Source organism: Oryza sativa, chromosome 7 (assembly GCF_034140825.1).
Source record: "Oryza sativa Japonica Group chromosome 7, ASM3414082v1".
NCBI classification, from domain to species: domain Eukaryota; kingdom Viridiplantae; phylum Streptophyta; class Magnoliopsida; order Poales; family Poaceae; genus Oryza; species Oryza sativa.
Window position 1 is genome coordinate 11,126,948 of NC_089041.1, and position 72,089 is coordinate 11,199,036.

At 45.4% G+C, this 72,089-nt stretch overlaps 3 protein-coding genes across 4 annotated transcripts; all 3 read left to right on the top strand.

Annotated features, from left to right (window-relative positions):
* The first annotated feature begins 24,510 nt into the window (after positions 1 to 24,510).
* LOC4342938 (F-box/FBD/LRR-repeat protein At1g13570) lies at positions 24,511 to 27,709 on the top strand. 2 transcript variants are annotated; one of them, XM_015790023.3, is made up of 3 exons: positions 24,511 to 25,503; positions 25,590 to 25,729; positions 27,279 to 27,709. In XM_015790023.3, the coding sequence occupies exons 1-3, from the start codon at positions 24,520 to 24,522 to the stop codon at positions 27,292 to 27,294; spliced, it is 1,140 nt and encodes a 379-aa protein (XP_015645509.1). In that variant the 5' UTR covers positions 24,511 to 24,519; the 3' UTR covers positions 27,295 to 27,709. The 2 variants fall into 2 exon arrangements, with proteins under 2 accessions (XP_015645509.1, XP_015645507.1); XM_015790021.3 differs by lacking the exon at positions 27,279 to 27,709 and having other exon boundaries at positions 25,590 to 26,154.
* A 1,249-nt stretch (positions 27,710 to 28,958) lies between these two features.
* On the top strand, positions 28,959 to 41,185 carry LOC4342939 (protein SLOW GREEN 1, chloroplastic). Its single transcript, XM_015789474.3, has 16 exons — positions 28,959 to 29,108; positions 29,988 to 30,134; positions 30,419 to 30,462; positions 30,953 to 30,990; positions 31,825 to 31,915; positions 32,911 to 33,016; positions 33,100 to 33,170; positions 33,259 to 33,328; positions 33,585 to 33,647; positions 34,767 to 34,838; positions 34,941 to 35,042; positions 35,127 to 35,201; positions 35,787 to 35,909; positions 38,366 to 38,482; positions 39,021 to 39,077; positions 40,834 to 41,185. Exons 1-16 carry the CDS (start codon positions 29,082 to 29,084, stop codon positions 40,891 to 40,893), a joined length of 1,263 nt encoding a protein of 420 aa, XP_015644960.1. The 5' UTR covers positions 28,959 to 29,081; the 3' UTR covers positions 40,894 to 41,185.
* A 13,503-nt stretch (positions 41,186 to 54,688) lies between these two features.
* On the top strand, positions 54,689 to 55,450 carry LOC4342941 (putative lipid-transfer protein DIR1). The gene has a single exon (XM_015789861.3). The coding sequence runs from the start codon at positions 54,839 to 54,841 to the stop codon at positions 55,151 to 55,153; it is 315 nt and encodes a 104-aa protein (XP_015645347.1). The 5' UTR covers positions 54,689 to 54,838; the 3' UTR covers positions 55,154 to 55,450.
* The last annotated feature ends 16,639 nt before the right edge of the window (positions 55,451 to 72,089 follow it).

Consider the following 72,089-nt stretch of genomic DNA (forward strand, 5'->3'; position numbering starts at 1 on the left):
AGATGGGATTGTTTTCATATTTAATGCACCTACATATTTTGAGTGGGGTTGATGGATTGGGTGAAAACTATCTAGGTTTCATAATTAATGCATCTATTTCAAGAGGTTCGGGGACGGATTTGGGTGAAGTCTGCAATAATGCCACATTTAATACATTTGTACATTTTCGTAAATGACACTTGCGTATTTCATTTGGTAGGGTAGATGGTCTTAGTGAAGGTGCCAAGGTTTCATATTTAATGCACATGCATATTTGCATAATAGCCTCTTTCTTATTCAGTTTTGAGAGGATGGTTGGTGTGGGTGAAAACTATAAAGGTTCCATATTTAATGCATTATATTTAATGTATTTCATAATATCTAGACATATCTCTATCTACATACATCTTTAGAACACACAGAAATACTTATATTTTAGAATAATTGAGTATCTATCTATATATCTACCTACCTACCTTCCTATCTATCTATCTATCTATCTATCTATGTTTTTTTCTCTTTTTGTTTATCAATAGTAATTGGGTATTTTTTATAGCTTCCATGTTAAAAAGTCCTATTTACTTATGTGATGTATCGTACTAAAATGGTAAGTATATTCATGTGATGTGTCCACAGAAAATAAATCGTCAAATTTAGGAATAAATAACTTAATCAACCATGGACATAGATATCCATGTAAGAGTAAATAAGACTACGTAGGAGCAAGTTGTATTCAGAGTCCTGGACATTCTTTACTTTTTTTTTCAGTCAACACGAATAGGTAGGGTATTCATATATTTCGGGTGCCTGAAAAAAATTTGTATCCAAGAAGTCCAAAATTGCAGTAGTACTGTATAATTCATATTATGGTATTCATATAATTCATTTTAGGACGCACAACACAATTTAATGTGATTCGATCCGAGCTCACACTTTGTTGATGCAAAATACGCCGTTCGCATAAAGTCCTGAGAGACCTACTTAGTTATAGTGCAGGTCTGCTAAATCAGGTTTAGGGTGGGCTAGTTATTTTGATAGATGCAAAGAGATTAGATCAAGGAACCGATCAGCCATAGGGACGATATAGTGTCGTATGCCCAAACAATGCCAATGGAATTTTGAATCAATGACTATAACCAATGAAATTTAGATATAGAAACAAGTTAAAAGGAACATCAGTTGAAACTTGGATGCAATATTATTGTAAATCATCTATCTTTATTAAAACCAATATTGATAGATCGAACCAAACCGAGAAGGTATAGGATTGAAGATAATAAAGTAGATAAACTAGTACTTACCATTCACTTCTATGGAATAGATAAACTAGTATCGGCTATAACAAGACAAAATATAATTAACAGGAAAATCCAATTATTAACTACAATCTTAATAGGTCGGACATAACTAAGATAGTATAAGATTGAAAACAATACAACAACAACTAGACAATTATATTAGATCTTGTAAATTAACCAATCCAGCAGATTAATTGATAATGTAATAAGTAGATAACTCATCAGCTAAACCTCCAATAAAACTATGAGCAGAGCGCCAGAGCCTACCAAATCGATCAAGTTTATTTAACAAATTACAAACTAGAAGATTGGACTTAACCAAGACAGTACTAGATATGTAATAAGTTTGATGAACTTAAGCATGCCGATAGATAATGTTGATTGATAGATAAGATCTAACTATACAACAAAGCATTCTAGTAAGAGCCAATATATCGGATAGGGAACGCAAGTAAAGGCTTAACTAGTATATTGGACTTAACCGAGAAAGTACTAATTCCACCGATACAAGCGAAGTTTACGAAACTTACTTTCTCGCTGGAGATCTAAACTGATGTGGCCCAAACTCGAAGAAAAAGAACTCGTCGAAACTAGAACTAGGATGGCGATGCGCCAAAAAAGTGAATATTGAACTGTTGTTCAATTATAACGACCCCGGGCACACATATTTATACCCTCGGGTTAGAACAAGTCCGCCTCAGATACGACTTGATCGGCTATCTTACAGAAAAAGGAAACTACCCATCAAGGCCACAAAGGAAGGAACAATTTACAAGCCGCTCTAACATCTCATCAATGAAGGGTAGCGGGAAATAATCCTTCCTAGTTTCTTTGTTGAGTTTTATGTAGTCAATGCACATCCTCCATCCCATAACGGCTCGTTGTGGTATCAACTCACTTTTAGAGTTTTTAACAACCGTCATGCCTCCCTTCTAGTAACATCTAGAAGAAGCTTTTTTGTGGGATGGCAAATCAGAAGATCGAAGTTAGGGAGTTCAAACACGTCGAAGTCTATGGTGGCTTCGACATTCTTGTGCCATAGAGGCACTCCATGTAAAGCCCAATAACCTTCTATGATAGGAACTCCGGAAGGTTTTGTTTGTTGGTGCCAATGGTTCATCCCCTAAGCAAGCTAATGCAAATTAAGGTTGTGAACATGATGTTAGCACCGACAGTGGGATTATAGAGAATATTCACCATGGCTTGTTTCACAAGACATTGAATAGTTAAAGGGGGGAATAATCCGAATGACTACGGGAGAAAGCTCCACCCCCTTAATAACTCATCGCTCATGATAGTAGTTAATTCTCTCACCGTCTCTTTGAGGAAATTTTCCTCGAGCAGCTCAAAGGGACTACCTGGGGCAGGTGGTCTCTTTTGACAGGAATAGTTTGAGGTGATTTCGTTGTCTTCAGAATGACCATCCTCAAACTCGATAGAGATTTCCGAAAGCTGAATTTCTTCTTCCTCCGGCTCCCGAGGTTTAGATGAGAGCTTAAAGGTTGAATCTTGGGATATAGAAGGTACAGGCTCTTATTCAACGGTTGAGGGCTCCTCATGCTTTAGCATGTTCATGTGTGACCAACAGAAGACATCTAAAGTTTCCATTGAAAATTGCAAACTCCCTCTGTAGGACGAGCAGTAATAACTAAGAACATGAGCTTAGGGATATTATTCTTACTATTGCATGAACGTAAGGGCCCATCCTCATATGGAAGCATGAAATACCTCTCTGATTTTCTAGCAACGTAGAACCATTTCTTATTATACATAAGGGAGTGGTTAATATGGACAAAATAGTGGAGAACCATCCTAATTAATCACTTATTGGCATTTGGATTCCCATTCAAAATGTTAATGAAAAGAGAACCAATGGGAGGTTGTTTATAAGTACAACCAGTGATTTATACACTATAGTTGTGTATCATAAGTGGTACCAGATGTGATATAATTATGTACTATATTTGGTATATGTGGGTACTAGGTATGATATACATGTGTACCAATGATGTAGGTACCAATTACATTTATGATGAATGATACATATGAATAGCAACGTGATACATTTATGTACTAGGTTGATATATGTGCACACAATTATCTATGCACTAATACAGCACCTAGACATCCATGAATTCGATGCCAAAGATGGCACCATATGGTACACTATGATACATCAAGCATTAATAGTAGTACTTGAATGTACTAGTATTGATACATACCCAAAACCAAAAATAATACATATACTAGGTATCAGCATTGATACCTACAAGTATATTGTCAAGCGTTGATACCTACAAGTATATTGTCAAGAACCAACGATCATATGTATGCCAATCAAACCAATGGTACGTTGAGATGACACACAAATATGTACCAGACATGATACATAGGTATCAACATCACAGGTGAAGAGTTCTAGTTGAGAAAGAACCTGGTGTGCATTGGTGCGGTGGCTTGTTGGGATGAAAACTCTGCCTCCCTTAGCCATTCGTCACTCATTATGGATGTTAGCTCCCGGACAATTTCTCTTAGGAACCCAAGTTCCATAGGATCGGGAGGTGGCAAAGGGACGAGTGGTTTCTTTTTACTGAAGTATTTTAGGGTGTTGCTGTAATCTTCGTAAAAACCATCCCTGAACAAAATTGCGGCCTGATCCAGAGTCTAAATTTCTTCATTCTCAACGGATAGCGGTTCGGGAACTTCTTCATCAATCAAGTTGGTGGAAGTGGAAGGTTCAGGTTGTGACTAGATTGTTGAAGGTTCCTCTATCTTGGACACGAATGCCTCCAGCTGGGGTTCATCGCATTGCGTCATGAAGGAAGTATTTTCTAGAATGCGGTCTAGAATTACTTTTCCTTCCGACGGCGTTTTGTGCATGAACGATCCTCCGGCGGTTATGTCCAGATAGCATACAGACTCCTTATCTAGACTACACTAAATTAGTGAATCTGGACCAGGCTACACCAATTGATTTGTTTTTAATCTGCTAGAAACTGAGGATCTCTACTCGAAGGGCAGTAATACGAGTAACTGGAAATAAGGCAAGGCATAATCTGTCTCGCAACTTTTCCCAACTACCGTTTACACATCCAACGAGGTGTACCATGAGCAGACTTGCTCAAAGTCCCTAGATGATGGTAGGGATTTTCTAGATCAAAACTAGAAAAAGAGTTTTCCCTAACCATACTAATTAATTTGGGGCGAATGTCATAGTCAGTTGTATAAATTGGGTCCGATGAAGGAGGTGGCTCATAGAATTCGCCCCTAGGAACAGACAGCTCGAAGAAAGGTTGCTCCATGGTCGAGAAGAATTTAAAAGGAATATTTCTCTGGATAGTAGGGGTGAAGGTAGAATAAAAAATGAAAAGAGATACGAGGATGAACTGGATTCGGAAATGATCAGTAACCGTTCCCCGGGAACGGCGCCAGAAATGATTGTAGGTAAATTTTGCGGTCACAGATAAAATCCGCAAGCACACGGATATACCGATGTAACACTTCCCCTACGGAGTATTCCAAAGGGTATCAAATCCAAGGGAACGTGTGTGGTCAGATCTTTCTCCGGTTCATCCAAGGACAACAAACAAAGGATAGGCTAGGATAGAGAGGATTTACTAGTGAGAAACAACAATGTCTAGGGAAAGCTTAAGTTTAATCCTAACGCAATACTTCAGGCACTAGCAACCCGATGTTCCCAGATGTCGCTCTACTACGTACCTGGACAGGGAGGACTTAAGTGATCTCGAGGGCTGTCACCACCTCTACACCTACCTCAAACGTACTGTGGGATATGTAGCAATTACCTAAACACCACGTCTAAGCAATTAATATCTACTTTAGTGTTTATAACTCACCAAGGAACCACTATATTTTAGTTGATTATAGTGAACAATAACCCGTATGCTATTTGGGAACTAACCAAGAGATCATTATCACAAGATAAATCTAAATTACTTAGGAAGATAATTATATTGAAATCAGAGTAATAAACAGAATAAAAGAAATAAGAGAAGATTATGGACAACTCCGGAATTCTTCCGACTTTTTCTACTTTACTCTCTTCCTATTCTAATATACAATATAGTGCAATAGAGCCTCTTATAATTCAGCTCAAGCTTGGAAGTGTGTGTGATAGTAAAGGAGTGAAGCCCCTTATATAGATGTAGGTATGACGGTTGTGGAAGGGGAAATGTCCGAAGTACCCTCCAACCGCCATCAGGAACACATCATGATGTGCACTAGGGTTCCCGATCTTCCGAAAGGTTCTGATAAACAACGATTTGGGAGGAGTCGCGACACAAATTGATCCGGCTTCTTGAATGCGTACGCTCTTGAGACCCACAATCGCAGCAGCACGTCTCCTCTAGTTATCACCCGTGCCGAAACGCGGATGACCTCGCCGAGAAGGCTAATCCCTGTTTGCCAATCGAAGAACACAAACAAGAACAAGATAGAAAACAACCAAAATTGCAGATGAATGATTAATCTCACGAGTTGGGGTCTTACAAACCGATCTAGCGGCGAAACTGTTCTCAACAGATTAATCTAAGCAAAACCCAAAAACCTAAAGATGGTGGTGGATACTGATATATAGAGTTTAGGGTCATGCAACCCCCTCTCGACGCAACCCTAATGGGTTCCAACACGATACACGGGCCAAAGGCCCAAATACGGTGACGCAGCGCCGGAACAGATTCTGGATGTCAAATTGTTCGGTCAATTCCCATTGACTCGGAAAGAATTTGGACAAGGGACCAAAACCATTGGAAAGGTTATCTTCTTAGCTTTCCATACATATAAAGAACGCCCCAATCTGAGTGCGTATGCGACCTGGGCGCCCGTTTTAGTGCAGACTGGTCCTGGACTCCGAATTGCACCCGACGTCGACTTGGTTTGGGCCTCCACCTTGACTTGGACGTCCTCGATGATCCTCCATGGCTCTAAGTCCTTCTCCAAGTGTCTCCTTGTCCCCCCCCATTGTTCCTAATCACAATATAATCATTAGGTAGCAATCTATTCTCGAATTCATACAAAGAAGAACATAGGAACCAGCTCACCTCTAAATTTAATTGTCGCGCACGAGCTCTTGTTATCGGTCCTTGAATGACCGTTGGAGGATTGTTGTGTGTATCCGAGTTAGTGATGTCCGCATCATCCTCCCCCTCTTGAATTGAAGTCATCCTCGACTCAAGCTCATCCTCTTCTCCCAAGTATGGCTTCAAATCTGAAATGTTAAACGTGGGACTAACCCCAAACTCGGGAGGCAACTCAAGTTTATATGCATTATCATTAATCTTCTCAACAATTTTAAAAGGACCATCAGCACGAGGCATCAACTTAGACTTTCTCAATTCTGGAAACCTATCCTTTCTCAAGTGCAACCAAACTAAATCACCCGGTTCAAGCTTAACCTCTTGCCTACCTTTACTACCAGCAATTCTATACTTTTCAGTCATCTTTTCAATGTTGAGCTTAGTTGACTCATGCATTTTCAAAATAAATTCAGCGCGTGCCTTGGCATCATTATGAACCCTCTCACTAGTAGGTAAAGGCAAAATATCAATTGGAGCCCGAGGGTTGAAACCATACACTACCTAAAAAGGACTTACCTTGGTAGTAGAATGTGTTGCCCGATTGTATGCAAACTCCACATGAGGCAAACATTCTTCCCACATCTTCAAATTTTTCTTTAAAATAGCCCTCAACATGGTACCCAAAGTGTGGTTGACTACCTCCGTTTGTCCATCTATTTGTGGGTGACATGTTGTAGAAAACAATAGCTTTGTACCCAACTTGTTCCATAGCGTGCGCCAGAAATGACTTAAGAATTTTGCATCACGATCTGAAACAATAGTAGAAGGCATACCATGCAAGCGAACAATCTCATGGAAAAACAGATCAGCAATATGAACAGCATCATCACTTTTATGACATGGTATGAAATGTGCCACCTTAGAAAAACGATCCACCACCACAAAAATGCTATCCCTCCCCCTCTTAATTCTAGGCAATCTCAAAACAAAGTCCATAGAAATATCTGCCCAAGGAATAGAAGGTACAGGAAGAGGCATATACAAACCATGTGGATTCAAACGAGACTTAGCTTTCTGACAAGTGGTGCAACGTGCCACGAACCTCTCAACATCCTTTCTCATCCTTGGCCAAAAGAAATGCATGGCCAAAACATCTTCCGTCTTCTTAGCTCCAAAATGTCCCATCAACCCTCCTCCATGCGCTTCCTGTATCAACAAAAGACGAACGGAACCAACTGGAATGCATAGACGGTTAGCTCTATAAACAAATCCACCATTGATCACAAATTTGTTCCAAGTACGTCCCTCTTTGCACTTTATCATCACTTCATTAAAATCAGGATCAAGCGCATATTGTTCTTTAATTGATTCAAGTCCAAAAATCCGACAATCAAGTTGGGACAAGAAAGTATAGCGCCTAGACAAAGCATCTGCAATCACATTATCTTTCCCTTTCTTGTGTTTGATAATATAAGGAAAAGATTCAATAAATTCAACCCATTTTGCATGTCTACGATTCAAATTATTTTGAGAGCGAAGATATTTAAGCGATTCGTGATCGGAGTGAATAACAAATTCTTTAGGCCACAAATAATGACGCCACGTCTCTAAAAAGAACGTACAAGAGCATACAATTCCTTATCATACGTGGAATAATTCAAAACAGGACCATGCAACTTCTCGCTAAAGTATGCAACAGGCTTACCATCTTGCATCAACACACCTCCAATGCCAACTCCACTAGCATCACATTCTAACTCAAAAGTCTTACCAAAGTTTGGAAGTTGTAGCAATGGTGCGTGTGTAAGCTTGTCCTTCAAAGTGTCAAACGACTTCTCCTGTGTCTTTCCCCAATGGAAGACCACCCCTTTCTTCGTCAACTCGTTCAATGGTGCAGAAAAGGTACTGAAATCTTTGACGAAACGGCGATAGAATCCTGCAAGACCAAGAAAGCTCCTCACCTGTGTGATGGTTTGGGGAACCGGCCAACTCTTTATGGCTTCAATTTTTGACTCATCCACCTCAATTCCCTGTGGAGTAACAACATATCCAAGAAAAGAGACTCGTTCCGTGCAAAAGATGCACTTTTCAAGGTTAGCAAACAAACGTGCATCGCGTAGAGCATTAAAAATAGCACGTAAATGATCCATGTGTTCATCCAAAGACTTGCTATAAATCAATATGTCATCAAAGTACACTACCACAAATCATCCGATAAAAGGCCTTAAAACCTCATTCATTAAGCGCATGAAAGTACTAGGTGCATTAGTCAAACCAAAAGGCAATACTAACCACTCATACAAACCAAATTTAGTTTTAAAAGTTGTTTTCCATTCATCTCCAAGTTTCATTCTAATTTGGTGATAGCCACTACGCAAGTCAATATTTGTGAAAATTATAGAGCCACACAACTCATCAAGCTTGTCGTCTAACCTAGGAATAGGATGACGATATCGGATAGTAATATTATTAATGGCTCTACAATCAACACACATTCGCCAAGAACCATCTTTCTTAGGAACCAAAATTACAGGAACTGCACAGGGACTAAGGTTTTGACGTACATACCCGCGGTCCAAAAGGTCTTGAACTTGCCGCTGAATTTCCTTAGTCTCCTCTGGGTTGGTTCAATACGCAGCACGGTTTGGCAATGATGCTCCTGGAATCAAATCAATTTGATGCTCTATCCCTCTCATGGGTGGCAATCCTGGGGGTATCTCAGCTGGAAAGACATCCTCATACTCCTGCAAAAGGTTATTAACAACAGGAGGTATCGAACTAGCAATATCATCTAAAGAAACCAAGGCTTGTTTGCATATCAAGAAATAGCACATATCATCATCTGAAATTTCAGCAATGTCACATTTCGTTGCAAGCATAACACCACCCTTCAACTTAATTCCCTCAACCTTAGAACTAGGTGAAAGCTTATCTTTTTTAGGTGGAAAAACAGATTTAGCCACTTGCTGATTTTCAGATTCATCAAGTTTCAAACTAGCAGCTCGCTCTTTATCAGCTTCTACAATTTCAGCAGGGGTCAAAGGTAGCAAAGTAATTTTCTTCCCATTATGCACAAAAGTGTATTTATTACTCCTACCATGGTGTGTAGCATCATTGTCATGTTCCCAAGGACGACCCAGCAAAAGTGAACAAGCTTGCATAAGAACCACATCACAATCAACAGAATCTGCATATGAGCCAATGGAAAACGAAACCCTACAAACTTGTGTTACATTTGCTCTTCCGGAATCGTTTAACCACTGAATATGGTAAGGGTGTGGATGTGTACGTGTAGTCAAGCCAAGCTTCTTGACCAAATCAGAACTCACCAAGTTGTTCCAGCTACCTCCATCAATGATCACACGTGCACGACGGTTGTTGATGACGAAGAAAATCTGAAACAAATTATGGCGTTGCAACCTGTCATGCTGCTGTACCTGCGTGCTGAGCACCCACTGCACAATGATGGTCCTGTAGTTCGTTGTGTCATCACGAGCAAAGACTTCAACATCCTCATCCTCAACTTCTTCTTCCCCCTCTTCCTCTTCCACATCGGAGGTGGTGATGTAGCCATCTTCTGTAGCAACATAGGCCGGTTGACTAGGGCAATCTTTCTGCACATGCCCAAACCCTTGGCAACGGTGGCACTGAATGCGTCCCGTCGAGGCGACAGATGAGGCACTCTTGGCGGGTACCTGCGAGGAACCTTTACCTGACTCTGCTGGTCGTGGTGGAGATGGTTTTGGTGTCGCAGAAGCTCCGGATGCAGCTGGTCGCTTGCCCGCTGGCTGGGAGGACGCCCGAAAAGAGACGGCCTTGGGCAGTCCCACAGATGGCATCGTGCGCGGAGTGTATGTGCTTGCCTTGCTCTTGCCCTGATGGTCGCACCCCTGTAATTCCTTCTCTGCAAGCATAGCAAACCGAAACAACTAGTTGACAGAGTTAAATTCCTTATAATCAACAATGTTCTGAATTTCCTCCCTCAAACCAGAATAAAAAATGACAAATAGCATCCTCGACCCCCTCCACTATGCCACAGCGTCTCACACCCTTTTGTAGCTCACCATAGTAATCCTGTACAGATTTATCCCCTTGTTCCAAACGCATCAGTTTCTTGCGTAAATCTCTATGATAAGATGGAGGAACAAACCTATCGCGCATAGCTACCTTAAGTTCTTCCCAAGTAGTAGGTAGCACCCCCTCATCAGATAACCCAGCCCACCACATAATAGCAAAATCCTTGAACTCACTACTGGCTTGTCTAACTCTATGTTGCTCGGGTACAAGGTGGGCATTAAACTTTTGTTCTACTATCATCTCCCAATCAAGGTATTTCTCAGCATCATAATATCCCGAAAAAGATGGTATTTTAAACTTAACCTTAGCATAAGGATCATCGGGCACACGATTATTATTATTACCTTGTTGGTGGCGAGTGCCACCCATACCTGTGCGGTTTGTGCATAGGCGACGTCGTAGCCGTGCTTGCCTTGTGGCCGGTGCGTCAATATAGCCACTGGAATCATACACCGTGTCTTCAGGATAAGCATCGTCGTCACCACTCACCACTTCCTCATTGGAAGGTGTCTCCAACGCGGCGACCCGATCAGTTAGCGTGGATATCCGCTTGTCCAACCTCTCCATGTGGTTCAGGAAGCCGATTTTAGCGAAGGCATCTTGGACAGACTTTGCAACGGCCTCCGTGATGTCCTTTTGAGTATTTTCTTGGAGAGTTCGTAGTTGCTCTTGGCTGACACAGTCAGCAAAATCCTGGGGACTCTTCTCACCTTCGTTACCTGACATTGAAACACCAAAACAAAAACAAAACGGTGAAGGTTATCCCTAGTAATCTACTACGCAGGTGTAGTGGTGCCTCTCAACGATTCTCAGCAATATGGAGTTCCTAACCAAGCTCTTATAAGGTTCTTACCAGCAAAGCAAAGGATACCTGGAAGGCGTAGTTAGCGATTGCACGGATCAAGAACCTGTGCTGTCCAGAAGTAATATGTGGAGCTAGGAAGGCCAAATATATGTATATGACTTGTCACGCCCGGAATTTCTATCTAAAATTCCAAACGCTTACATGTGTGTAAACCCTCGTCTAGGAATCAGCCGAGGCACACAATAACAAATTGATAATAGAGTGCAATTATTACTCTAATTAATAAGCGAATATAAAGTCATTACAGAGGTAGATAGTTCCTCTCAAACAATAAAGTTCTAAGCAGCGGAAAATAAGATAAACGGCGCAGACGACTCCATCCCACAAGCAGCTTGACCAGGGCTACGCCTAATCCTCCACACCATCAGCATCACTGTAGAACTCCTCCTCTGATGAATGATTGCAAGGTGAGTATATGACATACTCAACAAGCCACGCAGCAAATATGCAAATGCAAGGGATAACAAAGGATGGCATAATATAGTCTCATTTGCATAAATGGCATTTAATAAATACTTCAGAATTTAACAAAACAGTAAAGTATTTAATTAAACAATATTAATCCATCGCTATACAACATACCCGTTGCATAGGCCCAACCATTCTGAACAACCAATCCCGGCTGCACAGTTCTATCTCCAAACCAGGAATATACCATTCCAAACCAGGAGCTAAACAAATTATTACCAAGTACAGCATCATTTATTATGGTGAGAGGTGTGAAACTAATCACGAAAGACATTGTTAGACCCGCCCATAACCGCGGGCACGGCTATTCGAATAGTTTTACTCTAGCCAGAGGTGTATCACTGTACCCACAAGACACAACCTCAACATCATGTCAACCATGCGTCGCGATACTTAACAAGTACCCGAATAGAGATTGTGACAATACCCTCTGCATAACACAATTCAAAGCAGTGCACCGTTCCTGGATCATAATCACCCCCTTAAACAAGGCATGGACTCCCCAGCGACCCCCGTGGGCTTATCTCCGCTACTTTACAGTCTGGTGCTCTACAATGAACCATACTATACAGAAAGTAAAGCCGTTGCCCACGCTGGCTTGTGGTTGGCACGGTTAATGTTTCACAACCGAAAATCGTGAACCAATCCTTAATTGTCAAGAGCACGACCATCAAAACTATGTGCTCACAACCCACCATTATCAATTTTAATTGGCAAATTAATTAATTAACCAATCATGATTAACCATCGTGAGCTATCATTAAGCCATCATTAAATAATAGTGAATCATAAGTTATCCCATTTATATGAGCTAGTGTCTCTAAGCATGGCTAAGCATCCTAAGCACTTTAACTAAAACCATATAATGTTCTAGCTAATCCAATTATTAACCAGGTGACAAAGAATAGGTAATCAATAATCAAAAGGCTATAACAAAGGCAATAGGTTATTCCCACCCAATGACATTCAAAAATAAATGCAATAGTTGAATAGAAACAATAGCTTTAAACGGGATCATCATGCTCAAAGGGTTGTTTAGGATCTGTGTGACTTGCCTTGCTAGCCTTGGAACTTTTCAAAGTCTTCTCCTGCAAATTCGGACTCTCCGGGAACGTCGGAATCTAAGCAGAAAAGAGAAAAATCACCAAAACAGCACATAAACAATCATAAACAGTACATGTGGATATTTTTAACATGTAGATCTCAATTTTAGAAAAATTTAGAGACTTGAACCAACTAAATCCGAGCTAAGATGAATTAGTTATCAATTTTTAAAGATTAAATCAGATTAAATCATTTATATATATTTTAATTGAATTATGATGCAATAAAGAATTATTTTTGAAAAGGAAAAGAGATTTATTGCGTCAGCGGCTCGGGTTTATGGTGGACCGGGTGCACGAGTACGGTCTACGGAACGAACGGCCGAGATCGATCTAATCCAAAACGGACGGCCGAGATCGACTTGATCTACCGCGGGTCTACGGGTGACGCGGCGCTGACATCAGCGATGACGTCATCACCGGCGGCGGCTCGGGACCACGTGCTCGCCGGCGAACGACGACGCGGCGGCACAAACGGAGGGCACCAATGGGTAGAGGGCGACGCGGCGAACTCACCGAGGGCTTAGACGACGGCGGACGGCAATGGACGGCGACGGCGACGAGGTTGAAGCGGCGGCGACGTTCGGGTCGACGATGACGGCGGTGCTCCGGCGATCTTCGGCGGAAATAGAAGACGGGATGAGGACGGCGACGACTTGGCGATCCCGATGGCGGCCTTCCCGAGCGACGATGACGACCGGAGCGGCGTCGGCGCACGGCTGGACTTGCGGCGACGACGGCGGCGCACGGGCTAACGCGGAGGTGGCGCTACAAGCGGCGGTGAGCTGAGGCGAGGGTGGCGGCAGATAGAGGAGGTCCCGGGGGTCCTTTTATAGGGGCTAGGGGGCGGCGACGGAGGCCCACGGCGGTCGGCGGCGAGAAGGAAAGTTCAGGGTTAGAGGAGAGAAAATGAATCCGAATCGAGATCAAATCCGGTAATTTCCAAACGAAATTAGGCGACGATTCCAAAAGAGAAAAGATAGAGGGGATCCCGGGGATTATTTCCCCTCTATTGATTCGACCGGATCAGGAAAGACACACGCGAATTTGGAAGGAGGCGGCGGCGGCTTGCGCGCTAGGGCACGGCTGCGGCGGCGCGAGGTAGACGACGGCCCTGATAGGTGGGCCCCACCTGTCAGCGGGAGAGAGAGAGGAGAGCGGCGGCTTGGCTTGGTGGGCTAGCTGGGCCGGGCGCGCACAGGCCGGAGAGAGAGGGGTTTTGGGCCGACTTTCGGCCCAAAGCCAAAAGAGGACTATTAAAACCTTTTTCTATTTAAATTATTCGTGAAATGCAATTCCATTTATTAAAAATACTTCCTTGGCTCAAATGAATCCCAGAAAAATCTAGGAACTATAGAATCAAGTGAAGTATTTAATAAAATTTTATCTAGCCCACTTTTATATTGGAATTTATTATTTAGAATTAGATCTTTTCTTCTAGGCTTTTAAAATCATTTCTAATAATTCCATTTAAACAATAATTTATAAATTTAGGATTTTCAGGGTGTGACATGAGTGGTACACAATCCAATGACAGATAGTAATGCTGAATAAAAATCCCAAGTCACTTGCCCTTAGTTGCTGGTCTACTCGTGTCCTAGATAGTAGTGGTAACAGTTATGGCTCAAGAAAAATGACACTAGTAAGCAGCAAAGAAGGACATGCAGGAAAGCTTCGGCGAGTTTCAGCAAAAACTACAAAATCGAACTGGCAGATAAGCTCAACGGAGCGCGTTGTGAGCTCAATGCACTAGTGGAAATCAACTTTTCTTTTTTTTCTTTTATTTTTTTGATATTTTTTTCTTTTTTCAGAACACGAAAATAGGCACACCTCCAAGTTACAGCTCAATCGGAGTAGATATGTGGCCTATGGATTTTTCTGAAATCACTATAAACAAGGTGCAAGAACTTGTGAGCTCGAACAGACAATTTTGCAAGCCAAATTTCGGAATTTTGGTTTGCGGGAGAAACGGATGTAAAAAATTTTTTCTCTTATCCGAAAAGTTAAATTTTGCCTGATTCCGAGTCCGTATGCAAAAGTTATGGCTGTTTGAAGTTTCGACTTCCGGCTAGGTTTTCCAGAGGGGATATAACCTAGTCTATTATGCGGTGGAATTGGGATATGGTGGCAGCGGAGTTGTAGGGTGTTCTGGTGATGCGTGGTGATCTAGATGGGTGTTTATGATGGCGGAAACGGCTCTCAAAGGATGAACCCTAACACACGGTGAAAGGTAGCGGCTAGGGTTACAAAGGACAAACACACGACTAGACTAAAACACGCACTAGACCAGCAACAGGAACTTAAACTAGGACTCAAACTCAACACTACGGACTCTGAAAAAGAATCATGCAAAGGCTAAACACGGTCTAGGTTAAGGTAAGTAACAACTAAATTTTTTTTGGCTTTTCTGTAGACTCTAGGATAACTGCGAAAAACAAAAACTAATCTAGGGCAAAGAAACTGAACGAACCTGACGGTGAACCTAGAGCTCTGATACCACTTGATGTGCACTAGGGTTCCCAATCTTCCGAAAGATTCTGATAAACAACGATTTGGGCGGAGTCGCGACACAAATCGATCCGGCTTCTTGAACGCGTACGCTCTTGAGCCCCGCAATCGCAGCACCACGTCTCCTCTAGTTATCACCCGTGCCGAAACGCGGATGACCTCGCCGAGAAGGCTAATCCCTGTTTGCCAATCGAAGAACACAAACAATAACAAGATAGAAAACAACCAAAATTGCAGATGAATGATTAAGCTCACGAGTTGGGGTCTTACAAACCGATCTAGCAGCGAAACTGTTCTCGACAGATTAATCTAAGCAAAACACAAAAACCTAAAGATGGCGGCGGATACTGATATATAGAGTTTAGGGTCGTGCAACCCCCTCTCGACGCAACCCTAATGGGTTCCAACACGATACACGGGCCAAAGGCCCAAATACGGTGACGCAGCACCGGAACAGATTCTAGACGTCAACTTGTTCGGTCAATTCCCATTGACTCAGAAAGAATTTGGACGTAGGACCAAAACCATTGGAAAGGTTATCTTCTTAGCTTTCCATACATATAAAGAACGCCCCAATCCGAGCACGTATGCGACCTAGGCGCCCGTTTTAGTGCAGACTAGTCCTGGACTCCGAATTGCACCCGACGTCGACTTAGTTTGGGCCTCCACCTTGACTTGGACGTCCTCGATGATCCTCCATGGCTCTAAGTCCTTCTCCAAGTGTCTCCTTGTCCCCTCCATTGTTCCTAATCACAATATAATCATTAGGTAGCAATCTATTCTCGAATTCATACAAAGAAGAACATAGGAACGAGCTCACCTCTAAATTTAATTGTCGCGCACAAGCTCTTGTTATCGGTCCTTGAATGACCGTTGGAGGATTGTTGTGTGTATCCGAGTTAGTGATGTCCGCATCACATCAGGAGCGTCCATTCCAAAGGGGAAGATCAACGGTGATCAGAGGGGTTTGGTCAAACCATGGCCCAACCAGCCTCCCCTTTAGCCCATCTTCTCCTTTCGTTCTTCCTTATCCATTTCTGCAAGTTTTGGCCGATTCTATGGTATTTTGATGAAGTTCACAACCCATCCTTGTATGGATACATGATTTCTCTCACTTTAGTCTGATTTTCCTCCCAACATTAGAGTTTATCATCTGCATACAAATATACACCAACAATTGTGGAATATGTAAGATTTAACACCTATCTGGACTTTATGCAGATGTTGGCGGTATAGAATTGACATTAAATAACCGCTAACATGACCCCAGCGAGGTAGAGAGCGAGGAGGTCTGCAACACAAAGGAGTAATCATGGGCAAGACGGAGGTCCCATGATATAGGACATGTGATATAGAGGAAGGATCATGGACGAGGAGATAACTTTGTACACATAGTACAGACAAAGTCACATGGTACTAAAGAAGGATTGTGGGAGGCAGTGGAGTTTTGGGCGTGGCGATAAGTTGCATGTGGATTTAAATCATAATCGAACGATTGAGTTATTGACTATATCACTAGGAGGACGATATGACATTATGGAGTAGTATATTAAAAGGTTCCACAATATATTTTCTTTAAAAGATAAAAAAGAAGGAGAAGAGGGATAAAAGAGAAACTTATCAAACAAAGCAAGTCTACTCCTGAATTGGCCCAAGACCCAACCAGACTTATAAATATAGCCCAAGAAAACTCACTCCTAAATAAGGCCCAACAATGGAGGTTGACGACAATGCCTCATTGGGAGAGAGGGGAGGAGATTAAGGTATAAGGGGATCATAGCGTCAGCATGGTGACATGCAAGGAGGGTTCCAATCTGATGACCTTGCCTCCATGCAGATGTGTTGTGCTTGGGATCGGTGGTAACACAACCTCATTTCCCTGGCGACGATGTTCGCGAATGGAAGCGTTGTCTGCGTCGATGACAGAGACCAGCAAATCTAGGATAGACTGTCTTGTCGTGCACGTCAACGATGCAGTGGCCGGCTTCAGATCGTGGAGACGCGCTTCGTCAGCAACAGACTCATACAGCGTGACGAGCTAAGGATACCGTGAGGAGTCATGATGGCCGGATTGAGTAGCAGGATAGCGACCTAACGGATTTGAATCAGCGATGGCGCACGAAATCACCAGCGCAACGTACGATCATAGAGCGAGGTGGCATGTTGGGTAGAAGGGGTACAGGGTGAAAAGCAATGTGGGTCGAGATTGGATCGTGGTATCGTGGGGATGGAAAGGGAAGGGAATCTTGCGTTATGCGAGATGGAATGTAATACGTGATTTAAGTATTCCAGTTGTAGGATAGGTGGGAGGTGGGAGCAACATGGAACATAAGATCTTTAACTATGCCTAACCAATCAATAAGAAATAAAGTGTGTGTAAGATTGTGTTGGTGAAGGGTAGATAAATAGAAAAAAATTGAAATATATGTTTTTTGGCAAAATTTGCTACAGAGCATCCAAAAAACGTGTAATTAGCCGGTGGACATCACAATAACGCGAATTTGTTGTCGGGCATCACAAAAAACGTGTAATTAGCTAGGGGACACTCGCGGTCTTATTTTATTATTTCCGGTAGAATTGGAGAGAGAAACATTGGTGAGAGTACGATTTTGCCCCTACCATCGTTCTGCTTACCGCAGCTGCGACGCTGCCGCCACCATCCCCACCACAGGTTGTTGGAGCTCCCGAACACCGCGTACAGCAATGGCGGCACGAAGCTCGAATCTAGCGAGAAAAAAGAAACAATCAACAATCTCGTTAATTCATCGGGTGCATTAGCAACTCAATCGAACGTGCGCCGTGTACGTACAAAGGCCGATGATGGGAGGGAGGTTGGCGAGGCGGGCGTAGCTGATGCCCTGCGGGATGGCGAGGCCAGCGATGGTGATGCCTGCGAGGAGGTCGTACTTGAACTTGACGAGGCCGTAGCGCGGGGCCCAGTCCAGCACTGGGACGAGGTACTTGAGCGCGCCCCACGCATGCCTGGCCAGGAGCAGCACGCTGATCCCACGGAACGGGTTGTTGGGGAAGAACGTCTCGGCCAGGTCCGACCACACCTTCTCCACGAAGGGGCGGCGGGTGGACAGGTTCACCTCCGCCACCGAGGTGCCGCTGACGCCGTGCTGGTGGCGTGCTGACGCTGACGACGCGCGGAGCTGCTGCTGGTGGTGGCCGTCGACATTGTCAGCCTCCATCCCCATGTAGGTCGGTCTCTCGATCCACCGAGGCTGGGCCGAGATCTAGCTGCTGCCACTCACGATGGAACAGAACGATGGTTGGGGCAAAATCGTACTTTCACCTGTGTTTCTTTCTCCAATTCCACCAGAAATAATAAAATAAGATCGCGAGTGTCCTCCAGCAAATTACATATTTTTTGTGATGTCCGATAGCAAATTCGTGTTCTTGCGGTGTCCACCGGCTAATTATACGTTTTTTGGATGCCCTGTAGCAAATTTTGCCATGTTTTTTATCGAATTCGCAAAAAAATACTGATTTGGGGGAGAATTGAACAAATAGACCGTCGTCGCTGTTTTAATTAGAAACAGCATGCTGATCTCACTTGCTGGGAGAGCGATACCAAGTGTGGTCGCACTCTTGTCTTATGGTGGCGCGAAAGTGAGAGAGGTGTCACGTGATGGAGGCGCAAGACTGACGCGTAATCGCGCGGTCGAGAAAGCAGGGGAGAAGCAAGGGATGTGGGACCCACGACAGAGACGGTCTCGCAGAGTAGGATAACGAGACCAACATGGTGTCGCACGTCCGCGAAGGGAGAGCGGTGGGCACCGCGGTATTGTATGCCGGAGAAGCGAGAGCAACGTCGCGTCGCGGTGGGGACCTTGCGGTCTTGTATGCCTGAGGAGCGAGAGCGCCAGCGCTGCGTTGACGCGGGCCCGATGCACAGTCGCGGGTGGGCCCCACGCGGTCTCACAAGCCGGGTACGCGAGAGCGATGTCGCGTCCATCCTTTCTATCGTGGTCTCGCCCTCCCCCGTCTCGCACTCTTTTCATTTTGATGATGGAAGGAGTATATGTTTTCTTTGTGAGACAGTGAGGTGAGGTCTACTGACTTGTTTTGGAAACATAGGGGCCCGCAAATCATACCGCTACTTTAGTTGAAACAGCAAGACTCTGTTAACAACCTCGTAAATTAGGGTGTAGGTGGCTGATGGAACCACGAACTGGACCATTCTTTTTGGCACACAAGCTCCTGGCAAGCAGTGAGACAACACGGTTTCATATATGACACCCGGATACAGCGAGATGAAAAAGATCAGTAGTATGCGGCTGGCCGGTCTCACGCAGCGAATCCACGAGACCGTAGCACGCATGAATAGTGGGCCCACGCTGGCCGGTCTCGCGCGGCTACTCCACGAGACCGCGGTGCGCAGGCCATGCCAGGACACGCTAGCCGGTCGCGTGCAGTGACTATCACGCCCGGAGTTTTTCCCATTCCCATAGTTCTAATTCACTGATAAATCATCTATAGAAAATACTTTGGTTAACCAGGAGAAAACCTTAATTAACAATGTATTTAATAATCGGAATTGTCAGAGAGAATTTTTTTTTTTGAATTCTCTTTACTCTAAAACCGTTAACATGACTTAAAGCGGAATATTCAGAGCATCGGAGTTAATGTTGTTAATTTAATTGGTCAAGATTTGAAGTAATAATTTTTTTCTCTCCTGCCTTTGGTCGTGAATCGTGCTCGATTCACTCCCCTTTCTGTCCGCGATTTCGTTTTGCATGACGAGCCGTGTCCGTTCTTGTTCGCGGGTCCGTTTCCGTTCTTTTCCTAAAACAGCACCGCATTTATTTTTCTTTTTCGAAAATCTCCCAATCCCTATTTTCCCTCCCTCTCCCCCCCCCCTTACTGCACGCCGCCCTCCCCCTTTCTCCCTTTGCCGACTCCCTCCCCTCCGGCCCCACCTCTTTTGTTCCACCCCTATATAAGCCATCATACCACCTGTTTTTTCCTATTTTATTGGAGCTCTAGCCCTAGCCGCCCTAACCCGCGCCACCGGCCGCCTCCCCCTATTGCTGCCGTCGTCGCCCTTGCGTCGCCGGTAATCCGTTTCCCCTCCCCGTATCATGGCTATCACCATTACCTATCCGATTCTAATTTTTTTTCCATCCTAGGTTTTGATCTAACGTCGTCGTCATCTCCGCGTGTTGCCGTCAGACCGTTGTCGCCGTTTCCTCCTCGCCGATCGTCTCGGTTTGGTGAGGAACCTATCCGTAATCCCCTGTTTTAGGTGTTGTTTCTTTTTAGTGTCGTCGTTGAAACCCTAGTTGTTTAGCTCGGTAAAACCCTAGCCGCCCTAGCCACCTAGCGCCGCCACCGCTGCCGCTAGTGTCCTAGCCACCACCGCCGTGCCCAGTGCCGCTGCCGCCGCCGCGTCGCTTAAGCCGCTGCCGCTGTCATTCTCCCGTATCGTCGTTCTGTTTTGCCGCTGTGTCGTAGCTCGGTAGCCGAGTTTCAAAGCCATAGGTGCATCCCTCGGTTCCTATTGGCCTATCGTTTGCCGTAAACCGTGTCTAGTTTCCCACAGTCATTCTGAGCCGCCGGTTTCGTTCGCCAGTTCGGTTGACCGTTTGGATGGTTCTGTGTCATGAAGAATTGACTCATTGAGTCGTTAACTCGTGAGGCTTGCTTTCCGGAGGTTTATTTCCATTGATCTATTTATCTATGGGCAATAATATGTAATAATTGACTAAGGTTTTTCGGTTATTAGTAATAACGCAGCTCATCTTGTAAAATTCATAACTAAATAATCCGAGCTCCATTTTAACCCATTCAAATTGCAGTGAATCCGTAAAATGTATAGAATCAATTAAAATTGGTTTCTTTTGCTGTTTCAGTAGCCTTATTGCTTGTATTTCTTGTGTACTTTGTTTGTCGATTAGATTCCGTCAGTTCCGGTGCGATCCAGTTTATTTCGAAGTGGTTGCCGAGGTTCAGTCAACTCAAGAGAAGGCAAGTCACATACATCATTGATTATATTGAGCCTATTTTACAAAATCCCCTTTTTTCTATTAAATTGCATTGTTTTAGAATGTCATGTGGGATGGATGCTTATTATGCTTAGCCTGTTGAATATCTTATGCCATTGATAACTTGGGTTATATTTGACTAGATGATTGGTTTATGAATGCTTAGATCAACTAGTTCACAATGGGATTCTTTATAATTTAGTCCTTAATCATATGATGTACCACCATGGTTATGGTTTAATTAAACTAAAATATGCTTTAATGGTGGGTCGTGGGTACATGCATGATTTTGAAAGTCGTGCCTATGACAATTAAGGACCGATTCTCGAGAATCTGTAGAAGATATACTCGTACTCACCACAGGCCAGATGGGCTCCAGGCTGAATCTAGAGTATAACTTAACCTAGCTGACATACTATGGCAAGGGTAGAGGCGATGGTGCAGTTCGGACCTGGATATTGGTCTTTGTTGTATCTGGATTTACCTAGGCACGAGAGGGGAGTGCCCAACTTGGCACAAGGAGGGGGTGAAACCTGAGGTGGGTATGTTCGGTTAGGGAGAATTATATGACGAGTTTTGTCATGGTTTCCCCCTTTGAAGTATCTCGGTGGTACTTCGGGGCATGGTAACATGTGCAGAATCGTGTCTTATGGATAAAGTTGTACACCTCTGATCAGAGTTAAAACTATTTGAATAGCCGTGCCCGCGGTTATTGGGCGGTCAACTACCTCACCGTGATTAGTCTCACTTTAATAATTTGACTTATAGAACTAGTGTAGTTCAGGTCGTTTTGGGTTGGGCCGGTTGCAACGTGGATTTAGTGTTAGACAGTGATGATTTAATACTGCTTAATTATATATTGCTTTTACTATTTCAAATTATGATTTATAAATGCTGCTTTTACTGCAAACTATCCTATGCGCCATTCCTTTGAGATATGCTTGCATCATACCTTTCTGTCGGTATGACTTGTTGAGTATGTTGGTTGGTACTCAGTCTTGCTTTATTCCCCCCTCCCCCACCGAAGCAGAGATTAGTTCAGATGGTGAGTTCTTTGAGGATTGAGCTTGTTCCGGGCGTCGAGGATTGCCTCTGGTTTATGGAGGAAGCTTCGCTTTGCTCGTGAAGATTAAGTCTAGTTTTTTTTTTTCCGCTGCGTATGAGTTTTATTGTCTTATTTTTGTAAGACGTGGATCTATCTATTGTTGGTATTTCATAACGACATTACTAGAAATATAATTCCTAGCAATGGCGCAGAAATACTCCTAGTATATTATGGTTACAGAGTTTATCCGCAAGCGCACGGATATACCATTGTAGCATTTCACCTGAGAATATTCCAATGGTATCGTATTTGTTTAATCCCGTGGGAAGATTATAGTAGAGAGAACCGTACTAATAACCATAGTCTAAGCAGGATTAATATAATCCATACGGTAGAATGACACATGCATAAGACTTCTCATTCTCATATTAAACGATCTAAGCTAAGTGGAAGAAAATAGAAAAGAATCTATTCCTATACTTCTAGTATACATATTATACATACATCCTAGTTATATGATTAACTAGCTAATACCCTCTTTTCGATGCTCTCCAGGTACTTCGAGAAGCCATCCCTGACTGCCGAGTTCCTTACGACAGCCTATCATGACCATATAACCGGGGCTAAATACGGAGGAGTACCCTCCCTAGGAAATTAATTTATGACTATATAAACGCGCGGAGGAATACCAGTACTGAGATGTCACCATCAGCGGTCCACCTCTCTTCCGCAGCATATAACCCCAAATAATGATACTTAATAATCTAGACATCACGCCTAAACTACCAGATACTACTCTAATATCATCATCATGACATAGAGTAATTGCATAAGCAAACATTATACCCATACCTATGGATCTCCTAGATAAGCTAGCAGTATAATTAATATAACTCGAATGTAAAATAAAGTTGGCATTCAAATACTTGGAAAGTATTACAATATGAAAATTGTATAAAGAACAATATTCTAAATAAAGTACAAGTCTTATAAAAGAAGAAAGGAGAGCTGCTAGAGCCATACCCGAAATCTTCCGAAGACTTCCGGATTCTGATTTCTATTCTATTCCTACTCCACTAGCTTGAGAATACTAAACTAAGCTTGAGAGAATATGAGAGAGCTTTGCTTCAAGTGTGTGGAGAAAGTGAGAGAGTGAGCTCCTTAAATAGGCAGGTAATGATGGTTATGGCGGTTGGAAATATCGGTAATACCCTCCAACCACCATAGGGAGGCAATCCACACCGTCCATCGCCAACCCTGGATCTAGCAGCGTCGAGGAGGGTTCGGCCAAACCAGGGGACGGCCCAATCCAGCCCATTATATTTTTGGCTGGCGGCCTCCTCTTCCGTTGCTCACTTCAGACTTGTGAATTTTGGTCCAATTTGTCGTGTCAATTCTGAGTTCTTGGCCCATTCATGCATAAGTCTGATTCCCGACATCGTGCAATTGATTGATCGTCTGATTTTATGTCGATTCTCTTCCATTTTGTGTTCATTCTATACAAGAGGTTAGTAATCCTAATACTAGTGGAATATTATTATTCTATCACAAATATGCATTGCAAGCATAACTAGTTCTCCTTTATTTCGGTAGTATCGACGGTCAAAACTGATCGCTAACGACCGTCAACATCTATCGAATTGTCGTTTGTATACTCTGACTGGTCATGGACAGAGATTTAATACACATTCTGCTTAAAATTCGGGTTAGCGAATTTCTGGACTCCACGAGACTGCAATGTGCCGGCCATGGTAGGGCCACGCTGGCCAGTCACACATGGCGAATCCCTCTCTCCTAGTGCAGGCCTACCGCTTTCGTGCAACACATATGCGAGAGCGCACTCTCACGCTCCCAGACAGCGAGACCGCGCTGCAAAACCGCGAGACCGAGCGCGAAACCGCGAGACCGAGGGCTAACGTCACGCCCTCATGCATCCGATTTGCGATACCGTCGCAGTTTCGCAGCGCCGTTCTACGAACCTAGATGTCACACTGCTACGCTATGATACTGAGAACGCTATGATACTGACAATATATTTGTGCGAGTCATTTTACATCCGGTATATTTTACATCGATGAACAGTATTTTTCTAATTTTTTTTCCCAGATAGATATAGCATATAGGAAGAGGCACAGCTCGGTAAAGAAAAAATGACAACCCCATTGCCCTACGCCGCCGCCGCCACCGCCGCCACCGGCGAGGACCCTGACCAGATCGGACGCCTCCCGGACTGCCTCCTCACCACCATCCTCTCCCTCCTCCCCCTCGACGCCGCCGCGCGCACCACCGCTCTTTCCCGTCGCTGGCGCAGCCTCTGGCCATCCGCGCCGCTCCGCCTCCACGACTCCGATCTCCCCTCCCGCTCCCAGTATCTCTCCGCCGCCATCTCCGGCATCCTCGCCTCCCACCGTGGCGACGCGGTGAGCTTCCGTCTCTCCTCGGGTCGCCCCTCCTCAGCGGACCTCGACACCTGGCTCCGAATCCTCGCCGGCAAACGCCTCCAGGAGCTCCTCCTCCAGCCGCCATCCGAGCCCCTTCCCCTCCCGCCGTCACTCCTCGGCTGCCACTCCCTCCGCTCCGCTGACCTCACCAATTGCCGCCTGCCGGCAGCCGCCGCAGCAACCGCCTCGTTCCCCCACCTCCACGAGCTCACTCTCCGCTACTGCTTCGCCTCCTCCCGGGCGCTCCACGGCCTGCTCGCCGGCTGCCCCGCGCTAGCGGCCCTGTCCCTCGACCGTGTCTTCGGCTGCCGGAGCCTCCGCGTGCGCTCCAGGACCCTGCGCAGCCTGACGGTGTCGGTCTCCTTGCGGCGGCGGGACGAGGTCGGCGACGAGCTGCAGGACCTCGCCGTCGAGGATGGGCCCCTCCTGGAGAGGCTACTCGGGCACGACGTCAACTGGGGCCCGTCGATCCATGTCCTCCACGCGCCGAGGCTGGAGATGCTCGGCTACTTGGGCGTCGGCATCCCATCGCTTCAGATTGGGGCGGCATTGTTCCACTCGATGCGGGCTGTTAGATTGGCGGCGGAGTTCCGATGCTTGAAGACTCTGGCGCTAGAGATGGTCGATCCGCAGGTGAAGCCTGTGGTTGATTTTCTCCGGTGTTTCCCGTGCTTGGAGGCGCTCTATATCACGGTAATTCGATGCCCGAGTGATCGACACTGATTACTGAATGTTTTGTTCCTTCCAAATATTGATGAATTTTATTGTTCAATATGCAGTCACATATGTTTGAGCCACGGAGTATGGAAACACTAAAGTGTGATAACATGGATTATCCAATTGAATGCCTCAACCGTCACCTCAAGAAAGTGGTGCTTGCAGGATACGAAGGGCGAAGGCGTGAACTTCAGCTTGCCAGGTTTCTTGTTTCTAATGCAAGAGTCCTACAGGTTATGAAATTTTTGTGTGCAAATGATTGCAAACCAACATGGTTGGCTAGCCAAAAAAGGCAGTTGTGCTGGGAGAGTAGGCTATCTTTAGGACCACAGGTTATTTTTGAGGTATACAGGAAGAGCCATACTAGGTTTCGGAAGCATGCTAGTAACATAACTTTAGTTGATCCTTTTGATGTTAAAACGTAATTGTTAATTGTGCATTATTTTCTTTTCTTGTTTGATGGTACAATCTGAAACTTGCTTGCGGCAATGACTAGTTCTGTGAAATGAAGCATTACTCAGGAGTGACATTATTGAATTAGTGAAAATGCCAGCAGACCTATATTTAATTACACTGATGATCTTTTTATGGATGTTATGAATTAAACCTAGTGCGTTAACTGATTAATGGAAGGCTGTGTTCCTTGCAATGACTATTATTTCAAAAGCATGCTTGCACTGGAATTAATGCACTTTATTTTTTTTATCTCTTTTCTAGACATTCCTTACTTTATCCAAATGTAGCATAGTAAAATTTCCTCATTCTGAATTTGTTGCTCTTTTTTCAGTATTAATTTGTTGCTTTCAGTAATGTATCTGGTTCGATCATTTTAGATGGCTAATTGGTAGTATTGGTAACTACCTATCTTCTTTTCACAGAGTGAAGGTGAGCTATGCCTTATATTTCCGGTATCCAACAAAGTGTCAGGATATATTGCACTCACATGTAGTGCTTCGATGGATTCTGAGATAGTAATAAAACCTTTTTTAAAAAAACAAAACCTGTTTGCATCAACTCATAGTAAGTTTATAAAACTGTGCAGTTTAGGTTAAATGGATGGCAAGTTGATTATTTTGTTAGATTTTTGGATACTATAGAGGCACTGGTAGTCACATATTCTTCCAGATATGTGGAATGGAAATATACTTCATGGAAAATTGTGTTCTTTCATTTCCGTAGAGTGACCCTTTAATAAAGATATTGATACCAAGTTCTAGTTGGGTTTTTGTTTATGTACATATGTCTATTCAGGTTATATGTAATCTACTATATGATCGTTTCTAAAATGTCATCTTTCCATATATTCCGTTGCTTTTGGAAGCAGCTGTTGGCCATTACCATCCTTTCAGTTGTACAAGGAGGGTGCTATACTGCTATTCCCTTGGAAGTTGATCATACTTATTCCAAGAAGATAAACCACATTTGGATTCTGGATGCCAAAAGATAAATTTTGCCATGTGGTTTAGATTATATCATGAATTTAGTGCACCAGGAGCTGCATCTCTAATTTTCCTTTGGGTCACTCCCATGTGCTTTTGCTAAGGAATTAAAAGGAACAGTTCTCACTGTAGTTTTTGACAATTGATTCAGTCTGTGGAATGCCTTTTTCTTTTGTTTTCCTGATATTATCGATCAGGTCGTGACTAATTACATGACAGCAGATGTTTCTTGTTCAGTTGTTCTTACTCCCGTATTCTTCTTTCCATATACCCACATCTTCCAGCATCTTAGTGTGATTTGAACTTTGGCAGATGCGGGAATTCTTAGTTGACGCCAATTTGTGGAAATGGCAGTATTATGATGCGATGTCACTAAAGATTTGAGGAGTGCTTCCTTATACAGATCTTGATTCGTTGAAACTTCTGTTATTTGATATGTAAGATTTTGATCATGGTTTCCGGGATGTTCAGTGAGCAAGGGATTTGAAATCTAGCGATAGTTTTGGCCCTTCAGTGGTGTCTCGCCGAGTATGACAGCATCTCAGTGATTTATATTTCAAGCTATGTGAGAGATGGGTGCCAGGTATTGTGGGGGTGGGATTAGATTGTAGTTGGTTATAGCTTGCTCTAATTAGATGCAATTTTCATCTTTTCATTCAAGCCGATGGCCCTGCAACAACACTAAGACTTAAGCAGCTCTATCATTTGCTCTTCAATTTATCAGCCACGGCTAAAACTTGAATTTCGTTTTTTAAGTCCGTATGAATACATATATAAAAATTTTACCCACACATTCTTTTTCCATAATAACCATTATGTTTTATGATCAGCTATGGAAGAAAGATGGGAGAAGGTAATGGTATCATATGTATATCTATGTATTTATAACATGCGAGATTGTGTCTATCCGTGTCGCTAGCTTAGAGTGAACGAGGTGAGCTACCCTGCCCAGGCTTCAGCCTACGGAGTGTGTCCTCTGCTCGTCGCCACTAGCAATAGCGCCACCAGTCGCTTTGGTGGTGGTGGTCACCACCTTCACCCTCCTCTTATCCCCTTACCTCTCCTTTCGCATGGTTGGTGGCTGGGGTACTCCCGAAAGCCGTCGAGTAGCAGTCCATGGCTTGTGCGGCCATACCTGGGTGGCTTCGTGGTGTTAGGCTCCAAGCCCTAATCTAGTTGGCTCAATCGAGTTGGCTCAATCAAATTTTGATGGATCTAGGAGGCTACTTTGGGGCAAACGTGTTTGCGTAAGGTGAGCACTTTCTGATGAGCATATGTAGTACCGACCGTTAATTCTATGAAGAGTTTCACTTCAAATCAGAGGAATTCAAGATATTCAAAGGTCATATTTAGAAAAGTTATCGTTCTATCGGATCAAGCGGCACATTAAAAGTAATGGTAATTTTGCTGAAGGTTGTGTAGGCTGAATAAGTGACACGTAAAAATTTCTCTGATACCAAATAATATAGAGATGGCTCGACCTTCTCGACGTAGGATTTAAAATACCAAGTAGCTAACAAAGTGGATGAACACCATGCTGCCCATATAGTACACCTTTCATCTCACAATCGTGAAACAACAAGATGAAAATGTAACTATATTATGATAAAAGAAATACATATGATTTTAACCGTTAAAACTTATCGTTTCATACATGATAATGACATTTTTTAACGTGTGTTTCTATTGTGTTTCACAATATTTTTACATTTTGATTGTCGATATTTTTTTTACTGTGTATAATTTATTTAATGTTTCAGCTCATTTCTTTTAAGGAGATGGGACGCTTGATTTGTAGTATGCTCCAAATGTTTTTGTGTGTTATTCCTCCATTACGACAAAAAGAGAGAGCATTATATGTGACGAGAAGGAAATAAGAGGAACAAATTGGCAGAGAAACCTAAGACCGTTGGATCTGAATGGACGGCAGATCAACACATGCTCGGACGGGGGCAACGGTAAACTCGCCTGCCAATTGCCAAAGCCGCCTTCGTGTCGTGCGGCTCCACCGCTTCGTTATCCAAATCGAACGAACAACGAACCCCTCCTTCCTCGCCTTCCTCGAGTTGAGCTCTCGCTCCGCCGCCGGCCGCCGCCTCGAGCTGGGAGGCGGCCATGGGCGCCGCCGGCCTCCCGGCACCGGTACTACTCAAAATCCCCCGCTCCTCCCATTCCTCCTGCCTTCCTCCCCGCTGCCTCTTTCATTGTTACGGTTTGTTCTCTTTAGGCTAGGGGAAGAAAAAACGTTCGCGGCGGAACCAAGTTTCCGCTGGGGATCATTTGAGTGCGGAACGCACGATCCCCTTCCTGCGTTGTGGGAACGGGATTGGATGGAGGCGGGAAGAGCGATCCCGGAGCTGGGCTCGTAGCGTGCGTTCGCTGCCATCCCTGGCGCCGCCGAAACCACACATCGAGACTAGTTGAATAGCACTTGGGGGTAGCTCTTGGACCTCGGTGTACCGTTCTTGTGTGTCGCCTCGCCGTCTTCTGTTATGGATAACTGATCCTGGCCCTATCTAGAAGCCCTTAACAATTTAGAGCGGTGGTTTTCGATGTCCCTTGCTGGGGGTTGGGGGGCTTGGATCAGTAGTATACTTGCCCCCTGGTTGTTTTGGGTTATTTGGCTCCATTGAAACTGTAATGACAATACCACAATGGGAAACAACTAAACGAGTAATAGGCTTGCTTATCTTTGATTTATTTTTGTGAGCTGAATGCTAATATTCTTGCCTAATGGAGCTAGTCATATATAATTTCAAGGTTAAAGTCCACTTTTCACCCTTAAACTACAAACCGGTTATTTTTCACCCCACTTTCAAAACTGGGCAAAAAAAATACCTTTGGACATATCTGTTAGTCGTTTGGTTCAAAATGGAGGTCATTTTCCTAGTTCACACTTAGTTTGTTGATGCAAATGCCACTTAATTAGGTTCATAATCATGAAACCTAAATAGGTTGAAATTTTGTGCTCTCTTTGGAAGCAAGTTCATCTTTTGAGTTGCGTACATGTCTATATTGTAGGGATGCCTGCAGAAATTTGGACATATCGTTGATGCCGAAAGATTTGTATTAAACATGTCCAACCGTGGAATCCATAAGGCACTCAGTTTTCAGTGCTTTGCTTCTGATGGGCGTGGCTTTGGAGCTGGTTCTACTAATAGACGGAAAGTAAGTTCCCTCAATCTTCTTTCTTTTCCTTTGATACATGGAACTCCAGCACATTCCATCTTTGACTATCATAATTTTGAACAAGAGAGAAACTGAAGCTATGATGTAGCCCTATGGCGCTATTACAGTTTCTTAATTTGAAAATATTATCTTCGTTGGAGTCCAAATTTTCCAAGGGTTGAAGAAGTTTGGTTCTATAGTGGTTAGTTTTCCAGATTGCATGCATTGTTCAAGCATGCTATCGTAAGAAGTTTGATTCTCTAGTGGTTCACTCTTCTCCTCAGATTAAAAGCAAGAAGAGGCAAAAGGATGTTGCACAGGAACCAAGGTACGAACCTTCAATCATGCTGCTCTATTGGAGTTCTTTTTCCTTCATACCTGGAAGTAAGAACTAACAGTTATGTTTTTTGTTACTCATTTATGGATTAATATTGCACAGTTAGAATTTTATTACAGTACAGTCCACATCAAGTGCATAAATGGAGAGCTATTTAACTTGTTCTAGTAATAGTTTCAGCAAATATAGATATTGAAGGGAAGTTAAAACATTGTATGAAGTATGGTTTATTACGATGCTATTCATGTTCAATTTTCCCTCCTTTTCCTAAATGGATATGTTGTAAATAGTAGTCTCTTTAGTAATAAATATCTGGTGAAAACATGCTTATTCTGTGACTGAGGTTGAAATTATGAGTTATTGGCTTATCTTGTCATTAGCTATATAAGGAGTTGCACCAGCACACAAATAGTAGTATTTCATAGGAAAACATTGCTGATTTTTTCTCAAATTTATTCATAAAGTATTTCTTGTGGTGCAGCAAGGTAATATCTGGAGGTTCCAAGAACAGGGACCAATGTAAGTTCAGTTAAATTCTAGTTGATTGCATGTATTTTTCTGTTTAACCATTTGCAGCGTGCATTATAAGTTTATAACAATTGGAACTAAATTTTACCATGAGTGATAATACTGTTTTATACATAACAATGCGTGCCACATGGTTCAAGTTATGCTAAGATTACTGATGTGTTTATGTTTTCCTGTACTTAGTTAGACTTGGGTTACTGTTTTATGTACTGTTCTATACATAACAATGCTTACCACATGGTTCAAGTTATGCTAAGATTACTGATGTGTTTATGTTTTCCTGTATTTAGAAGTCCTAGGGTGTCCCATTTCTAGTGTAAGCTGCCTTCCTTACGTTAATATTTTTCAGTATTGATGTCCATTTCTGTTATCGTGAAAAACTTGAAGTGGCGAAACCGAAATGCTAGAAACAGAAACTTTATTTATACTTATCTGCTCACAGGTTCTAAACTGTTCACTTGACAGGATGTAAATCTAAATTTGCCTATTGTCATATTTTCTATTCTTAGGTCAAGTGTTGTATAGTTTAGTATTTTGGCAAGCGGTTTAGCTCAACAGAGGACAGAGGTTCATCATCATAAATTGATAAAATTGTTGTTATCCTTGTTCTTGTTTTTTTTACTGCACCATTTAGCTGGCAAACCCATCTTAAAACCTCTGAGTTGTGCATCTCTGGCGCTCTCAATATAAGCTGGGTAATTGATCTTTGGTGTACATGTATGATCTGAAACTAATTTTCTGTCTTTGGCATTGATGTTTGGTGGATATGAGATTTTTTGTTACTTAACATACTTTTGCTCGCACTTGGACTTCCATGTTCTTTAGGGGCACTGGACTTAGGGACTCGAAGGGAAAGTAAATATGCTAAAACTGTCATGGATAAGCAATTTCTAGAAAAAGTGGAAGCTGTTCGAAGGTACTGACGAATAACATCATACTATAGCAAGTTGATCAATAAATGTGACTCCATGAGCGAGAACCAGTATGTTTCGAATTGAACAGAACCTCATTTTTTAACCAATATACTAACAAACATAAACAAAAATGTAATGATTTAACCAATGCATTTTATATGACCTGCTGTATGGCATGACTGTCATTTTTACCTTTCAAGATATAGAATCTGGGTAGTATTGCTACACCTTTCTGGCTATCCCCTGCTCTGCTAAGAGGTCCATATAAATAACATAACCCTGTACCATTGGGATTCTGGTTGAAGCTGTTGTCCAGAGTATGGCTTTGAATCACATTGCGTTCTCAAAATAACATTTCATAGTGCCATGAAACTATTGCCTATTTTCTGGCAGCAATAATGCCATGAAACAAGACGAGTGTAAGACCACCCATAATCCCAGATTATATGATGCTCGCTGGATAATTTTTTCATAATAAAAAGTTGTTCATGCAATTCTCTCATAAATGTGAAAGATCAGCAGAGTTAATGATATAGGGTAGTAGACAATACCGCTTTCCTGTATTTTGTTTAAATGCTATACATATGTAAGTAAAATAAATTCTCAATCGGAAGAAACACAAAAATCTAGCCATGCATTAGTTTTTGTCCTTTTTGATCTCTAGACTGATTGAGAATTTTAGTTGTCTTAGATGAAAAACATGAAAATTTCACATGTCTTTAAGATACTTATGATCTTATTAAGTTCTCAAGATATGCAAATCAAGATGGCATCCTGTGAAATCGAGATCCATTCGGAATTCTTACCGGTTGATATTATGCCAAATAAAATATGGCTACATTTAAATTGGACACAAATAAAAAATCGATAGTAGTTCATATTTCATAATTTGCAGCATAGTGGTTAGATCTTGATCGTGTTTACTGTATGTACACTCGAAGTTATTTTGGTATATTGCATTGGATGCTTCTTCTAATTTATATTATTTTCTTTACAGATCTGCACTTGAGAAAAAGAAAGCTGATGAGAACAAAAATTATCAAGCTATTGATTATGATGCCCCAATTGAATCAGATAAGAGTACAATTGGTTTTGGTACGAGGGTCAGTATTTATTATAAAATGGTTTTGCATTTCCATAATTTGTTAGCTAGCTTATCATATACTAATAAAAAATTTCCCAGCAGGTTGGAATTGGCATAGCTGTCATGGTCTTTGGATTAGTCTTCGCTTTTGGGGATTTCCTTCCATATGGAAGGTGTTCAACTTCTGTTGTCGATGTAGATAATTATTTCCTTGTGCTAGTTTTGATTATTGGTTAACTCTTTACACGTCCTTGTTCACAGTGTTAGCCCCAGCAAAGAAAGCACTGTGGTTAGCAAACAACTTTCTGAGGAGGAAATACAAAATTTCAAGGTAAATGTGTTTTTGCCACAAAAATTTTGTTGGTTTTGACCACTAAGTACTGTGAAATATGCTGCACATATGTGGCTTTGGCCGCAAGTAATTTATTAAAATGTGCAGTACTGAAATTAGGGCATATAAGTACATCTATTGGCAAGCTTGTCTAGTATATCTGTGGGAGATTAGTTTCATATGTTTGACATATAATTTTTTATTCTTGTTTGACAGTTTGTTGTTATATTAAGAGATTGCCAATTCTTTTGATTAGACAGCACTAGAAGGTTTTGAAGCAACACTGCGGACATCACCTAATGATCCTACTGCTCTTGAGGTGAGTTATTATTTCCAACGTACTTCTGGTTGTCTTAATACTGTTTTTTCCCCAATAAATTTCTTTTCTCAATCTGCATTTTGTTGACATATGATATTATAATAATGCTGTAGTTTACATTATCTGGTGCATAGGCTGATGTTGAAATGAGCTTGTAATAATGTACAAATTTCATAAATGGGTATCATTCTATCATGATTAGGGGCTTTTGTTCGTGCTACAAGCTAGTCTACATGAGTTAAAAATGTTTGACATTGTTAATCTAATGTTTAGTTCTTTGCTGAACTTGTGGCATGGAACACTTTCTTAAAACCATACCTCATAAGGCCACAAGATGGAGATAGTTTCTTTCCAAATATTGCCACAAATGGCATGCGACACACTTTTTTTGACAAAACTATGGCAAAGTCTGGCATATGTAACCAAATTGCCCTGTATATCAACCTGATGTAAACTTGCACGATAAGAATATTCTTTTATGTTGTCACATGCAGGGTTTACTGTTCATGTTCACAAACAGTAAGTAGGCACTGTAACACCTGATTAGAACATTAGATGCCGATGATATCTTATCTTTTAGTAGCATATCTTATCTAGGCATATTTTGAGATATGATCCTATCTACTTGGAGATGTTAGCTGTATTATCTGGTTGCTGTAGATTGATTTGTTTGGGCCAGTTCTAAAAGTATTGTCAGGCATTACCATTCTTTTTCATCAATGAAGTCACATGAATGATTTAATCTAGTTTCCACAAAGTAGAACAAATGTAGAGATGATTACAATCTAAGTCATGTATATGGTAAAAGTGGCTCACAATCTAGACCTAGTCATGCATATAGCAAGATTATTCTTTGATTTAATGTGAGAAGATTTGAACAGACCAAAAAAGAGGGAAAAGTGCACATTGAGTTTACCACTTAAACTGGTACCTTGATTATCACCTTCTTAAATGAATCCAACAATGATACATCATCCACTTCCATTCCAAGCCAAAAGCAATCAATCTTTTTGGGAATCACAAAATGTAACTGAATACTTCAACACTAATTACTGATTGCTTGACTTTGACTACTACTGCGCTTTTAAATACCAATGTAATTTTCATATGGCATCACAGGGTGCGGCAGTATCATTGGTTGAACTTGGTGAATATCAGAAGGCTTCAGAATTCCTAGAGAAGCTTGTTAAGGTAAGCTGCATGCTATTCTTGGTGCCCATTGTATTTGTCATTTAGAGTTTGTCTTGCTTATGCACTTATTATATGGTTGAAACACAATTTATTTTGATATAGGTGATCCCTGACAAAGTTGAAGCATACCGTTTGTTGGGTGAAGTAAAGTTTGAACTCAAGGATTATGATGGGAGTTCTTCATCATACAGAAAATCTTTATCTGTAAGAAAATTGAAATGCACTTCTATGTTGTATATATTCTAGTTTATCATACTGGTTTTCTAATGCTAACACTTCATGAAGCAGGCGTCAGAGAATATCGATTTTGAAGTTTTACGTGGTCTGACCAATGCACTACTTGCTGCTAAGAAGCCAGATCAGGTCAGTTGATAAATTATTATTGAGAGGGTATCGTGAACTTGTGTAGTTCACATTCTTTCATTCTATCTATCCATTATAACAAGAGTTATCCATACAGCGTGGTGTTTAATTATGAAGTTGTCTAGGTTAAGATTTGGACTTGCACTAAGGAAACAAGAAATTCCTTATAGCGTAGAAATTTTGGATAGAGAAGCTCTGTGCAATTCATTGGTACTGTTCATGGATACATGATCTGAAGCTCTAGCACATGTTCCTCAAAGCTGAGGATATCCTGTAAGTGTGGTCGATTTTCTAGCATTTTAAACACATTGTCAGGCTGGAGATAAGCAGACTTGAGCCACTTACATCTGCTACTGGGTAAGAGATATTTTGGAAAAGATATAAATACATACATGTTCTGTGGCTTTTCTACCTTAAATACATGCATTCTGTGATGTAGGTATGAATGTGTTTTCAAATCTGACATTTCTTACTAGCTTTTGGGACTGTAGAGATCACTGAGAGTTTTCCCTTGGCTGGTTACTTCATACTCAAAATAGCATATGCCATACTTTATACATTTACACCTTTTTTTATTTTCAATAGGCAGTTGATGTAATTCTCTCTTGCCGTCAAAAGTTGAATGAGAAAAGTCAAACTCAAGTTGCGAATTTGGCGGCTGCAAATGATGATGGTGCTCCAAAATCTCAATATATTGATCTTATCCAAGTAAGTTTACTGCTATATTTTACAATATTTTGGTACATGTTATATTTTATAAAATACATGTTAGTAATCTTGACAGACAATCCAAATGGACAAGTATTGAAAGAGCCACTTGGATGTGGTATTCTACTTATTGTCTGAGATGTAGAAATGACAAATTATATCAGTGCTAGGTCTAATGCAAACAATATTACAAGAGGATCATGCTTAGCATTATTCATAAACTTAGTAATATAGTCTACTAATGACCAATGAGTAGCAATCTTAGATTTATTTTAGTGTAGCACTAAACAATGGTCATATGAACTATATAAGAGCAGATGCCATCATATTCGTGTCAGTACTCTTGTTGAAAACTACACAGGATATCCTTATAATGTTTGGTGGTATGATCGCTAACACACCCTTTTCATTTAGAATGACTCTTACATGATTGGAGTAACATGAATAGAAAGGGTACAACAACCTAAATATTAATGGGGTGAAAGACAATGAGCTTCGCTCTAGAAAGCTCATGCGTTTGAACGTAGGCTCTGGTTTGACTCGTTCTATTCTCGAGCAACTTGTGAGCCTCGAGTTTTTTTGACAGCCCTAGTTGGACTCGATCCATGTGATTTTGAGCGAAGCAGAAAGTGCAGGACTCTAGGTTGTAACAAGAAGGGGCAGGCTATTGTTGTAGCCTTGTAGGTACAGTCCTTATTGCAACAAACATGGATAGTGCCGGGTTGTCATGCAGAGCAGCTATGCATGAGCATGGAGGTGAGCTTCTTCGGCGCATAGGCAATAATGAGAAAGTTCTTGAAATGACTTGTGATAAACTCTGTGGTGGCGGCAAGAGCTGGATGAAGAGCTATAATGGTTTCATCTCATGTTATGAATTTGACTTGCTTAATGTCCTAGGCCAAAGCCAAATGCTAATAAGCATAAGTTAGCTAAACGCACATACTGTCAACAGATGCTCTTATGCCACAAAGTTGGATGCCATAATCTTATTTGCCGCATAATTGATTGGCTTTACTGAAATGCCACAAAGTTTTACCACAACACGACGTGAAGTTCCAAATTTATCTTGCCCTCCGATCCATCTTTCCATGAGCGTCAGGTCTAGGCCTTACGGCTGCATGATCATGTCTATGAACATGTCCAGACATCTAGTACGGTGTGTTGTGGAATGCCTTGAGCTTCTCCGGTCTGGTGGCATGGCACTGCATCGCAGGTCAATGAAGCTTCCATTGCTGCTTGCTGGCGATGAGATACACGGGGTGCCACAGAACGAGCTTGAGAAGGCCTCATACAACTGCCGGTGGACCTTGTCCTTGACCACGTCGAGCACCTTGCCCTTGGGCAGCTTGAGGTCCTCAGAAGGCATGGCCTAGGGCGTCATTTGGAGTCCAATGGTGCGAATTTGGATAGCTATTTTATCAGTTTAGGTTTATCTTCTCATGTCAAGTTTGGATAGCTTATTTATTTCCTTGTTCCTCTTAACTAGTCTCTCCCTCCCGTGCACCCTTCCAATGCGCACTTCGTTCTTTTTTGTGTTCTGTTGCCTACCATCGTACCTTGCTGGTGGCTGAGAGGTTTGGGGCTGAGGCCAGCAATCTATCACAACTACAATATTTGGTCTTTGCCAGGCCGTGACAACTTGGTACCAGAGCAAACTCCTGCGTCTGTAGACATGTCGGCCGCTGGTGGAAGCGAGGAAAGGTTTAGGCCAGCAAATGGTGGTCATCCTCAAGAAGCTGGAGAAGTTGGACGTCCTGGAGTCGAAGCTTGGTGACATCAATCACCAGCAAAAAGAACATCACCTGATCACCTTGCGATCAGTCGTTTGTAGGCCAGTAAATCAGCATGCAATGCCGATACCTTCTCGGTGAGCAAAGGCATCCTCCTCCAGTCCCCCGACTATCTTCGGCTCTGGGTAGACCACCAGATGGGCGCGTTGTGCTAACACAAGTGGTACTTCCCGACATTCGACAGGAAGACCCCCTGGCCCCTGACATGGCTTATCTGCTGTGAGCAATTCTTCTGTGGGCAGTGCACGTTAGAGGACCATCTGATTGCGTACCATCGTGTCTAGCTGACCGGGAGGTCTGAGGTTTAGGCTGGCTGGCTATCACGACTACAAATCTTCGGCCTTTGCCAGGCTGTGACAGAGGTTGAGGAAGAAGAACATGGCAATTGGTGGGTGAGTTGAAAAGGTCAAACATGGTAAATAAGCAAGTATGTGGCAAATGAGAGTATGCCATCCTGGCATGAGGGCATTTTTTCCCAACAAAAGTGTCATGTACGCAAGCGAGCCAATAATTTAAGAGCAATTAAGCATTGTCAAATAACATTATTTATTTACAGATAGACTTTGATCCTAAATGTTTCTTTGTACATGATTTTAGTAGCTGATGGTTAAGAGGAAGATTTAGCTGTGAATTTAAGTCTTAAATTATTTTCATATGTTATTGCAGGTTGATCTGCTTTTAGGAAAGGCTTATTCTGATTGGGGCCATATCAGTGATGCTGTTGCTGTTTATGAAAATCTAATCACTGAACATCCTGAAGACTTCCGTGGTTATTTGGCTAAGGTACTGATCAATCTTGTGCTTTATATATGAGCTTTAATGAAGCCTTTTTTTGGATAAGGCAATTCATTAATCACTGACCTTAATGATTTCAATATATTTGGCATGCTAAACCAATATATCTAATTTTTCAATAGGAAAAAGTCCAAATAACCCCCTAGACTTTGATTAAAATTTATATGGCCCTCTAAGTTGGTTTACAAAGTGGTTTTTATTTAATCTGCATATAAGCTGGCTGAGCTTTGATCATGTGACATACATATTGGATATATATGTTAAAATTTTCACTTAAATCTTTCTTTTTTATCCCTTGTTCGCTCTCACTAACAAGAAAGTACTAACGTAACAATAGTATGACATCACTGTATAAACAACCTACAAATGATGATACATAAATATATTGTATTAGTAATTTAAAACCGCTTGTTTAAGATCCCGAATACGCAAAACCACTATCCAAAACATACATTGTGTATTAACATAATTCGGATTTCTTACATAACTGGTAATCTCCATCCTTTTTCTTTTATCCATCTTGCAGGGAATCATATTAAAGGAAAATGGTAAATCAGGTGAAGCAGAGAGAATGTTTATTCAGGTATTGTTTTGTCTGTGATGTCTCCCATGCTAAACTTTTAAGTTTTAACAGAAGTGCAAATGGACTACAGACCTGTAGGGTTTTAAAATTTGTAGCCTTATAATTTTTTAGTAAATTTCATAAAACTGCAACTTTAGTGACAAAACTATCAGCTTGCTGCAACATTAGGGACATATTTCAGTTTGTTGCAACAATAGCGTGGGAAATTATCAGAAAACTGCACTTTTACGTTATATGTTGCTACATTTGTCACCTATATGTACTGTAACAGCATATAACGTAAAAGTCGCAGTTTTGTGATAATTTCCCAGGCTATTATTGCAGCAAACTGATAGTTTTGTCACTAAAGTTGCAGTTTTCTGAAATTTACTCAATTTTTTTAAGAAAAACCTGAAGCTGTAAATTCTGAGTAATAAATAAAACTACAGTGCTTATGATATTAAGGATCTACAAATTTGGTTGGTTACTCTCCTGCTGCCATCCCACCAGCCATACATGTTTATGCCATTTTGGTCTTGTTTGGCTGTGCTTCAATCCCCGCACATCCACATGGATAGGCCAAGGGATAATTAAGCCTATCCAAACAATGTCTTGGACAGAAAAATACTCTAAATGAATAGGGGAGCAATCAATAGAAGCAAATGTTTTGGATCTTCAGACATACTAGCCTATTAAGTCGCGTGTTTACACGACTATATATAACCTTCCTGTCTATTTAATGTGTTTGTATATAGTTTATATTAATTAGCTTAAATTTTAAGTCAACAATGTAAATACATTTTTAGAACATCATTTGTAAGGAAGTTTAGCTAAAATGTTAACGAATTTATCTTGATTTATGATTTAATAATACTATTATAACACAAATAATTTATCATACATTACCACCACCACTAACTTTCTCAATTTCTAAATGTGTCATACACGTTTTGTAATAATAATGTATATAGCCACATCCATTACATGTTGCAAGGCTATCATGATCTGTTTGAGAAATATCTATATGCTATTTACTGTAAGTCTTATATTCCTATATTAAAACAACTTTATAAACTTTACTATGCCTGTGCCACATGATGTACTTTAGGTGTAGTGAAGTAACCGAGGCCATGTGATCTATAGCATTAGGTTAATTAGCTATTAAAAATACTCATTATTATTGATATAATAGAACTACTATTAAATAATTATTATATGGTCAATGTGTAAGGGATTTTTTTTTTCATTCTCCTTTCTCTGATACCACATCTCATGGGATGGCTTGAAGGGTTAGAAACATCCCTATTTTGATAGCCATTTTTTCCTATGATCCAATGTTCCTTTTTATCCAAATCACGCATCCACGGTTCATGTTTGTTTGATGATGTGCTTATCCTGGTGGTATTTTTGGATTCTCTTTTCACTACTTCCTCCGTTTCATTATAAGTCGCTTTGACTTTATCTAGTCGAACTTCTTTAGTTTTAATAAAATTTATAGAAAGAATTAGCAAATCCACAACACAAAATTAGTTTTATCAAATGTAACATTTAATATATTTTGATAATATGTTTGCTTTGCGTGGAAAATGTTGATATATTTTTCTATAAACTTTGTTGACTAGGAAAAATATCAAAACGACTTATAATATGAAAATGATGGAGTACCTTATCCAAATCATAGATCTGGCTGTTCATGTTTGTTTGATGATGTGGCTCACCTGGTGACAACTTTGGATTCTCTTTTCACTAATGCAGATATATTGACTTTCCTGTGCAGGCCAAATTTTTCGCACCTGATGCAGCGAAGGCACTAGTTGATCGATATGCACAAAGGTAGCGTGAGACACAACAGGGAAATTCCAATTCCTCTAATTTTTGTCCCATTATTTTTTGTTTAGATAGCATCGATCTAAGTTCGTCAGGAATTTTATCGCCTGTCAATTCCTAGATTCAGCACGACAGAAGGGACACGGGGATAATTTGCTTGTCAAACAATATTTAGATCAAGGCAGTTATAGTGTATAGAAAACCTTCTTGTCGATAATAGCAAATTTATAGGATTTTGAGATTGTGTATTCTTTTATTAATGAATTGATTTGAAATAAAAAAAATTACGAATTTCCGTAGAACTCATTTAACCCTACAACAAATTAATTTTCTAGGCTCTGTTTTTTGCAAATATTCGTGCAGCTTATATGCCGAATTTTTTAATATATAATAACTAATATCCTATGAATTAAATATATAGTAAATCAGATATAAATTTTTAACAACACGATGAACGCTGAGGGAAATAGCGTCCAGGTCTGGACGTCCTTGTGAACAGCCGTACGCAGACAGCGTCCAAGCATCTGTTTGTTGTGAAGGAAGGCACATGAGGGGAGAAAAGAAAAAAAACGTGACTACCTAGTTATCGGCGCCGGCGGTACGTCGTCGTTGCCCTCGTCCACGAGCGGGGAGCTCCACACGTCACTGGCTGGCTTCGCATCTCGTCCAATTGCCCGAGGGCACTAGTCATGCGATGCGTCGGCCGGCGCGGCCCTCCAATCACGCGCGAGGCTGCCGCCTCAGCTTTCTTCGACGCGTGCATAGTATCAGGTGATGCATACATGCATATATACTGAACTCCACATGATACATACAGCCGTCGAATGGCAAAAGAGATGGAACCGTTTGTGCATGTGGGAATGGAATATGTGTTGGATTCACTCATTTACATGCATGCAGTTCCGCATGATCAACCGTCCAACCAGCAGAAGTATCAGCGACGACGCAGGCGTTCCTACCCACGAGGTCCGTCTACCTGCGTCATGCGGTCCCCAACCCCAAGGCGCGGACGAATTCGGCGAAGCGGATCGAGGTAGCGAGTACAAACTAGTTGGTGAGCAACACCAGCGCTTGCGAGCGGCAGCAGTCGGCAGAGCGACGCGGAAGAAAATTCTCTGCGGCAGTGCCGCACAATGAAGCCCCCCCCTCCTCCGGATCCCGGGTTGCGAACCCAGGCGTACGTGCGTCGCCCAGTAGATCACCCATACTGCGATAACGCAGTGGACAATCATCCTGCTCCGCGTCCAGGTTCTCGTCGATGCCTGGTGGCGGTGAGACGAATGTCGGTGTAGCGGGCGTTGAGGCCGATGCCAAGGTGGCGGGTGTCGAGGCGGACGACGGCGTGACTGCCCTTGACGCGGAAGCGCCCGAAGATGCAGATGATGGAGCCGAGGTCGAAGGCGACAGTGATGTGGCCGTTGTCAGGTACTCGACGGTGAAGTCTGAGCAACCTCCGCCGCCGGGGACGGCTGCAGCGCCCGCCGCATCCCAGTCCCACCCAGCGCCCTCGTCGAAAATCACGTCGCGCGAGACCTGCACTCGTCCAGACACCGGATCGAACACCTCGTACGCCTTGGCTCCGTCGGCGTATCCGATGAGAACCATCGGCTTGCTGCGGTCAGAGAGCTTGGGGAGGTGAGGCCGCACGTCCTTGACATAGGCCAGGCACCCGAACGTGCGCAGGTAACCCACCGCCGGCTTCTTCCCATGCCACGCCTCATAAGGTGTCATGTTGGCCAAGCTCTTTGTCGGCGCGCGATTGAGCAGAAAAACTGCTGTCGTGACAGCCTCCCCCCAATAGCGTGCCGGCATGTTCTTGGCTTTCAACAAGCTGCGAGCCATCCCAAGGATGGTTTGGTTGCGGCGCTCCACCACGCCATTCTGTTGGGGCGAGTAGGGCGCGGAGAAGTGGCGTGAGACTCCCTGTTCGGCGCAGTAGGTGGCGAATTCCACCGAGGTGAACTCGCCACCGTTGTCGGTGCGGAGGATGCGCAATTTCTGCTTGGATTCCGCCTCGGCTCGCGCCTGAAAGCGCTTGATGGCATCAGCCGCCTCGCTCTTGCGTCCCAGCAGAGTGATCCACATGTACCTGCTCGCATCATCAACAAGCAGGAGGAAATGAGTTTTGCCTCCAGGGGTTGCCGGCGAGATGGGACCACACAGATCGCCATGCACCAGCTCAAGGCGATCCTCAGCACGAAACATGGAGCGGCGTGGAAACGGGGTGCGTCGCTGCTTAGATATGACGCAGCTGTCGCACAGCTGCTTGACATGATCGATGTCGGGCATGCCGCGCACCATGTCGCGGCTCGCCAGTCGTCGCAGAGCGTCGAAGTGGAGGTGGCCGTAGCGCGCATGCCACAGCCAGGCGCACTCCTGCGCCTTGGCCGCGAGGCACACCGGTTGCCCGATGGTGAGCTTGATCAAGTACAGGCGATTCCGCGTCCGCCGAACGCGTGCGAGCAGCTGGGCCGCTGGGTCCCGTATCGTGCAAACACCGTGGTAGATACGGACGTCGCACCCATTTTCATCGAGCTGGCCCAAACTTATCAAGTTGGCGTTGAGTTTAGGGATGTAATACACCCCCGTCAACGCTCGGTGCTCCTGATTCCTGCACTCAAAAATGATCTTGCCACGACCCTCAATTCCGACGACGGAGCCGTCGCCGAATCGCACCGAGCCCCGCATAGACAGGTCGAGCTCAGCGAAAACTTCGCGAATGCCCGTCATGTGGTTTGTGGCTCCGGTGTCGAGATGCCAGACGCCGCCGTTGGTTTGTTTCTCCGTGAGAAGGTGCGCGAACACCTTTGGCTCGACGAGCTCGATCGTCTTGTCAGGCTGCGATGGCGGCGAAGAAGCAGGTGGCGCAGATGAAGACGACGCAGACACAGGAGCAGCGTCGACGACATGGGCCATGAGGAGGGCCGACTCGTCATCGTCCTCATCCGCCAGGGCCTGGTGGGCCTCGGCAGGCCGCTTGGGCTTCCGGCAGTCCTTAGCCCAGTGCCCCGTGCGGCCGCAATTGCGGCACTTGTCGCGGTTTGGTTCCCGCCCTTCCTGCGTGTCGCCCCCGGCACGATCTCCATCGTGCGCAGCAGCTTCAGCTTTCTTCTTGCCACCACGCCGACGACGGTTGCCACCGCCGGACTTCGCCTTCCCAGAGGAACTTTCCGCGGCCTGTTTCTCCTTCCACCGGGCAGTCCACTGCTCCTCAGTGAGAAACAGTTTCCCACCGGCAGCAGAGCTCTTGGCAGGCAGCTTCTCCTCAGCGTTTCGGAGCCGGCCGGTGACCTCCTCGAGCGTGAGCTCATCGAGGTCAAGCAACGTCTCAATGGACAAAGCGATCTGCGAGAGATGATCTGGAACAGAGTTAAGGAATTTTTCAACCACCTTTCCTTCTTCAAGATGGACTCCAAGCGTGGCGAGGTTGGTGACGAGTCCGTTGAGGCGCAACGAGAATTCCTCGACGGTCTCCCCGTCCTTGAACTCCATCGCATCATACTGCTTCTGCAGCATTTGCGCCTTCGACTTGCAGACACGATCGACGCCAACTCGCATCATCTTGATCGCGTCCCACGCCTCCTTGGCCGAGGGCTTGACGGCGAGTGAAGCTAACATCTCCGGCGGCACCGCCCGGAGTATGGCCTCCATCGCCATTCGATCCGCCTGGAAATCGGCGTCACCATGCTCAACGGCATCCCACAGGCCGCGCGCTTGCAGCATGACCTTCATCATGAGAGCCCAATCTCCGTAGTTAGTCTTCGTCAGCAGTGGATAGTTGGCTGAGCCGCCCACCTCCTTCACCACACGCTGGACCGGAATAAGTTCACGGTCTTCGCCAGGCCGCCGGCGACCACGACGGTGTGGAGGTGAACGGGAGATACGTCGCTGGTGCGGTTCACGGGACCGCGACACACGTGGCGTTGGAGCCGACATGGCTCTGATACCAAATGAAGCCCGGCGAGGTAGCCGCCGGCGAGATCACTGGAAAGCACAACACACACGCACGCGAGGAAGACACAGTTGCACACAGAGATTGTGCTGCATAATACGGCGCAGCTTTTCTGTTTCTTTACTTCTCCTTTTATTTGCGAAATACAAGAGAACGTGATCGACGTGATCCGCATTGCCCGCCACACGACCCAGTGCGTCGTGCGCCATCGCACACGATCGGATCGTGCAGCGGGCGACTCGCTACATTACTGCCACGCCGTGAACATACGCACGGGGCTTATGGACGCGCTCGTTCTAATAACCGAGCCCTGAAAACATGCAAGTAAAAGACAGGAGATAAAACCTACCCTAACAAAGCGGTAGAACAGGTGCTAACTTAATCAAAGTATCCAACACACAAGGCCTCTCGTGAAACACCGCGTGGACTGGCGACGCGTGTCCCGTCTCTTGCTGTGGACTGACTCTGTTCTTTGAGCCGAGCCGATGCCCAGGAGTCGAGTTCTACCGTCGCTCCCAAAATCCTCTTCGCCGCCTCCTCCCACGCCTGCAGCACTCCTCTTCACCACTCCAAATCTACTCCTACGGCGGTGGCGGCGGCGGCGGCGGTGGCTACAGGGCTCCGCCCTCCACCCATCCGAACAGCGCCCCACCCACCACCCAGCCATACGACACGCTGTGAGCCTTGAGGGGCCCCGCTGCCCTCCTCGAAGCTTGTTCGCATCAGTGGTGCCATCTGCGTTGAGACAGACCTGACCGTGGTGATGTGTTTCTGGGCAGCAGACCACAACGGCAAGGAGCTAATGTCAGGTTTGCTGAAGCTATACTGAAGGCTGATTCCTGTGATATTCAAAGCTGATTCATGGCTTCTCTTTGCAATTTATCTTGTTGGAATCGGATGTGGAATTAGTGTTCTTTCATTTGATGTGTCACTAAAGCTCTTTGAAAATTATAGTAGTAATTTACTGAATATTACTGCGGACGGTGACTTACTAGACATTTGCTATCTTAATAGGAAAAGAAAAATGAAAGCTAGCAGTGTCAACGGAGAAGCGGAGAGTGGAGATTCTAATGGTTTGTCCATGGCAGATAGCACGACAGGACCACAGGAGTGCTGCAGCTAGGCGCGGGGATGAGGCGGCGGAAAGGATTTTGGGGCGGCGTCGCGGCGGTAGAACTAACTCTAGAGCCTGCGGCGTCGGCTCGGCTCGAAAACAGACTCGAGTTATAGCAGGAGATGGGACACGTGGCACCAGCTCACGTGGTGTTGCACGAGAAGCATTGTGCGGCACTGCCGCATAGAATTTTTTTCCAAGCGACGCGCGTGTGATCTGGAGGACGACCATAGGTTGTTTATCTCTCTTTTGCTACTAGAACGGCGTGTAGACTTGGACGCTATATACAACAGCGTGCAGACCTGGACGCTTTTGACAACGACGTCCTAACCTGGACGCTGCTTCTCCCCGTGTCCATCCTATTTTTGCAAATCTCTTCTCATGTTTACTACTTCATCCCTTTTAGCATTGCCCATATTCATATATAATGAATCTAGACATATATATTTGCTTAGATTTATTAACATCTATATGAATGTGGACTATGTTAGAAAGTCTTATAACCTAAAACGGAGGTAGTAGATATTATTTATTATATAAAATAGTTTGGGTCCAGATTCATTGTTAAACATGTGGTGTGTCATTCTGAAATAGGTTGGCCATTGACCATCATGAACTGTGTGTCTTTTGTCTGTTGAGATCGCTTCTCAGGAGGAATGGTAAGAACAGAGTAGTCGAATGCCAGATAGAGGTCTTTTCCTTTGCCAGAAACCAAAACAAGGGCATTAATATAGTGTTACATAGACCATTCCCATCCCTTAACTTGCACAGTTCGTGAGCGCACCATATTAATTCATGACAGTCAAAATTTAAATTTTATAATTGAAAGATTTTTGAGGTTTTTAATCATATTTTATTTTCAGTATTATCTTTTAAATTAAAAAGACACACATATATAAGTTTTATTTATAAATTATTTTTGTCCGCTGATAAGTAGTACTTCCTGTCTTAAAATACCAACATCTAGAAAGATTTATCTCTAAGATTTTTCTTTCTCCGATATAAAGGTGTATATGCCAAACGATGAGGCTGTCATTTTTGCTCATTATAGCTCACAGATAGATCCGTTTGACATGTCTCTGACCAATAGATCCGTTGGACATGTCTTTGACCAATAGATCCGTTGGACATGTCTCTTGCTGACCACTTGGCACTTGATAGTGCCATGGCCCATGGCTTTTCAGGTCTTACGGACGGCAATGGTGCTTCACCCCATCAGAATGAGTTTCCCTCGTATTTGCTATTCCTATAACTGTTAAACAGAAGAATTAGATCTAGTTTTAAAGATACAAATTTTATCTCGGTTTTCTTGCAAAAGTTTTCTATATGCTTTAAGATATTAAATAAATTTTCTAAAAATATTAAAATTAAAACTACATTAGTCATGCGCTAGCTTTCTCGTTTAGCACAACGTGTTTCTCTCTCGTCCCTCTCCTTCCTGCGTGGCAGGGCTAGCTATACGCCAACTCACCGCTTAATTAAATTTGTACATATAATATATATATACATAGAGAAATTATTTTAGGTCACTGCGCACTACCGAATGGGGAGAAAAAAAAAGATAGGAAGATCGATCACATGCATGCACATCTACGAGAACATGAGAACAAATTACAACGGGAAAAAAAATAAAGGAGATGGACATACTGTTTGATGATCTCGTCGACAATTTAATTATAGTCACATCACAATCCATAAGCGCATGATGTTGTGCCGTCGCTGCCCCAAGTACTGTCGTCTATCGATCGGCACAGGACAAATTCTTGTGACGACGTGGATCCGAGTAGGAATTTCGGCCGCAGATGATGCTCCTGAGTCGACAATTATGCGAATACAAAATTAGTATGATTATACATTTCCAAATAAAGATGCAATACCATTACATCCTATACAATGTGAAGGTCGAGTGGTCTACTATGCAGGAATGATTTGGCCAATCAGCCCCTATACTATTATGGAAGTGATTTTTCTTAACGGCGAAAGGTGATTTTTTTTTGGCAGCCAAACCAATTGTCGTATACTTCTTTATATATTATATACGTAGTCTATTCTTAATTCCACGCACAGCCTCTTATCGTGGACGGCGAGCAACAGGATCAATAAGATCAATATGAATGTTTTTGCTTGACAATGATAAAGGTTAGCTCGCACCGACGGATGCAGACAGGCCACCCAACAGTTTACAAAACAATGATCTTTTCAAGCGGACAAAACTAATATTTGCAAACTGTTGGGTGGCCTGTCTTCATCGAGATGTATATAAAAATCTACATTTTTTCAAGTGGGAGGCTCAGCCACGTGTGAAAATCACTTTACACGGGCGATCAGTTATGATGCCCGCCTGAAAAATAAAAATTGCTAAAAAAAAGTAATCCCCAAAACCAAAACCCTAGCTCCCATCCACCGCCGTCATCGTCGACGCCGTACTCAACGCTGCTCCCAATGCCGACGGTGGCAGTTCCAACCTATCCTGATGCCAGGGACGGATCCGTCGTCACGCAGCTTGCCACCAACGTCGTCGTCATTGTAGCCCACGCTGCCAGTTATCACCACAGGGAGCAGTCATAGTCATCGTCGCCGAGGCCCCGTCGTTGCTGAGGCTAGCGGCAGTGGATCCATCCCTCCTAGGGCTAGGAGTGGTGGATCAGTCGCTCCCGAGTCTGTCACCGCCGGTTCTGCCCTCGCGTGGCTTGCCGCTGTTGTCATTGCCCGCCCTAGCTGCAGTTGTCGCCGCACGGCTTGCCATCGGCTGGCATTGGATCCAGACGTCGCGGAGCTAGATCTGATCGTCATATCTAATCGTTAGGAGGCCCAATCTGCCTACTGCAAGGCCACCAATGCTAGCTCAAGCCCACATCGCCCCTCGGGTGTCATCGTGACCGCTCCTGTCACCACTGTCATTGTGGCCGCTGCGGTCGCTGTCAAGGATGGGCGGTGGATGAGAGGGTGAGGAGAGGAGAGGAGAAGGAAGGAGAGGGGCGAGGAGAGTGTGGAGTGAGAGGAGAGTTAGATTTTTTTTAAGAGATAAGAGAAAAGAAGATGGGAGGGGACATGGCAGCTTGCCTTGTGCTAGGCAGGCATGTTAGGAGGCTCGTCTGCAAAAATTGATTTTTGTATCAGAAAAACTACTCTACAGTATTCCGTGGGTATGGAATAAGTGGATAATGATTCAGTCTTATCCGTTCCCCTCATGTCTCTTTATCAACTCGAACCTTCGTCCTCCTCTTCCGCCTCACCTCCTTCGCCCCTCTTTTTCCCCTCCCCTCCTTTCCTCCTCTCTGCAAAGAGCTTCTCCATGTAGGCATGGTGGCGGTGGAGCAGGTCCCCCAAAAATGGATATCTAGAGGCCTAAGCTCTCCTCGGTACTGGATCCGGCTTGAGTGCACGTCGACAACAAGGACAGTGGGTGGAACTAGTCTCGTGGCCTCCTAGTACTTCGTCTCATGCTTTCGAGGCATGACGACACCCAATGGATCTAGCTCCCATGACGGAAGGGGGCAACCAGGAAGAAGGGAGACTGTCGGGAAGGACGTTGACCGATGTGGGTTCCTCAGCCTCCTCCTTCGAGGCACGTTGTCAATGGTGATGGAGGGGTGCGACCAATGAAGCTTCCATTGGTAGCGACGTGATGGTGAGCCATCATGCTCCTTGCCGGAGTGTGTGCAGGTAAGTCGTGCGATGTATCTTCTACACCATGCTTGGTGCTTGTGGTATCACGCCTGATACCCAAGTATCAGACCTGTCCTCGCATGTACGTACCATGCTTGGCACTTGTGGTATCACAGCTGATACTCAGGTATTAGACCCGGTACCCGTAGGTATTTGGGCTAGTACCTGTGGTATGATGACTGATACCCACATGTATCAGAGTTGGTACCCTATGTACCAGGGCTGGTACATGCAAGGTATCAAGTATCAAGCACCAACGCTTCCTCTCCTCTTATCCCTTCCTCTCGACTTAGCCTTCATACCTTTCTACTGCTGCCGCGACAAACATCGTTGCCTACGCCGACACGGGGCGCTAGCTTAAGGCATGGGGAATGTGAGCTTGTGGAGTGAGGTTGGGATGATGCTAGACTTACGTGGAGGAAGCAGATACGTGAGATGACGTTAGCCTCCATAAAGTATCCTGTTCGGACGGTATCCCGCTCTCTAGCAGCCCTCCTTTTTATATACGGGTCTTGTCCCCCTCCCTGTCCAACATTATCGTAGGTGTACGATGTTATGGCCTATCGGCCTGCCTATAGGTTAGAAGAGGGCTTGTGTGAGAAAATTGTTTTTGTAATATATGCAGCTACCTTCGCTCCTCCACTATGCTTATGCTTTGATTTTTCACCATCGATGCCATTGCCGTCCTTCTTCTCCCATCAAACTCCACCACTATCTGCTTTTTCAGCCGCCGAATCACCGGATCCGGTGTCCACAAGCTCGCTGCTGTCAGAACCGGCATCCTTCAGCTCGTAGTCGCCGGATTTGGCCGTCCCGACGGCGTTAGTGGTGGCAATGCTCGTCGACCATAACTGATTCTCTCCTTTATGTGTTTTATTTTTTTCTCGCTACTTTGCGGTAAAAAATATCTGTACAAAATTTATGTAGGGAAATTATTCCATGTATGTGATAAATGTGCAAATCGACCGTTCGGTGAAAGCTGAAATTTTAATCTCACCCAGCTGGTAACCACAATTAAATTGATCTACACCACAAATTAACCAAACAAAATATCTTTCAAACATTATGTCTGTGCGAGCAACAAAATAAAATCTTATGCTAGCCATTCTAGATAATACAAATAACCAAATAGTTGTATGTGTATCTCCTAATTAATTCAGGTTAAACTTGGACGAGAGAGTTAGATCAGGTTAGAGACGCGAACAATCAAACACACCCTGTGTATTCCTTATGCCTAACATCTTCTTTGCTCAAGCTTTTACTTCTTTTTTTGTTAATCGTCTGTTTTCACCTTTTATTTTGGGCCGTGTATTCCTAGCTTTATTAGATATGGTTTTGCTATTTGTCAGTTGACTGACAAATAGTGGTTCTGTCAGTTGATTCCCAGAACCGTTTCTGATGCTTGCTTCAGGATGCGCGCAAGGGTCTGGGCTAGTGGGGGCTGGAGCGAGGTGCATACTTCTAAACGTCAGTCAACAGACAAATGTAGCACTCCACAGTCCACACTATCAGATAATGGAGTTTAACCCAGCCTACATGTATTCCTAGCCAGTGCTAAGGCAGTAAATTTTCACCTACATTAAAAAAAGAGCCTCGTGCCATCTGAAAATGTTTGGAGTTGCGATGATTTGTACGTTTAATTTGAAGGAGGATATATGCTGGGCTTTTTAATTAGAGGATTTTTACTATCCTTAAAAAGGTACCACCAGGTACTAGGTACTGCTAGGTATCGACTCCATCTATCCATCGATTCAAAAAGGGTATGATTGGAATAGCGTGTTTCTACCCCTCCGCTCCTACACCTGACATCGCCTCCATCTTCTTCTACCTCCGCATCGTGCTGTCCAGCCGTCCCAAACAATTCCGTCCCAGTCCGTGGCTCCGCTCCACCCTGCCAAGTGCCGATGCCTGAAGCGCTGAAGCACACCGCTCACGCCATGGCTGCAAACAAAGCTGCGATCCAGCTTTGGGGCCTCGTCAGGACGGGAATGGATGAGAGCAGGCGCGCGGCGCGCACGCGGTAGGTTCAAGTGTCGCCTACATCTCTAAGGGGATAATCTGGTGGCGGCGAATAGGAGAGTAGGAGAGACAACGATGATTAGAGCTTGCCGACGATTAGGCTAGTGGAATGGAAAAGGATGAAGAAAAGAAATAGTAAGTAAAAAAATGTAAAGGAGGGCTCGCATGAAGTCGGGGAGGAAAAAGGAAAGTTTATGGATCCTTCATTGTGGTGATAATGTTTGGACGTTTGGGCACCTAGTCTTGTACGTCTTCAATGGTGATAAGCATAAGGAGGAAGACAAGTCTGACATTAGGGTCCAACATTTCAGTTATAGCGAAAAAGAAAAGGATGTGAGATGGTACAAGATCTTACAAATCCTTAATGTGAAAAGGTTCATACGCTTTGGTCAGTATTTGAGCAAAAGCTAACCTGATCTATGCGATTATGCAAATAGCTGCTGCACAACCTAACAAATTCATCTTTGTTGAAAAATCTGGATGGGAGAAACCCAACATCTGGAGTTCTTGACAAAATAATATGTTTCAATTATCTATACTTTTTGGTACATATTATTAAGGTACTGATTAGATAAACTTTTGCTTAATAGACTAACTGTTTTATGATGAAGCTAATAAGCATAAGACCCCAAATGGGAGATGGCACTGAGCTCGCTGCTGCTGCTGGACTTAATTGGCTTTGTAACTGATGGATGCTGAGCCACGTCCCCCTCCTCTTCACTGCATAACTGGACAACTGCCACGGCAATGGTAGATGGCTGACTTTGGAGGTTTCCAGAGAGTAAAAGGAGGCGACATGGCTCAGCTCGGTCTGAACTGCGGCTGCAGCAGCGTATTAGCGATGTAGGGGAGAACCTGGAGAAGCGCTGAAGTGGAGACTGCGTGCGTGAGAGCGTGAGAGACAGTGGAAGGGAAGACGGCCTGCGAGAGAGAGAGAGAGAGAGAGAGAGAGCTGAGAGGAGGCGAACTAGGAGGAGGGAGGGAACACCAAAGTTGTCAGCGTTCCCCACCGGCCCACCTCCCTCGAGGTCATCGCCGCCCGGGAGGCCACCGCATCGGCCGCATCAAGATCGTCGCCGTGTTTTCCTTACCCCTACAGCTTTCACTCGATTTGAGGAGGTGGATAGACAACACTTTGCTCTAACTTGCTAACTTCATGCGAAAGTACAACCTTGCCCTCCCACCATCAACAGCATTTGGTACCTACTCTTGCAGACGATGTGGTACCAGCAGGTACCGAGCCTTCCCAGGCCATTGGATTGATTGGAATGGACAGCTACGATATGGTATCTCCTCCCCTCAAGAACTGCTACAAAACTTATAGTATATGAGAAATTATAAGTAAAAGATTAGTTTTGGAGACCGTGCCAATTTTGACCGCGTCTTATATTAGGGATGGAGGGAGTACTAAAAAAACGAACAGGGTAAAAAAGAAAAGGACATGCTCATGGTACATCCTCAATAACAGAAAGATGACTACACCATTCATTTTAAAAATATAGCATAGCATGTTATAAATCTAAATAAACACTTGTTTACATTTATAGCGAAAGATTATTATATTATTATATAATGTATGAAGTAGTATGTATATACAACAGCAAGTTGAATTTGGCGTAAACAGGACCATATGTACGACTCCAAGCACGAGGAGGGCTCATTCCATATATATCAACAAATTAGTGTCATACTGTCATGGATCTAGCTAGGTAAACATCGTCCTATCTGGGAGAAATATGATATCCATGCATCGCCAATTCGCCATAGGATTAGGAATCGATCTCGATGATCAGTCTCCGATAGGCCGGCCTGCCGGCCCCGGGGTAGCTACTATACGTACCGGCTATAGCTGCGGTGCTATCCATGGATGGAGCAGCACACACGCGCGTCAGTGAATCCCGGGAAACCCTCCCGGCCACAAGTTCTCCGGTAGGCGCGCGCGGGGCCCGGCCGGAGTTTGGTCGCGCGCGTTCGTCTCTCGTCGCGTCGTCGTCGCGCGCGCCCGTGAACCTGCTGGCGTGTGTGTTTGTTGGCCGGGACCGGGATGATCGATCGAGCGATCTACCGCGCGCGCCGCGCTGACATGTACGCAGCGACGACGATATGATCGCGCGCTGCTGTATGCGTGCCTGCTGCTAGCGCTACCCAACAAGGGATCTTCACGGGCTGCCCAACCTTGCCTCCCCTATATACTTCTCTGCATCTATTCCAGCTAATTAAACTGCAGATCAATTGGACGGATATATAGAGCTAGCGCATTTCAGCGCATGAGTTCTCCTGATATTGCATGTTGCTCACGGTCCAGATTGGTAGTATTTAGTTGTGTATAATGTATTATTAGGTTGCTGTTTTTTTTTAAACGGAGAGAGTAGTTATTTAACTAACCATGCGTACATGCTGGCATCAAATTAATTGAGGTTTTTTTTTTAAAAAAATTATCTGGTCATAGATATTCAATGTTCAGCTTAAGATGATCCATCACAATTTTCAATTGTAATGAATATAACTAAGTGTTGTAAACGTTGCTACGTTCTTCTTAACTACTAGGTCTGAATTAAAGAAACTTGAACTTGATAAAATATAGTACAAAACAATTTATAATATAGAAATTAATACTACTATAAGACTTTCTAGCATTGCCCATATTCATATAGATGTTAATGAATCTAGGCACACATATATGTCCAGATTCATTAACATATATATGAATGTAGATAATGTTAGAAAATCTTATAATATGAAATGGAGGTAGTTAATATGGAACAGAGGGACTACTGCATCAGAAAAAAAAAAAAACCCTGCCCAAATATGAACGAGTGCTGATTGCTATATTTGTCCTCGCCAAGGCTGGCGACAAAACTGTTTAGCATGCCAAATATAATCCATCACCTTGTTGACTTCTCCCAAGAACCAATAATTTGCAAACTGTAGGGCACAGTTCGATCCCGTAATAAGATAGTTGCAACTGAAACCCAACCGAAGGACCCATTGTGAAAAACCACAGACTTTCCAGGTTTCAACCCAAAATCTCCCATCCGAACACGCCCCTATAAAAACCCATCCCCCGGTCACGGACAAAGCATCCAGCCATTTCATACTCACTAGAGATAGCCACCAGCTAGCTAGCTCCACCAGGTACCAATCACCTATAGTCACTAGCTAGCTCGATCCAGCTCCTCACCTCTCCAGCAGCCGACGGCAATGGCGAAGGCGGTGGCGCTGGCTGTCCTCGTGGTGGCCGTCGCGGCGGCGCTGCTGGCCGTGGCGCCGGCGCCGGCCCGCGCCGTGTGCAACATGAGCAACGACGAGTTCATGAAGTGCCAGCCGGCGGCGGCGGCGACGTCGAACCCGACGACGAACCCGTCGGCGGGCTGCTGCTCGGCGCTGTCGCACGCCGACCTTAACTGCCTCTGCTCCTACAAGAACTCGCCGTGGCTCAGCATCTACAACATCGACCCCAACCGCGCCATGCAGCTGCCAGCCAAGTGTGGCCTCACCATGCCGGCTAACTGCTAATAAGTTTGCTACTGTTTTACTGCCAAGATTTGCAGGCACTGCAACAAAGGACATAACGTACGTAATATGTGTGCCTCCTACTCCTAGCTTGCGTTTGATATAGAAAATTAATAGCATAAAATGGCTAGAACTGCTACAGGGATAGCCTAGCTGTATGACAACTGTATGTTCTTGTCTTATGCTTGTGTGGAATGTGTATGTTTGTCTGTGAGAGTGTTGTCATGTGTGTGTGGTTGGCCGGTTAATAGTGCTTGTTGCATTGATCGCATGCCTAATATACTTGGGGTTTTTCTATAATCCAACGCGCGCGGCATCGTTGCGCGAGCTCCCTCACTGTGTTTTCGTTTTCCTTTCTTTGAGGCCTGCTTGTTTTTGAGCTTGTTGGATATCAGCTTACTATTCGATCGGTTTGCATGGGATTCATATTTTGATTTGCAAATTATGTATCGTCGGTTTTCATGGATTTTAGTAATTAAAGGGTCTCGCATTATGAATCTCTAACGGATTAATTTGTACCCTGCTCCGTTACTCGTCTGGTGCATAATCCTAATCTTTGGGCTCCTTTTGATTGAAGGATTTTCATAGGAATTTTGAAGGAATCAAATCCTTAGGAATTTTTTCTAATTTGCATGTCTGGAACATAGTCTTGGAGGTGAGCAAATTCCTTTGAATTAATTGCAATCCTATATAGCTCTAATTTGCATGTCTGGAACATAGTCTTGGAGGTGAGCAAATTCCTTTGAATTAATTGCAATCCTATATAGCTCAACACATTCAAATTTTTGTGTATTAAATTCTTAAAAGTTTTAACACATGGCATTCCAATCATGCATTTTTCGGCCTATTCCTATGTTTTTGAAATCCAGCATTCCAAAGGAACTACTAATAATAATAATGGCGCAGTTAAAACTATAAGCAAATGGTAGGCTATATTTGGAGAACAATCTTATCTATTATATACTAAAAGTCCATTAAAATTTCTCAAAACGCTTTTAAGTCGCCATGTGACAATCTAGTAATTAGAGAAAATAGTAGAAAATCAGAGAAAAAAACAAAACATCTATCCCTAAATTTTCATTTAAATCGGTGGGTCCAATATATAAACCGTTGGATATATTTTTTTTAGAAAATTATGAGCAGTTATGAGTCTGATCGTCTCAAGTTAGCATGCGAGTTTTTTTAAAAGAATTTCTTATACGACTCTTACTGTATTTTCAAAAACGAATGAACTTAAAAACCGACTCAAATACGGATATGGATTTTCAAAAGCGAACGAACTTAAAAACTGACTCGTACACGGATGACGTACCAAAGTACCGGTAAAAACATCTTTAATTTTTATTTTTCCATGTATATAGTTGAGACGACAATTATCATTACTTTTAGTGATAATAATTTTTAAATAATAGTTACTTTGCAAATATTGAATTATCAACATATAACTCTTTAAAAATAGAAATAGAAGTAAATAAATTAGTTTCTAATATATAAAATATAGTTTACATCATTATCTTATACTATATAATGTACCCATTATTTTAGATTTTTATGTAAAAATATTTGTACACATATTTTCACTAAAATAGGTGGACCTATTATTTAGACCATCAAATCTATCTTTTGTTAAAAAAAACGAAGACTCGGAAGATGTTTCTCCGCCCCTCTACACAACGCACATGTGCGAAAATCCACACGCGTGACAAAGAGTGTCGTACCTAAGGTACCTAAAATGATCATGAGTTCATGACGCTATAGGGCTTCTGCTTTGCCAAGGTGAAGACATATCAAATCATTAATGGATGACGACTGTTTTTCTTAATAAGTGAATTTTTTTGAAGATATGATGTAGAGGGAAGAAGAATCAAGCAACGTAAACTGAATACAACTATTTTTTCTCTAATGTATATAAATAGAGCGAAGCTATCACATATATATCTTCAACAGTGTGTTTCTGTGTCATCATCTAATATGTGTTGGATGATTAATGTTTAAAATAATTAAGAAGGTTAGTCATCGTTCCGCTATATCTTTTATAACATAAGTCTACTGATTAGAAGTCCGATGGTCACTAGACGGTCCGCTGAATGTGAATGAAGCGAGGATAATGTTTTTAGCTTGGTTGGAAAATTACCTAAATCGCATTGTCCGTGGTGGCTGAAAATCCGTTGAAGTGACTAGGGATGGAGGGAGGTGTCAGTGACTAGGGACAATGACAGACCGTTTCCTTTTTCAGTCGAGAGCTGGGACTTGGGCCGTGCCGGCATGGCCCATTTGCCCGATGGGCCTGTTCATGCCGGGCCAGCACAAGCACGGCCCAGAACATATGGAGCAGGGGCAGCCCAGCATAGGCTTGCTGTGTCTCTGCCGTGTTCGACTCCTCGCCAAGGATGCCAGCCAGCTGCCGCCACCACCATGGATCCTCATCGAAGAAATCACTGCGCCGCCACGAGTTGCCACCAAAGCTTGCCACCGATCCGCCACCAATCCGCGAGGTTGCAACTCGCGAGGAAGCCGTGGTGTAGACTATCGAGCATGTTGAGTTGTGATCCAAATTCATTTGCATTTAATAAAGGCTATCGTCATCTCTTTTAGGGTTCCACCATATATATGCCTCTTGTATGCCGCCGTGCGGCGATGTAATCTCACCTCAGATATAGTGAAGATATTTTGCTGGCTGACGCTCGTGGTTTTTTCTCTCTCCTGTTTTGGGAGGGTTTTCCACGTTAAATCTCGTGTCTTCTGTGATTGATCTATTGTTCTTTATCATTTGTTCGCTTATCGTTTCACAACAAGTGGTATCAGAGCTTGTTCCCACATTAGGGTTTCGCGATGGCGTCGATGAAGTATGATCTACCGCTGCTAGACTACAAGACGAGATTCTTGCTGTGGCAAGTCAAGATGCGGGTTGTTCTGGCGCAAACTTCGGATCTTGATGAGGCGCTAGAAAGCTTCGGGAAGAAGAAATCGACTGAATGGACCGCTGAGGAGAAGCGGAAAGATCGTAAGGCTCTATCGCTGATCCAACTTCATCTATCTAATGATATTTTGCAAGAAGTGTTGCAGGAAAAGATTGCTGCAGAACTTTGGCTCAAACTGGAATCGATCTGCATGTCTAAAGATCTAACCAGTAAGATGCATATCAAGATGAAGTTGTTCTCGCACAAGTTGTAGGAGAGTGGTTCTGTGTTGAACCACATATCGGTCTTCAAGGAGATCGTTGCCGACCTAGTGTCGATAGAGGTACAGTTTGATGATGAAGATTTAGGTCTTTTACTGTTATACTCACTGCCTAGTTCATATGCAAATTTTCGTGACACCATACTTTTAAGCCGTGATGAACTAACCCTAGCGGAAGTTTATGAGGCGCTCCAAAACAGGGAAAAGATGAAAGATATGGTTCAGTCTGATGCGTCGTCCTCTAAGGGCGAAGCATTGCAGGTCAGAGGCAGATTTGAGCAGAAAACCTACAACGACAGCAATGATCGTGACAAGAGCCAGAGTAGAGGCCGTTCCAAGTCCAGAGGTAAAAAGTTCTGTAAGTATTGCAAAAAGAAAAATCACTTCATTGAAGAATGTTGGAAGGTGCAGGATAAGGAGAAAAGGAAATCTGATGGTAAGGCCTCTGTTGTTACTAGTGCTGAATACTCTGATTCAGGAGATTGTCTTGTCGTTTTTGCTGGTTGTGTTGCTAGTCATGATGAATGGATTCTTGATACTGCATATTCGTTTCATATCTGCATTAACAGAGATTGGTTTAGTTCTTACAAGTCTGTGCAGAATGGAGATGTTGTGCGCATGGGAGATGATAACCCACGTGAGATTGTGGGCATTGGCTCCTTACAGATCAAGACACATGATGGCATGACACGCACGCTGAAAGATGTGAGACACATACCAGGGATGGCAAGAAATCTCATCTCTCTCAGCACACTTGATGTAGAAGGATACAAATACTCCGGTTCAGGTGGAGTTGTAAAGGTATCGAAAGGTTCTCTCGTTTATATGATTGGTGATATGAATTCTGTAAACTTATATGTCCTTAGAGGAAGTACATTACATGGTTCTGTTACCGCTGCTGCTGTTTCTAAAGATGAACCTAGTAAGACTAACCTGTGGCATATGCGTCTTGGACATATGAGTGAACGTGGTATAGCAGAATTGATGAAGAGGAACCTGTTGGATGGCTGCACTCAGGGTAACATGAAGTTCTGTGAGCACTGTGTTTTTGGTAAGCACAAGAGGGTAAAATTCAATACCTCAGTTCATCGCACTAAAGGTATACTTGATTATGTACATGCTGATTTGTGGGGGCCTTCTCGTAAGCCCTCTCTTGGTGGTGCTCGTTATATGCTTACCATTATTGATGATTACTCTAGAAAAGTGTGGCCTTATTTCCTGAAACATAAAGATGATACATTTGCTGCTTTTAAAGAGTGGAAAGTCATGATAGAAAGGCAAACTGAAAAGGAGGTAAAAGTACTTCGCACTGACAATGGTGGTGAATTCTGTTCGGATGCTTTTGATGATTATTGCAGGAAGGAAGGCATCGTTAGGCATCACACCATCCCGTACACTCCACAGCAGAATGGTGTGGCTGAGCGCATGAACAGAACCATCATCTCCAAGGCTCATTGTATGCTGTCCAACGCTCGCATGAACAAGCGTTTTTGGGCAGAGGCTGCTAACACCGCCTGCTACTTGATCAACAGGTCGCCTTCTATCCCACTTAATAAGAAAACTCCCATTGAGGTATGGTCTGGTATGCCTGCTGATTATTCACAATTGAGAGTTTTTGGATGTACTGCTTATGCTCACGTTGATAATGGAAAATTAGAGCCTAGAGCTATTAAGTGTCTGTTTCTTGGTTATGGTTCAGGAGTAAAAGGATATAAATTATGGAATCCTGAAACTAATAAGACCTTCATGAGCAGGAGTGTTGTTTTCAATGAATCTGTTATGTTTAATGATAGCTTGCCCACAGATATCATACCAGGTGGTTCTGATGAGGAGCAGCAATATGTTAGCGTGCAGGTGGAGCACGTGGATGATCAGGAAACTGAAATTGTTGGTAATGATGTTAATGATATTATTCAGCACTCACCTCTTGTTTTGCAGCCACAAGATGAACCTATTGCACATCGCAGAACAAAGAGGAGTTGTGGAGCTCCAGTCTGCCTTATTGAGGAATGTGATATGGTTTATTATGCTTTTAGTTGTGCTGAACAGGTGGAGATTTCTCTTGAGCCAGCCACATATACTGAAGCTGTTGTGTCACGCCCCGAACTAGTACCGACCGGAACTAGCCCTTGACGCTCCAAATTAACCTGTTGATCGATACCAGTCCCAGGAAACAGTACTGGTATCACAGGAAGACGGATTATCACAGCAACAGAGGTCTCTTTATTATAGAGTAGAGGTACAGTCATGTTGGGCTGCGGACAGATCCCGAGCTCACAACTGCATTACATAAGGGAAACGGAAGCCAGGACTTGGACCAAACAACACAGGCGCGACTTGGGAACTAGGCCGAAACCCTAAAACTCATCGTAACCGGCTTGCTCCTGGAAAAACTCCTCATCAGCAGGATCTGCTTCATCTTCATCAGCAACTGGGGGGATATTTATATAGAGCAAGGGTGAGTACGGGAGTACTCAGCAAGCCAGGGGAAATAAGTGTTTAATGCAGGCTTCAAGGAAAGGCTGTTGTTTTCGTAATTGATTTTATTTGAACTCTTTTCTAAAAACATCTAGGTGAGTGCTTCTCAAACGACACGGTTGAGATAGTGCGTCCCGACCGGTCGGAGTATGTGCAATGTATCAATCTTTAGATCTTAAAACAAGGTTGGCACCCGGCCAACAGCTTTTCAAACGGCCACCCAGGCCAACAACTTTTCAAACGGCCACCCGGGCCTAGCTGATCCCGTCAGCTGCTGATTTTTCAAACATCGAACCCCTTTTCACAACAGTAATTTCACAAGCAGTTGTCAAACAAAACTACGCTAGGAATCACCTCACATCCGCCCATGACCGTGGGCATGGCTGTTCGAACAGTTTGTTAACCTCTGCAGAGGGGTACACTTTACCCACACGACATTACTAACCCGGATCACCCAGCCCGTGGGGATCAGCCACGTCGGGAGACCTCCAAGCTTTCATGACAAGGCATTTCCAAAGCCGACACAGGCTTACCATATGCCGACGAGAGGGGTCCCAGACCAACAACAGGTTAGGTCCCAGACCATACTGTGCCAGGAAGCCCAGGGGGGTCCTCTCCGACACCACCCCGGCGAATCCACATGTCCCTCGGCATCATGGCTCCCCTGATAAGCTAGTTACTCAGCCAGGGGTGTCCCATTCCACCCATGTGGTCGTACTTGTCCTATGTTCGGATGAAATTCCAAGGAATCGGTCCTTAAGTGCGGGAGCGGGAAAACCGTACACCCGGTACGTTCCCCGGTCCGCGGTTTTAGAAGTTCATTTAGTTCGCAAGCACCGACCCAGGTGTCGGGTTTTCTAAGTCTTTTGTAAAACCCAAGTTTTACCCAAGTTGTTTTTCAGATTTTAAGTTTTGAAGACGACCGTCGATACTCGCACAGAGTGCACGAATATCGAGGCGCAACTGGGTGGTTACAAGGGGACATGGTATAACAATTAACAAAGGAAGGATCAAATGCAACAAATTAGGCAGATCCGCCAATCTGCCTTGCAGACGGGACAACAGATTAAGTGCGATCCTATCAATGCATAATATTTTGCAAGCAATATAATTAAATTTCAAATATAGGCTCAAGATGTTCAAAGGTGGCTTGCCTTGCTCGAGATCTGGAGCTTGATCCTCGAAATCCTCGCACTGTGGGTCTTCGGGCTCCGGAACTACACGCGAAACGGGACAACTCAACAAACGGCGAAAAGTAAAGCCCTATTAATGACCTCTAAGCGTGCCATTAGATAGATCTCGAGATTTGGGGAATTTTGGAAGTTGAATGGAGTCAAACGGATTTACGGTGGGGAAGATATTGAATTTCTAAGATTATTGAATTTTTGGTCTAAAGGAAAAGGATTTAATTAAATCATTTTTGGAAAAGAAAAGAAAAGAAAAAGGGAGAGGGAGGGAATATAGACTTTCCTCGGGCGGCTAGGGCGCGGCCCGAGAGAAAGGGCGGCTTGGCCGAGCTTAACGGGCCGGCCGGCCCAAGAAGGTGGCCCAAGGCGGCCCAAGACGAGCGCGCGCGGAGGAAGGAGAGAGAGTCCGGTGGACCGGGCGCACCACGCGCGGTCCCGGGTGGGACCTGCTTGTCAGCGGCTCGGCTCACCGTGCGGAGGGAGCACGCGGCGCGGCGCTAGGGTGGAGGATGGACGTGGTGTACGCACGCGGTTCGCGATGGACGCAGGTACGGCGGGCCCACGCTCAGCCTCACGGCTCGCGGTGGAACGCGCGCACGGGGAGGGACTGACCGGGGTCGTCTCGACCCGGTCTAGGCTGAGCTGGCGCCGACGTGGCACCTACGTGGCTGCCACGCAGGCCGGCGGGAGGTAGACGACGACGCCGGCCGGAACGGACGGCGGTCGACAGCGGCGAGCGACGGAGCGAACCACGGCGATACGGGTAAAAGCGAGCACACCGGGCGGTTGCACGTGACGAGGGGAGACGAACCAACGGGTCGGATTTGCCGGGGGTTGCTCGACGGCGGCGGATTGCGGCGGCGGCAACCGGCGGCGGGAGAAGGGGGAAACGGCGACGAGATCACTAGGGGCTAATTCCCGGCGGCGAGAGCATCTACGCGGTTACGGGAATCCGATGCTAGCGTCGGATTGGGCGGAACTACGCCGAGCGAGGCCGGCGACGAGCGGTGCTTCCGAGCTCGGGCGGCGACGGCGGCGAGCACACGGCGAGCGACGGCAACGGTCGGGGCTGCGCCGGCTAACTTCGGGGAGGCTACTCGAGCTACTACCGAAAGCTAAGGGGGGGTGGGGAGATGGAGCGAGGAGGAAGAACGGAGGGAGGCACTACCGTGCGGGACGGGCGCGGTGACGAGAGGCCGACGGCGCGGGAGTGATCTCTCCGGCCTCGGGCCGAGGAAGAGGAAGAAGAGGGCGCGCCCGGAGTCCCCTTCCGCGTCCACGAACGCACCGGCTCTCCCGGCGCTTGGCGATGGACGGCGGAGGCGAGACAGAGCACGGGAGCGGCAGCAATGGCACGGAGGCGAATGGAAGAGGAAGGGAAAGGGGAGGCTGGGGTTTAAATGGGCGGCAATGTCGGTTTGGGAACGGACTTGCGCGGTCAAGGGCGCGAGCTGGCGCTCGGCGGTCGCGGCCAAAGCGGCGACAGGGAGGATGACGCCGGCGAGGAGAAAAAGGGGAAAAGGAGGGGGAGAAAGGGGGCTTGCCCCTTTGCCGATTCGGGAAAAAGGAGGAGGTGAGCGGGGGCGACGCGGCAGAGGGAGGAGGGATGCTGCCTCCGTCCCTTGGCGGCTTGCGCGCGGAGTGGCGGGGCCGGGCGATGACGACGGCGATGACGGCGGGGCGGTTTGGAGCGGAGCGGCGACACTGGCGACAGGCGCGTGCAGAGGCTGACGGCGGCGGCGACCGGGCGGTCGGCCACCCCGGCACGCGCGCGCGGCTCGCAACGGGAGGCGCGGCGGATGGAGTGGCGCGGCTCGGGCACGCGCGCTGGCTCGCGGGGCCAAGCGGCTGCGCGGGCGGCTCACGCGCACGCGCGCGGGCAGAGCGGAGAGGCGCAGGGCGCGGCTCTCGCGCGTGCGTGCGGCGCGCGAGGGAGGGGCACTCGGCGCGGCGACGCGCGCTCGCGCGCGCGGCGCGGGGCGGAGCGGAGGGAGAGGGGGAGAGAGAGAGCGGGAGCGCGCCGGGGGAGAGAGCGAGAGAGAGAGAGAGGGCGCCAGGGAGAGAGGGGAAAGGGCCGGGGGAGAGGGGAAGATGGGCCGAGAGAAAATCGGCCCATCGACCCCGGGGGAGGCAAAATGGACTTTTGCGGAGGAATTTGATTTGGAAGGATTTGGATTCGGAATTGAACTCGACGATAGATCGGGGATTGAGATCTTGAGATGGCATGGACACTAGACAACAAGCGAAGAAACAAATTTCGCAATTAGGGTTTTTAGGAGATAATTTTCCCGCTAGGCGCCACGACGGAACGGGCGCTACAGACCAACCCCCCTAACAAGAATCTCGACCCCGAGATTCAGCACCTAAGGGAGCAGCTCCGGAAACTCGGCGCGGAGAAGATCTTCTCGCTCCCAGGTTGCCTCATCTTCAGAATGGTTGCTCCATTGGACTTTGTAGAACTTGATGGTCTTCCTTCGAGTCTGACGTTCTGCCTCTTCAAGAACCTTGATCGGTCTTTCCTTGTAGGTCAGATTCTTTTCCAGCACGATATTACCCAGGGGAACTTGCTCTTCTGGAACTCGAAGACATTTCTTTAGCTGGGATACGTGGAACACGTTGTGCACATCTGCGAGACCTTCAGGTAGCTCAAGCTGATAAGCCACTTCGCCACGTCTGGCGGTTATGAGGTAGGGGCCGATGTAGCGGGGTGCTAACTTGCCGGACATCCCAAACCTCCTAACGGGTTTCCACTCGGGAATCGGTAGGGGTTGCAGCAGACCAGCTGGCCTCTGATGTTCCGCCTTGACTCTTTGGCAAATGTCACACAGGGCTACGTATTCTGCGACATCTCGCTTCATTCCAGCCCACCAGAAGTATGCCTTGATATCTTGGTACATCTTCGTACTTCCTGGATGAATGGAATAGGCGGACTCATGAGCTTCCTTTAGGATGAGATCTCTTAACTCCTTCTTGGCCGGTACACAGATGCGTGGACCGCACCAAACTGTGCCTTGGTTGTCTATGGAGAAATTGGTGTCTTTCTTCTCCTGTATTCTTTTTATTAATTCTTTTATCCCTTCGTCGTCTTTCTGAGCCTCCCGGATTTGCGACTCTAGGGTAGGCTGTACTGTCAAGCTGGCAGGGACACCTGACTGTACCACGGTCAGCATTAACTTCTGCAATTCTCTGCACAGGTGATCTTGGTCAGGCCGTATTTGAGCTACATTGCAATAGGCCTTGCGACTTAGCGCATCAGCGACCACGTTGGCTTTACCAGGGTGATAGTGGATTCCAAGATCGTAATCCTTGATTAGTTCCAACCATCTTCTCTGTCTCATATTTAACTCGGTCTGTGTGAAGATATACTTAAGACTTTTGTGATCAGTGTATACTTCACATCTGTTCCCGATTAAATAGTGCCTCCAGATCTTAAGAGCATGAACCACGGCTGCCAACTCGAGATCATGGGTGGGATAATTGACTTCATGAGGCCTGAGCTGCCTGGATGCATAGGCCACAACCTTTCGTTCTTGCATTAGGACACATCCTAAGCCTTGTCTTGATGCATCACAGAAGATCTCGAAATCTTTTCGGATATCTGGCAAGGTGAGAACTGGGGCAGTGGTCAACCTTTTCTTCATTTCTTGGAAGCTGTCTTCACAGGCTGCAGACCATTGAAATTTCTTTTCCTTCTTTAACAGCTCGGTCATAGGTCTGGCTAGCTTAGAGAATCCTTCAATGAATCTTCGATAATATCCAGCTAAGCCAAGGAAGCTGCGGATCTCTGACACATTCTTGGGCGGGTTCCAAGCAAGTACAGCTTCAACCTTGCTGGGATCTACTTCGACACCATTGGAGGAAATCACGTGTCCAAGAAATGCTACTCGGTCTAACCAGAATTCGCATTTCGAGAATTTTGCGAATAGTTGATGATCCCTAAGATTTTCCATTATCAACCTCAGGTGTTCAGCATGTTCTTCCTCGTTCTTGGAGTATATCAGGATGTCATCGATGAATACCACAACAAACTGGTCCAGGTATTCCATGAAGATTTTGTTCATTAAGTTCATGAAGAATGCTGGAGCATTGGTGAGTCCGAAGGACATTACTGTGAACTCATATAGACCATAACGCGTTGAGAAAGCGGTCTTTGGGATATCTTCAGATCTGATTTTCAGTTGGTGGTAACCTGACCTCAAGTCAATTTTTGAGAAAACTCTTGCTCCTTTAAGTTGATCGAATAAATCGTCGATCCGTGGCAACGGGTACTTGTTCTTTATAGTTACTTCATTCAGGGCTCTATAGTCGATTACCATTCTCTCAGAGCCTTCCTTTTTCTTAACCAGAAGCACTGGGGCTCCCCAAGGGGATGAGCTAGGTCGTACATAACCTTTACTTTCCAGCTCTTCGATTTGTCTTTTAACTTCTGCTAACTCATTAGCTGCCATTCGGTAGGGTCTTTTTGCAATTGGTGCGGTGCCTGGTGCCAGTTCTATGGCGAACTCAATCTCTCGGTCTAGTGGCATTCTTGTTAATTCTTCCGGAAATACGTCGGGATATTCACAAACTATGGGCACCGACTCCAAGGAGGTGACTTGTAAACAGGTTAAGATAGACCGACTTGCGGTAGGAGTGTTAGGGGTAAAGCGGACTTGCTTTCCTCCAGGTCCTTGCAAGGTGATGGACTTTTCGGCACAATCTATCTGTCCTTTGTGCTTAGCCAACCAATCCATCCCTAGGATGATGTCCAAGCTTTGCGAGTCTAGGACTATCGGTTTGGCTAGGAAGTCAACTTCCTCAATTCTAAGGTTAACTTCCGGGCATATTTGAGTTGCCTTTATATTCCTTCCAGGGGAATGTACTATCATTGGTACACGTAAATTTTGGGTTTTCCAACCATTTCTTTTCACAAAAGCTTGTGATATGAAAGAATGGGAAGCTCCTGAATCAAACAGAACTATTGCGGGTACGGAGTTGACAGAGAACATACCCATCACAACGTCTGGAGCATCCTGAGCGGTTTCAGCTTGAATGTGATTCACACGGCCTCGACCAAAGTGGTTGGAAGCACGTGAACCTTGTCCACTTGCCTGAGTGCTAGGACGAGACTTAGCTGCCGCTGGAGTAGGAGTTCTGGCAGTGCTGCCATTAGCATGCCCTGAGTTGGTGTTGGTAGGATTCTGAGGGCACTGTCTAGCATAGTGACCCATCTGGTTGCACCGGAAACACTGAACTGCTGACGGTCCTTGAGGTGACTTGAAGGAGGTAACGCTGTTTGGCGCAGTATTGCCACTAGGGGCACGCTGCTGTGGCTGAGGTGCCGGACGGTTTATCTGAGGACGAGGGGCGTAGCCTGGCTGGCGGTTAGCCTGAGTGACCGACTGGTGGTATTGCACGGGTTGACCGTAGCGAGGGCGAGGCGCGCCTCGGGAAGAATTTCCCTGATGGTTAGACTTGTGTTTCTTGTACTCTTCGGTAGCCTCTTTTCTGGCATCCTCAAGTAGAAGTGCCTTGTTGATCATGTGTTGAAAAGTGGGGAAGTCATGAGCAAGCAACTGGAGTCTCATCCCAACTGCGATTCCCTTCAAGAACTTCCTGATCTTCTTCTTGTCTGTGTCCACCTCCTCAGGGGCGTACCGAGCCAACTTGTTGAACTGACTTAGGTACTCATTGACACTGGTGTTGCCTTGCTTAAGCCTGTTGAATTCCTCTTTCTTCATGTCAATGGTGCTTTCAGGCACATGAGCTGCACGGAAAGCCGTGGCAAACTCATCCCAAGCAATGTTAGTGGGTTCAGGGTGTCCATTGCAGTAATTCTCCCACCAATCTGCAGCAGGTCCTCTTAGTTGGTGAGAGGCGTAGAGCGTCTTCTCAACAGGAGTACACTGCACTAAGTTGAATTTTCTTTCAACATCCTTCAGCCAATCGTCAGCCTCGACGGGCTCGACGGTCTGAGAGAACTCTGGCGGACGTGACCTTAGAAAATCTGTCAGCTTGGATCTATTGTTGCCCATGTGAGGGTGGCCATTTCCATGCACATTATGCTGATAACCGGCTACGGCTGCGGCTATTCCTTGCAAGATTTGTGTCTGAACTGCCATTAAGTGTTGCATGTTGTTTTCCACATGAGGTGGGGAAGGGAGGCGTTCTTCTCCAGAATTGTGACTAGCAGTGCGGTGAGAGCGGTGAGACTGTTCCATCTCTGAATCACGGGAAGCTGTGCGATGCGAGCGGTTGCTACGGCGGGGTTGCTCAACTTCTGCGTTACGGGAAACAGTACGGTGCGAATTGTTGCTGCGGTGAGACTGCTCATTAGCTGATTCATGATTTGCTTCTGGTTCGACTCTACCTTCTTCAAAACCGAAGTGGGCTGGCGCACGAGCTGCACGGCAGGGGCGGCTAGCCATCTAAACTCCCAGAAGAGGGCGGGGTAAGAGTCAGATCAGCACTTAGGAGGGCAAGGAGCAAAGTAAATAGCAACTCAGATAGCACACACTAGGTATAAACTGAATTTTTCAAATCATAAAAACACCTGATACAACGGGTGTGGACAAGTCACAGAGCTACGCCGAGCTTGACTGTGCGCACACCACCTAGGAGAACCAGACTACCAAACAACACCCACAACAAACACACGCACGCACTACCTCGCCACGACTCCAAAAGAGTTGGCGGCAGAACAAAAGGGCCTATCACACGGACGGCTGCAGAAGACTGCCTCCTCTACTCCTCGTCGGCCTGGCTGCCTCCTGTAGTCGGCTCCTCTGTCGAAGAAACGTCGATCGGCTGACGCGAAGGGACCGGCGGAACCTGTCGAGGGCCAGCAGCAGCACGGGCCGCTGGCGGTGGGGGAGCTGGGTGGTGGAAACGGAACACGGTGGAAGAACCAACAACACGCTTCCGCGCAGTGCGGATAAAGCGTGGACCACGGCGAGAGGAAGCAACTGGGGTGTGTCCGGGGGAAAACCGTACACCCGGTACGTTCCCTGGTCCGCGGTTTTAGAAGTTCATTTAGTTCGCAAGCACCGACCCAGGTGTCGGGTTTTCCAAGTCTTTTGTAAAACCAAAGTTTTACCCAAGTTGTTTTTCAGATTTTAAGTTTTGAAGACGACCGTCGATACTCGCATAGAGTGCACGAATATCGAGGCGCAACTGGGTGGTTACAAGGGGACATGGTATAACAATTAACAAAGGAAGGATCAAATGCAACAAATTAGGCAGGTCCGCCAATCTGCCTTGCAGACGGGACAAAGATTAAGTGCAATCCTATCAATGCATAATATTTTGCAAGCAATATAATTAAATTTCAAATATAGGCTCAAGATGTTCAAAGGTGGCTTGCCTTGCTCGAGATCTGGAGCTTGATCCTCGAAATCCTCGCACTGCGGGTCTTCTGGCTCCGGAACTACACGCGAAACGGGACAACTCAACAAACGGCGAAAAGTAAAGCCCTATTAATGACCTCTAAGCGTGCCATTAGATAGATCTCGAGATTTGGGGAATTTTGGAAGTTGAACGGAGTCAAACGGATTTACGGTGGGGAAGATATTGAATTTCTAAGATTATTGGATTTTTGGTCTAAAGGAAAAGGATTTAATTAAATCCTTTTTGGAAAAGAAAAGAAAAGAAAAAGGGAGAGGGAGGGAATATAGACTTCCCTCGGGCGGCTAGGGCGCGGCCCGAGAGAAAGGGCGGCTCGGCCGAGCTTAACGGGCCAGCCGGCCCAAGAAGGTGGCCCAAGGCGGCCCAAGACGCGCGCGCGCGGAGGAAGGAGAGAGAGTCTGGTTGACCGGGCTCACCACGCGCGGTCCCGGGTGGGACCCGCTTGTCAGCGGCTCGGCTCACCGTGCGGAGGGAGCACGCGGCGCGGCGCTAGGGTGGAGGATGGACGTGGTGTACGCACGCGGTTCGCGGTGGACGCAGGTACGGCGGGCCCACGCTCAGCCTCACGGCTCGCGGTGGAACGCGCGCACGGGGAGGGACTGACCGGGGTCGGCTCGACCCGGTCTAGGCTGAGCTGGCGCCGACGTGGCGCCTACGTGGCTACCACGCGGGCTGGCGGGAGGTAGACGACGACGCCGGCCGGAACGGACGGCGGTCGACAGCGGCGAGCGACGGAGCGAACCACGGCGATACGGGTAAAAGCGAGCACACCGGGCGGTTGCACGTGACGAGGGGAGACGAACCAACGGGTCGGATTTGCCGGGGGTTGCTCGACGGCGGCGGATTGCGGCGGCGGCAACCGGCGGCGGGAGAAGGGGGAAACGGCGACGAGGTCACTAGGGGCTAATTCCCGGCGGCGAGAGCATCTACGCGGTTACGGGAATCCGATGCTAGCGTCGGATTGGGCGGAACTACGCCGAGCGAGGCCGGCGACGAGCGGTGCTTCCGAGCTCGGGCGGCGACGGCGGCGAGCACACGGCGAGCGACGGCAACGGTCGGGGCTGCGCCGGCTAACTTCGGGGAGGCTACTCGAGCTACTACCGAAAGCTAAGGGGAGGGAGATGGAGCGAGGAGGAAGAACGGAGGGAGGCACTACCGTGCGGGACGGGCACGGTGACGAGAGGCCGACGGCGCGGGAGTGATCTCTCCGGCCTCGGGCCGAGGAAGAGGAAGAAGAGGGCACGCCCGGAGTCCCCTTCCGCGTCCACGAACGCACCGGCTCTCCCGGCGCTTGGCGATGGACGGCGGAGGCGAGACAGAGCACGGGAGCGGCGGCAATGGCACGGAGGCGAATGGAAGAGGAAGGGAAAGGGGAGGCTGGGGTTTAAATGGGCGGCAATGTCGGTTTGGGAACGGACTTGCGCGGTCAAGGGCGCGAGCTGGCGCTCGGCGGTCGCGGCCAAAGCGGCGACAGGGAGGATGACGCCGGCGAGGAGAAAAAGGGGAAAAGGAGGGGGAGATATGGGGCTTGCCCCTTTGCCAATTCGGGAAAAAGGAGGAGGTGAGCGGGGGCGACGCGGCAGAGGGAGGAGGGATGCTGCCTCCGTCCCTTGGCGGCTTGCGCGCGGAGTGGCGGGGCCGGGCGATGACGACGGCGATGACGGCGGGGCGGTTTGGAGCGGAGCGGCGAGACTGGTGACAGGCGCGTGCAGAGGCTGACGGCGGCGGCGACCGGGCGGTCGGCCACCCCGGCACGCGCGCGCGGCTCGCAACGGGAGGCGCGGCGGATGGAGTGGCGCGGCTCGGGCACGCGCGCTGGCTCGCGGGGCCAAGCGGCTGCGCGGGCGGCTCACGCGCACGCGCGCGGGCAGAGCGGAGAGGCGCAGGGCGCGGCTCTCGCGCTTGCGTGCGGCGCGCGAGGGAGGGGCACTCGGCGCGGCGACGCGCGCTCGCGCGCGCGGCGCGGGGCGGAGCGGAGGGAGAGGGGGAGAGAGAGAGCGGGAGCGCGCCGGGGGAGAGAGCGAGAGAGAGAGAGGGCGCCGGGGAGAGAGGGGAAAGGGCCGGGGGAGAGGGGAAGATGGGCCGAGAGAAAATCGGCCCATCGACCCCGGGGGAGGCAAAATGGACTTTTGCGGAGGAATTTGATTTGGAAGGATTTGGATTCGGAATTGAACTCGACGATAGATCGGGGATTGAGATCTTGAGATGGCACGGACACTAGACAACAAGCGAAGAAACAAATTTCGCAATTAGGGTTTTTAGGAGATAATTTTCCCGCTAGGCGCCACGACGGATCGGGCGCTACATGTTGTTTCTGGAGACCGTGAGAAGTGGATCTCAACTATGCAGGAGGAGATGCAGTCTCTTGAGAAGAATGGCACATAGGAGCTTGTGCACTTGCCAAAACAGAAGAAGTCTGTTCGTTGTAAATGGATCTTCAAGAGAAAGGAGGGCTTATCTCCTAGTGAGCCTCTGAGGTTTAAGGCAAGGTTAGTAGCAAAAGGTTTCAGTCAAATTGCTGGTGTTGATTATAATGATGTGTTCTCTCCAATTGTAAAGCATAGTTCCATTCGCACATTCTTCAGTATTGTTGCTATGCATGATCTTGAGCTTGAGCAGTTAGATGTGAAGACAACATTTTTACATAGAGAGCTTGAGGAGGAGATATATATGGACCAGCCAGAAGGGTTCATTGTACCTGGTAAGGAGGA

Coding starts and splice junctions, on each gene's coding strand:
- LOC4342938 (XM_015790021.3), top strand. CDS start 24,520: ATGACAACCCCATTGCCCTACGCCGCCGCCGCCACCGCCGCCACCGGC. Junction 25,504..25,589: donor TGGAGGCGCTCTATATCACG/GTAATTCGATGC, acceptor TTCAATATGCAG/TCACATATGTTTGAGCCACG.
- LOC4342939 (XM_015789474.3), top strand. CDS start 29,082: ATGGGCGCCGCCGGCCTCCCGGCACCG. Junction 30,463..30,952: donor GATGTTGCACAGGAACCAAG/GTACGAACCTTC, acceptor CTTGTGGTGCAG/CAAGGTAATATCTGGAGGTT. Junction 31,916..32,910: donor AAAGTGGAAGCTGTTCGAAG/GTACTGACGAAT, acceptor TTTTCTTTACAG/ATCTGCACTTGAGAAAAAGA.
- LOC4342941 (XM_015789861.3), top strand. CDS start 54,839: ATGGCGAAGGCGGTGGCGCTGGCTGTCCTCGTGGTGGCCGTCGCGGCG.